Below are 65,144 nucleotides of genomic sequence, written 5' to 3'. Positions count from 1 at the left end.
CTTGTAAAAACTGGACACAAGTTCACTACTCCTTCCTAATGTGAGTTTCCAGTCTGCCTTCAGTCTGCATACCAAGTCCCCATTTCTGTCCTGCTTCCCCTACACTATTACCAGCACAGGAGACCTCCATTCACAGTCCATTAAGTGAGTCCTGACCCACAGCCCCGAGTAATAACCCCTCCAATCCACCTGCTGCCACCACCAGACCCGGCCCTTGCTTTCACTTTTCTTTCATGACTTAAAGGAACTTTCCTGAATTATGACACAAAGAAAGTACAAATACACTACCTCTAAACCCCATTCCTTGGATGTTAATGGTGACACAGATCAGACCAGAGTTGACCATGTTGCTTCAGATGTGACGGCTTGGTGGATGTCACCAGAAGAAACCTTCTGCCTCTGTTCTTTTTCCCCTGGCCTATACCCCTCCCTTTCTGCTTTCTTGCGACAGGGTCATGCCAGCAGTTGGCTGTGATATCCTGGGTAGGTTAATTTAAATTGCAACATTGATGGATGCAACTACAGAGGATCATACTAAGTGAAGTAAGTCAGAAGGAGAAAGACAAATCCCATATGATATCACTTACATGTGGAATCTAAAATATGACACAAATGAACCAATGAAACAGAAACAGAATCACAAACATAGAGAACAGACTGGTGGTTGCCAAGGGGGGAAGGGGTTGGGGGAGGGAAGGAGTGGGAGTTTGGGGTGAGCAGATGCAAACTATTATATACAGAATGGATAAACAACAAAGTCCTACTGTATAGCACGGGGCAGTATATTCAACAGTCTATGATAAACCATAAAGGAGAAGAATTTTTTTAAATGTGTATGTATATGTATGTATAACTTTGCTGTACCACAGAAATTAACACAACATTGCAAATCAACTACAATTTTTAAAAATTGAAAAAAAATAAATTGCAACATTGGGGGCAGTTCAAGGCAACTAATATTCACATCTACTTTGTACAAGGCTCTATATTATTAGGCTCTGTCAAGGGTCTTTTTTAATAGGTACTCATAGCACCTCTAAGTTTATTATAAAATCAGGAGTTAATCCTGCATATTCTGATAAAAGCCTTCTTTCTAAGGGTAGACCCTAAGTATGGTGAAAAGCCCACAACCAGTGCTGGTTCCATGAACTGGCCAAGTGCCTCAGAACAAGATCATCTGAACTGGGGTCAGCTATTATCAGACCATCCTAATGTAGGCAAAACCCAAGTAAGGACCTGCGAGAGGAAATCAAAGTGGTTAGGGGTTATTTTTGACAAATAAGTGTGGCTTCCTTTCCTCTTCCACATTTCTTCCCCTGATGTCAACCCTCTGGGGGGCTGCTCTGTATAAGGACCTCCCCCCACCCCGGCTCTTCCACAAGATGGCTCTTGGTTGAGTTTTTTTTTTTTTTTTATCTTGAGAGGCCTTCACTCTCCATTAACATCCAAAAATAACCATTTGAATGGTTGTATCTCCAACTCTACCTGGTTTTCCCGCTACAACCCTAGCAGGTATCACTGCCTAGTGGATGAGAGGTATGCTGATACCCTCTTCTGGCCTGGCCCTGAGAGAATATTTATGAAGCTCATGTCAAATCACTGACAACTACTCAAGAGCCACCTCTAAAGAGCTGAAATCAGGAGTACAAGCTGTGGCCCTAAGAGAGAGAACCATGACGTTGCTACCACACCAGGGACATCAGAAAAGCCACGCCTGCTCCTCAGTTGCACCCTGCCTGCAACCAATTCCCATGATGCACTACTGCCCATGATTCTCCTCTACATCGCCTCTGCCCTGGTGCATTCTGGGAGCTGGACACAGCCCTTGCACTCTTCCTGGAAGCATCGTAACATAACCAACAACCCCAGGCCTGAGGGATGAGGCATTCTTTGTGCAGTTGCCTTTCTTTCCCTAAGTAAGGGTAAGGGAGCAATCCAGGCCCAGTAAAGAAACCAATATGTTCTCGGAAGCAGGCAGACCCTGAAGCTTTCCACGGAATAGATGCTGCTAGTTAACCCCAATAGTAGTCACAAAAGGCCACTGGGGTTAATCTGTGTCCATCCATGAGCTCCACGAAAAGTCTAGAGAGAGCTGACAGTCCCCTTACACAGTTACGCTGTACAGTGCCAAGGACAATACTGACACATTTTTTAAACTATTAATGTCAGTGTTCTTCCTTTTCATTTTATAGCTCTATCTTATCATTCAACTTTTAAGGGTAATGTAGCTCAACTATTAGGAAATTTGTCAATGTTACCTAATTGTCAACATGATAAACTATGTGTTAGGTACATTGATTCATGCTATAGATACTGGCGAAAACAATGTACTGTGCGCTAGACCCCAAGAATCCAACAGACAGCAAGATGGGGCGCCAACCAGCATGAACCTGCCCTCAAGTAGGCAGCTGAGCATGATTATCTACTTGTATTTCAGGCTCACTGATGGGCTTCCTAAATCATCCCTTACCCACTTCTAGAGGTATGAAGAGCCTCTAAGATGGGCAGACAGCCATTAAACATGTAACAGTTGATCTAAAAACAGAACCAAAATATAATCTCCTAATGTGGTGATTCATGGTGCTCTGAAACACCATGTTGCAGAAGCTCAGTAAATATTTATTTTATTTGTCAGTTAGTGGGCTTTAACACATTTTAGTAGCAGTTCTTAAAGTTTAGTGTACCTGAGAATATATGAGCATGAGTCCCAAGAACCTGCATATTTAATAAATTCTCTGGGTGATTTTAACGCAGATAGACTGCAGACTGTATATTGAAAACCAGTAAAATACAGCCCAATCCTGATAAGTTTGGGCATAGTTTTCCCTTTGGAAGTCTGCTGTTTAGATCCCTTAGCACTAAAGACAAAGTCCTGGGAATTTTCTTCTGCCACTTTATAGGTTGATTAATTGATTGGCTGGTGGGAAGAGTGGTTCTTAAGTATGTGGTTGTAGAGTACAGTGCTTTCTGGAACTTGAATGTCCCTACAGTTCATCTGGGAATGTTGTTAAAATGCAGTTTCTGATTCAGTAGGTCTGGGGTGGAGCCTGAGATTCTGCATTTCTAAGAACCTTGCAGGGGCCACCAATACTGCCATTTGCAACCACATTTTGAGTAACAAGGGCCTAGTACAATATTGGAATTCATTAAAAAGCTGCCTCACTTCACTTTGGCTTGTTTAATACAGGCCTTATTTATTTTCTAAATAAAATTCTGAGCCTTAAATACACAAGGAATTCATTACAAGGGCTTTAAACTATTCTTATTTCAAATATAATATGAAAATTTTGTTTCTTTCTTGTGCTACAAATTGTTTTCTTTAGTGTTAATGTAATATTTTAAGCCATTAAAATTAGAAGCTTTGAGAGAAGGAGATGGTGAACTTAACTGCATGATTTGGGGGGTGGGGGGGATTTTGTTGTTTGTTTTTTAAGAAGAAAGTTTGTATATTTACCATACTCCTCAGGACGGAGACAAGCCCCAAATGTGTGGTCTGGGGGAACATTCATTGTTTCTGCAATGCTATCAAAGAAAACAAATACTTTAGTGAAAATTCCCACCACATGGCATCCCTGGAATTTAAAATATGTTTGCCATATGTTTTTAATCGCCTATATTTTCTCCTATAACCAAACTATGAGAATCAAACAGAAGTTCTCCAACATATCTTTTTCCTAATCTCCCATTCGCATTAGCAATGGCTGAATGCTTTCACTGGCTTCCAGTGAAAAAGTCCAGACTGAAAAAGAAAAAAACAGAACATACTCAAAGCAGAATTATGGAAGTACATACATATATATGGGGGGGGGGGGACAGGGAAGAGAGAGGAAAATATAATGCAATAAGTTAAATTTCTGAGATCTCAGAAATAAAGCTTTACACAAAATTCTTCCACCCTGTTCTCCAAATGCCCTGTCCATTTTGGAGACTCAGTACTTTCCTGGAACCCCAAGCGCTATAGAGGCTAACAAGAGTTCCCTGATTAACACAAAAGGATGATTCTTATTTAATTGATAGAACCTAATAGAACACAAACCAAAATTTACCACAAGAGTAGTTTGTAAATTTGATCCAAAAACATTTTCAATTCTAAGTTAATCATGAACTTACGGATCTAAAATTCTTCCAAGTTTATGTTGAAATTTTTCTTTGAAATCATCAACTCTCTTGGATACAACCTTAGCTCCTCTTTTCCTATAAAATCAGAAAATTGTCAGGTATCTGTATTACCTAAAGTATTCTTGGCTACCAAATATACATATGGTGAGGAATACCATAGTATCATTTGGGACATCACAAAATAAATCCAGTTTCAAGAGAAATTATATGCTAAAAAGAAAGCTTTATGTGTTCATTCTTCTATCATGTATATTCTATTATAAAGATAAGTTTATAATAGAATATAAAATTTTGATTAAAGAATAAGACAAGCAAACAAAATTTTTTTCAGTAAACAAAAAGAGTTAATATCATTCTTATAAGTGTAACTCCTAAAACTGCTAACGGAAAAGTAAGCATCAAAGAAATAAATAACCAAAGGATATAAACAAATAACTCAAATCTAGTAAGCAAATATATGGAGAAATTATAATACTCTCCAGTAATAAAAGAAATATAAGATAAAAGAACAACAAAGTACCACTTTTAAACAGTACATAAGTAAATATATATATATATATATACACACACACATATATATAGAGAGAGAGACAAGAGACAGAGAAAGAGAATATCTAACATTGGCAAAAAGTATGGTAAAACACTTATAGATTGCGAGTGCAAATTGCTATAATCCTTTTGGAAATAATTTGGTAACATGATTCAAAAAACATAAAAATGTTCATCCTCTTTTATCCACATCTGAAAACCAATCATGAGGAGATAATCTACATAATTAAGTGTGAAAAGAAGTTACATTTATAAAAATGCGTATAGCCTCACTGTCTACTATGGGGAAAAAAAAAAAAAGAATCTAAATGTTCAGTCCTAGAGGGTGATTAGTTATGTTGTATTAACAAGAACACACTCTGTGTGCATTCAAAATGTTGGTTATTTAGAATACACAGCAATATAAAATTATTTTATGTTAAGTGAAAAACCAGAATATAAAATGTTATTGCACTCTGATTAAAGCTATGCAAAAATCAACACAGGAAGCCACACTAGAAAGAAATAGATTAAAAAGATAATAAAGGTTGAATTAAGGTGACAGGATTATGGGTGATTTTATTTTGCCAATTTTCTGTAATATAATTTCATTACTTCTATCACTGTGATTAAATGACTAAGAATTTCTTTTGAGAACTGCAAAATTACAACACCACTATTTAATAACATTAAAATTAATAAATTCTCTATTGTTTTGCTAAGACTAAAAACAATGAATGTTAAACTCTTAGATTCCATTTGCTTTTAAAACTATTTCCTGTACTGGAGAAATATGGAGTTGAATAAATTTCTGGAGAAGAGTGACACTCTGTGGAGAAACAAAAGATGAAATATAAAGTAATTCATCTTTTATTTCTTCATTTACTTCCCATTAGTTCAAAAAGGGAGAAAAAGAACAATATGGGTAAAGTCAGAATAAATCAGAGGCAGTATAAGGGCTGTAATTTGAACAAAGTTGACAATCTAAAACCAGCTCCAAGGACTTCCCTAGTGGCACAGTGGTTAAGAATCCACCTGCCAATACAGGGGACACAGGTTCGAGCCCTGGTCCAGGAAGATCCCACATGCCGCAGAGCAACTAAGCCCACGTGCCCCAACTACTGAGCCTGTGCTCTAGAGCTCGAGAGCCACAACTACGGAGCCCGGAAGCCCACGCGCCTAGAGCCCGAGCTCCGCAACAAAGAGAAGCCACTTCAATGAGAAGCCCGCCCACCGCAACAAAGAGTAGCCCATGCTGGCCTCAGCTAGAGAAAGCCCACATACAGCAACGAAGACCCAACGCGGCCAAAAATAAAAAAATAAAATGTATTTTTTAAAATAAATAGATAAATAAAACCAGCTCCAAGGGGCATGATTAGGAACATGCCTGGATGGTAAGGGTAAGGATTCTAAGTCATGGAGCCTACACTTCTCATCCTAAAAGTGCCTGGGTTATGTTTCTGGGAGAATTGGGAAGTATTTCTGAGCAGCCAAGTATGTCAGAGTATCAATAACTGTAACATCATTACACACCTCACAGTATTCACTAACCAACTCAGAGTAAAGTCTCTGTGCGCCAATCAATTTTTTCTTTCAGACACATACACACACACACACATGCACACACACCCCATTTCAACATTCTAACTGATTCTTCAGACCAAAGGTCATAAACAGAATATAGATAGAGGTAGTTTTATGGAGGAAATATATTCCTTAAAAGTATATATCCCTGGGCTTCCCTGGTGGCGCAGTGGTTGAGAGTCCGCCTGCCGATGCAGGGGACGCGGGTTCGTGCCCCGGTCCGGGAAGATCCCACGTGCCGTGGAGCGGCTGGGCCCGTGAGCCATGGCCGCTGGGCCTGCGCGTCCGGAGCCTGTGCTCCGCAACGGGAGAGGCCACAACAGTGAGAGGCCCGTGTACCGCAAAAAAAAAAAAAAAAAAAAAAAAAAAGTATATATCCCTAATAACTCTCAAAAGTTAAAAGTGAACCAAATTTATGTTAAAATAGTGCATATCAAAGTGAGATGTAAACAAAACAGAAAGAGACTCACAGACATAGAAGACAAACTTAATGGTTACCAAAGGGGAAGGTGGGGGAGGGATAAATTAGGAGTTTGGGATTAACAGATACACACTACTATATATAAAATAGATAGCCAATATATATAACAGGGAATATAGTTCCCTGTGCTATACAGCAGGCCCTGTGCTATACAGTAGTCCCTGTATAGCACAGGGAACTATACTGCATATCTTATAATAACTTAGAATGGAAAAGAATCCGAAAAAGATTAAATTTATATATATATGAATAAATAAATCACTTTGTTGTACACCTGAAACTAACACAACATTGTAAATCAACTATTCTTCCATTAAAAAATAAAGACAGGGCTTCCCTGGTGCTGCAGTGGTTGGGAGTCCGCCTGCCGATGCAGGGGACACGGGTTCATGCCCTGGTCCGGCAAGATCCCACATGCTGTGGAGCGGCTGGGCCCGTGAGCCATGGCCGCTGAGCCTGTGCGTCCGGAGCCTGTGCTCCGCAACGGGAGAGGCCACAACAGTGAGAAGCCCGCGTACCTCAAAAAAAATTTTTTAAATTAAAAAAAAATAAAGACAAAAAAAGAAGAAAATAGGAACAAAAAAAAGAGATGTAAACAAATACACTTCACTCCAAGTTTATAATAGAAATCACACTGAAGAATGAAGTAGTGAGTCCTATTTGAAATACAACAAATCAAGGGAATAAAGAATCTATCATTTCAGCAATAATTTTCCAACTAAGTTTTGAAATACAGAAAGAATGATCAAATAAAACAGTGTTCCATAAATGATGTTTCCTTGTGGGTAGAGACAAGTTGGAGGGAAATGCATCCTGCATATGGCCTGCTTTTATAAATTCAGTGTGTTTTTCTATGACTATCCCAAATCATTTATAAATATGTGCTTGTTAATGACCCAAAAGCTCTGCTCTTAGGACCTTCTTAAGGACCACCTTGTGAATATGTTTATTTCATATCTTTAAGAAATGGATAGTAGGTTTAATATTTCTAAGCTTTCAGAAGTGGATAAACCATATTTGTCTCCTTTTAAGTATCAATTTCTATGTTATATTTAATTATAAATATCTAGTGAAATACTTAAATCATTTCTTCACGTTTTCCTTTATGTATGTTTTAACAACTTTAATAGCGAAAAATTAATGAATATTTGTCTTATAAGCTCTTCTTCTATACCCTAAAGAAAAACTATCTCATACGGGTTTAGTATAATATTGAAAGAATTTCTTCTGTGTTTGTGTTTTAACATTATTGTTTTCAATAATTCAAGTATCAGAAACTCATATAATAAGGGAGTGGGAGAAGAATGGAAATCAAAATTTCAGGCCTGTGATCACAGAATCCAGTGTCTATACCCCTGGTGTAGTGGTTAAAGGCAGCCCCTGGAGACACACTGCCAGGGTTTCATCCCTACCCCTAGTATTTCTCAGCTGCATGATCTTGGGCAAATGATTTCACTTCTCTGTACTTCAGTTTCTTCATTGGTAAAATGGAAAGGCTAAAAATTATAGTACACCTGAAGTATAGTTGAATTACAGTGTTGTTAGTTTGCTGTATAGCAAAGTGACTCAGTTATGCATATATATACATTCTTTCTCATATTCTTTTCCACGATGGTTTATCACAGGATGTTGAATATAGTTCCCTGTGCTGTACAGTAGGACCTTGTTGTTTATCCATTCTGTATACACCAGTTTGCATCTGCTAATCCTAAACTCCCAATCCTACCCTCTCCCACCCTCTTGCTCCCTTGGCAACCACCAGTCTATTCTCTGTGTCCCTGATTTTGTTTCTGTTTCATAGATAGGTTCAGTGAATAAACTTTTCCATGCCCCCCTGAAAAAAAATTATAGTACACCTACCTCACAGAGGTGTTGGTAGGATTAAATTAATCATACATAAAGTACTAAGCATTTGGTCTCTATAACTGAGAGCTGTTATTTCAGCAACCAGACAGGCAAATGAGCGAGGCAGTTGGGTGCCTGTGGGAATGTGCAAACTCTGTGTGCACCCCGGGGGCCTATGGAAACTTGGAGGGCCAGTGTATCCTTTAAAGAGGGCAGAGGGTGTAAAAAATGGTACAAATGAACTTATTTACAAAACAGAAATGACGTCACAGATGTAGAAAACAAGCTTATGGTTACCAAGGGGGAATGGGGGGGAGGAATAAATTGGAAGATTGGGATTGACATGTACTCACTACTGTATATAAAATAGATAAACAACAAGGACCTACTGTAGAGCACAGGGAACTCTACTCAATACACTGTAATGACCTATATGGGAAAAGAATCTAAAAAAGAGTGGATAGATGTACATGTATGACTGGTTCACTTTGCTGTAAAGCAGAAAGTAATGCAACATTGTATTTGTTTTGTTTTGTTTTGTTTGTGTTTTTTTTGTTTTTGTTTTTGGCCGCACTGTGCATCATGTGGGATCTCAGTTCCCTGACCAGGGATCCAACCCGCAGCCCCTGCAGTGGAAGCTCGGAGTGGACAGCCAGGGAAGTCCCAACACATTGTAAATCAACTATACTCCAATAAAAATTAATTTTTAAAAAGTTATAAACTAAAAAAATAAAGAGGGCAGAGAGCAAAGCAAATCCACTCCCACCATTGATGTATAGAAATGTAAGCCCAGTATATTCGTTTCCTGTGGGTGCTAGACAAATTACCATGAACTTGTGGCTTAAAACAATAGAAATGTATTCTCTCACAGTTCTAGAGACCAGAAGTCTGAGATCAAGGTGACAACAAGGCTGCATTCCCTCCAAAGGCTCTAGGGGATAATCTGTTCATTGCTTCTTCCAACATCTGGAGGCTGTTGGCATTTTTTTTTTCTTTTTTTTTTTTTGGCCTTCCTTAGCTTGCTGTCACATCATTTCAGCCCCCTCCATCTTCACATCACCTTCTTCTCCTCTGAATGTCTTCTGCTTTTCTGTCTCAAACCTCCCTCTGCCTTTCCCTTATGAGGACACTTGTCATTGGATTTAGGGTCCACCCAGATCATCCAGAATGATCTCTTCATCTCAAGATCTTTAACTTAATTGCATTTACAAAGACCCTTTTCCCATATAATATAAACTTCATAGGTTTTGGGAATTAGAACATGGACATCTTTGGGGGCCACCATTCAACCCAGTACCTCAGTATTTTCAATCTTCTGATTTTTTAAACATAGTAGGAAATATAGGTTTTTATTTTGTTTGTTGGCTTAGATATAAAATATAAGACAGGGAATGAAAAACTAAGGAACCTTATTTTAATTTCTTAGGAAAGTAGTCAAAATGTAGAATGCATGTGTAAAAAGGTCACAGTTTGTGAGAGTTAAGTCAGATGCTCAGGTGCTCAAATAACTATTAAACAAAGCTGAATGATAAATGACAGGTCAATTATATGTGACATGATTGTCTTTGTAGAGACTTGAAAGCCCACTATCTTTAAGAAACATAGTAGGGTTGATCCCATAGATTAAAAACATTCATGTATGTCTTCCAATCTGCTGAAAAGACATGAAGTTACTTTAGAATCACAAACACACACACAGGGAATTCCATGGCAGTCCAGTGGTTAGGAGTCTGCACGTCCATTGCAGGGGGCCTAGGTTCTATACCTGCTGGGAGAACTAAGATCCTGCAAGCCACGCGGTCAAAAACAAACAAACAAAAAATCAAACAGAAGAAAACCCAACAAAAACAACAAAAAGACAGTATCATGGTTATCTCTGGGGGAACTGGACAGTTTAGAAGACATATCACTGTGTATCTTTTTCTATTATTTTTATGTTTGAACCATGTCATTGCACTACCTCTTCAAAAAATGAACGTAATAAGCTTTCAAGTCCATATGCCATATATCTAACACTTGTTCCAAGACACAACATACTTAAACTTACATTTGTAGTTCGTGAAGCCAATGTAAAGTTTTTGCCATATTTCGTCCATCATTAAAATGTGGTGTTGGGATCCCGTACAAGTTAAATCTATGAAAACTTGATGGGTTATACTTTCGGTGCTTTGCTTCTCCTAAGAAAAGAAAAGGGAAGGCTTCTGACTTAAGCAACACAACTTTGTGCAAGAAGCACATGATGTTCTCACTGACAGTGAAAATGAGAGTGGGAAAAAGAATGGAACTGTCACAGCACAGGAAACTGCACACATTTGGCTACAGATGACAGAGGCATTCTCCCATGTGAGCTGGGAGACTGGTGGAACAAGAGTTCCTTGTGTTAATATTTGGAAAGTAAGTAGAAAAATGATGTAGGAGAAAGACATATAACTAATGAAAAATTCAGGCCCCATCAATGTTAAAGAAATCCTTAAGATCAGGGGAGGTATTGCAAGGCTTTGTGACCCCAGTGGTGCTTTAAGCTATGCTAAGATTTGAGAGATTGGTGTTTTATACTTGCTTTCACTGAGATTTGCGTTACAACTTTCACATTTCGTTATAATCACTTATCTCATATTAGAGACATTCAAAGGGTGATAGAGGGCTGAGAACCCAGCAGAGAGGTCTTTATTTTTAAGATCTAGTACTGTACTTTTTTCAAGTCATGATGTGGTATTAGTTTTCTATTTGTAGATAAGAAGGTAAGACTGAAACTAGAGATCAGCTACAAGGTTATAAAATGATGGAGAAAAGATATTCAGCCTCACCAGTAACCCAAATAATGTAAGCAAAAACAATAGTGCACAGTCATAATTCGACTCTCAGTTAAGCAAAAATAAAGAAGATTGGCAAAGTTCGCCATTGGGGAGGATGCAGGGAAATGGAAATTCTCATACACTGTGCCTGTGAGGGCAAACTGGGGCAGCTATTCAGGTGGAGAGTTTGGCTCTAAGGGTGAAATTTTCAGATGCTTAGAAATCTAGGACTGTATCCTAAGGAAACAAATCACATTCACAAAGATATATAAACAATACATTCTTGTAATCCTGAAAAATACAATATTGATAACTGACCTGAAAAGACAACCAAGAAATTTCATATGTGGGGAGGGGTGGGGAAGCAAAAGGGAAAAAAAAGTGTGTACAGTAGGATGCAAAACACTCACATACACTCATATATGAATGAGCAAAGAAAACATATACGAAAGTATCACCTATGGCAGACTGGGAATTGTGGGAGATTTTCTTTGCATTTCATATACTTCTATACAACCTGCATTTTATAAAAGAAAATATCTATTACTTTAGTAATAATTTAAATTAAGTGTATTTAAAAGAGGTTGTTATTGTTATTGAATGATGTCCTTGACATACTATTTCAAGTAAATGCATATAGCAGTTTCTCCAAAAGCATGGAGATTATTGTCACATTTAACTGAAGATAGCTCCGTGGATGGGGGTTAGAAAGATGTTCGATATATCAAATGTAGTTATCTCTGGCTAATGGGATTTCAAGGTTACATTTACTTTTTCTTCATTTTTCCATGATATTTACATTCTCTACAATTATATTTTTATAATAAAAAATAGTGCTTTCATTAAAGGGAAAAAGTGAAAAATAAATATTTAAAGGATTGGATTCTATTCTTTTTCAAGAGGCTAGTGAAACTTTTGTAAAAGTCAGCAAATGAAAGTAACTTCAGTCATGTGATAGTCCATTAGAGTCTTCTAAATATTAAAAAAAAATTGGACTGGGAGTTTGGGACTAGCAGATGCAAACTACTATATATAGAATGGATAAACAACAAGGTCCTACTGTAGAGCACAGGGAACTATATTCAATATCCTGTAATAAACCATAATGGAAAAGAATGCACATATGTATAACTGAATCACTTTGCTGTACACCAGAAACTAACACAACATTGTAAATCAACTACACTCCAATATAAATAAATAATTTTTAAAACTACACTCATTTTCCTCCAAATTTTCCTCCAAATGCTAAATGCATGTAAAGGGTGTCTATATACATATTCATTGAAATAGTCCTTTCTTAAAACAATTAAATGGGATTGGATTAGATTGTGCTATCGATGCTAAACTTTTCCAAAAATGAATAAAATATTTTCACAAGAGAGGAATGGAGGGAAGGAGGAATAAAGAAAAGAAAGACTAGAAGGAGGAAAAGAAGAAAAGGAGGGGACTTCCCTGGTGGCACAGTGGTTAAGAATATGCCTGCCAGTGGAGGAGACACGGGTTCCAGCCCTGGTCTGGGAAGATGCCACAGAACAGCTAAGCCCGTGCACCACAACTACCGACCCTGCGCTCTAGAGCCCGCGAGCCACAACCACTGAGCCTGCGTGCCACAATTACTGAAGCCCATGTGCCTAGAGCCCGTGCTCCACAACAAGAGAAGTCCCTGCAATGAGAAGCCCACGCACTGCAACGAAGAGTAGCCCCCTCTCACCACCACTAAAGGAAGCCCAGGCGCAGCAACAAAGGCCCAACTCAGCCAAAAGTAAATAAAATAAAATAAATAAATTTATATTAAAGAAGAAGAAAGGGAGGGACAGAGCCAGGGAAGTGGCGACGGAGGAGACACGGAGAGAAGCCTTGTCAAGGCTGTGAAAAAGCGCGGGGTGGAAGCAGCCGTGGGAGGATGGAGATGATCTCAGGACCAGGGTGTACCCGGCAGCGTAAGGCACCAGCAGAGACTGGTCATGGGAGAAGGGAATGGCTGACTCCAGCCGCGGAGCAATGGGCATAGCAGACAAGCCCCAGAAGGAGTATGACGTGAGGGGGCGGTGGAGGAGAAAAGTAAAGAAAGAAAGACAGAGAGAGGGGTCTTGTGCTGCAGTGAAGGGCTAGTCTTGCTTCTAACTAATGCAGATTAGTTCGTGAATCATGTACAGGCCATCGGCTTTCTCAGGACAGGTATCAGAGTCTAATTGTCAATCCTCTGTTAGGTCAAGATTCTACTTAGCACCCACACGTCAACAATTAAGTTGTAGTTTACAGCACTTAAACATCCAATGCCTTTTAGTTATGCTATAGAATAATTCTAGTAATAAGGCTTTTAGTCAAGATCACTTAATAAAAATAACAATAATAATAATAATAATAATGATAATAGTTACTGAGCCCTCACTATGTTCCAGGCACCATTCTTGGCATTTTGCAGGCACTCACTTCATCCTCGCAACATTATTATCCCTATTTAAGAAATTTAAAATAGATGGTGATAGGGCTTCCCTGGTGGAGCACTGGTTGAGAGTCCGCCTGCCGATGCAGGGGACACGGGTTCGTGTTCCGGTCCAGGAGGATCCCACATGCCGCAGAGCGGCTGGGCCCTTGAGCCATGGCCGCTGGGCCTGTGCATCCTGTGCTCCGCAACGGGAGAGGCCACAACAGTGAGAGGCCCGCATACCGCAAAAAAAAAAAAAAAAAAATGATGGTGATAAGTAAAATATTCAAGGTCTAAAAGATAATAAATGGACAAGCTAGGCCTTGAACTTGATCTGACTCCAAAATTTCTGCACTTGACCATTATCTAATAATCCTCATGTAAAGTGAAGCACTTAGAATAATCCTACTATTTGAATAAAAAACAAGATTAGACTACCCAACATTTAATCTTACTTAGCTATTTTTTTCATTTTAATGAAACATATCTTTCTACATTTTACACCCAAAATGCATAAGTGTATGTGTTCCCAGCTATCGGGGTTTATAACCTTATAAGTAATAAGTTATTATTTATTGATCACCTATTATATGCCAGGCATTTTAACTTTAAGCACATCATCTCCCTTATTCCCCTTCACAAATCTGAGTCTCATATTCTCAGGCCCATTTTACACTGGAGGAGACTTACCTGCATAATAATCATTGTGAGATACAATATACAGATCGTGTCCTGCCTGTCCTTCTTCAAATACTTCTTGATAGGATTTTGGTGGATTCACCACCTCTCTAGCAGATAATTCTGAAGGAAGAATTAATGAAATCAGCTTTAAGGCATTTTTCAGCTCTTTACAACATATTTAAGTTGACTAGAGCAACTGACAAATTGGTATGCTAACTACATAAGCTACGTGGGCAAAAAGCCAACATACAGGGCTTCCCTGGTGGCACAGTGGTTGAGAGTCCGCCTGCCGATGCAGGGGATGTGGGTTCGTGCCCCGGTCTGAGAAGACCCCACATGCCGTGGAGCGGCTGGGCCCGTGAGCCATGGCCGCTGAGCCTGCGCGTCCGGAGCCTGTGCTCCGTAACGGGAGAGGCCACAGCAGTGAGAGGCCCGCGTACCGCAAAAAAAAAAAAAAAAAAGAATTAAGAGTTATGAACACATTAGAGGCTTTGGTGGAAATAAAACACACAAATAGATGTCCAGGGGAAAGAGATAGCAGCCCTCACAGCTGGTTCCAACATCAACTTCCCAGAGTCTCTTTCCTGTCTTTACACCATCTCTACTCTGCTCCCTGAACCTCCTCTCCAAACCCTGAACTCTTACTGCCTTGACATACATCAACTCTAAGGCTTCTGGGTCTGAGAGTAACTTTCTTGCTATGATTCCCATCTTTCATTCTTGAATCAACATTTACACCAGCACTAAATAAATCCCAACAGGATATTTAATCCCATTTTCTAAGGAGACATTTTATCACTCCTTCCCCACCCTTTATTTTCACTACCTCTGATGACTGCCGTCCCAAATGTCGTATTGAGTATATCCAGGCCTTTAGGTAATCCTGGCGTCTGATCATGAGATTTTCCTAATGGTGCCCGTTGATTGCTAAAATATACTGATTCCTTCTTATCTTCCATTTTCTGTTGAAAGGTTGTAATAGGCTGTGGGTTGATCAGTACCTTTGCCTAAAGAAATCATACAAAGCAAAGATGTAATAACCAAAATAAGGAAAAAAGTCTGAACACTGAAACTCAATAGCTGGGGAGAAGACAATATGATTGTGGGGAAACATTTCATGATCGTTGTCTTGGCTCACCTTCAAATGAACCATCAGAATTGGGGTTATGCAGCTTAGACAAGTCTAAATATGACTTTTCACTGGGGCTAAAGCATTTATGAGGGCAACTCCCTGGTTACTCGACTCAAAGGTTCCAGAAAAGTAGGAATGACAAGCACAACAGCCACGTGATTCCCACCAGCTCCCTCCAGGTATAAGATCAGGTCTTCTGAACCTTGACTGTCCATTCAATCTGTAGCAGGTAACACCGAGACCCTGCGTGCACACAATGCATGTACAAGCGCTCTTGGCATCTCCAGCAATATCACCCAGCCTTTGTCCTCACCATGCTTTAACAAACCTTGACAGCACTTCTCTTTACAGTGAGAAAATTAAGTGCAGCTTGGCTTTTATTATCTGAGGGGAGAATATTAGTCTGTGGCTTAAACCATCGACTTCTCTACACTCACCCTCTTGGCTGCTGCTGCTTGGATTATTTTCACTGCCCAAGATTAAGAGTGGGAAGGAGATATTTCACTAATACCTCGTTTGTTCAATTTCACCTTGGTAAGTGAATAATGTACAGGGAAAAATAGAAAAGAAGTTACCGGTGTTGAAATTTTAGATCTTATTCCATGTGTCAAAGAAGGTGCAATTTGGGGATCATTTGCTCTGCCGTAAAATACTCTTTCGGCTCCAGCAGGTGGATATCTGAAGTTGAAAAATTTTTTTGCCTCAGGTGGGGTCATTAGCTACCAACAGGGAGAGAAGAAAATAGAATTATTAAGTACAGTCAATTAGATATTAGCAAGACTGATCTATACCAATCAATGAACACCCTTCATTACATGAGTTTAATCAGTACCTGGTGATCTACAGCTCCAAAAAATGAAACATCCTGAAATTTTTTAATAGAAATAAACAACATATTTTAAAAGTTATATTTAGAAAACAACCAAGAAGTATCCAGGTTAGGAAGCATACCATAAATGACTATTTCCCATCAAAATAAATGGAATCTCCAGTAGTTTTTGTAGAGCTGGAAATTGTAAGCCTGGAATTTTCACTTCCTCCGACAAACTCAATAGAAGGCCCCAAAATACAGTAAAAATAATCCAAATTGACCACATTAAATTTATGCAACTCTCAGAAGGAATGTTGAGCGTTGTTTATCTTATGTTCACACAAATGCATTTTGAAAACACTCACCCTGGGAAGTTTTTCAGTCAAGCAGTTTGCAGCTCTGTATCCAATCGGAAGAACTTTCCCTGCCTAAAGAGATAAAAAGCAATAATTGGTCATTGTCAGGTCCAGGGGTTGTGTTTTGAAGAATGGAATGTATTTCAAATTTGGCCTATGTATCTAATGCTAAAAAGTTACTTTCAACTACTTAACACAATTAAGAAAAGTAGTAAGAACAATTAGCAAATCTAAGACAATCCTGATGTATAATATAAACATTAGATGTTACATATATTCAAGCATACCTTTTTTTTTACAGTACAGCATTGTTAGTGATCCATCAATTATAGGACCTCTGCAACACGCTGAGGGATTCAACTTTCAGAAATAATCCCGTCATAGTTCACAGGTCAATTATCGGCTGTCCCATTGTCATCAGTACAATGAGAGTGTGGCTGGATTCAAGCTAAACTCAAAGTATTAAGTATTTCTGAGTGGGTGTGGGTGTGTTTGCATTGTGGGTGTATTTCCACCAACACCCTAACTTTTGATATATGCGAACATGTCACCCCTGGCCAAGCTCCTTCAGTGAATGGCCCAAACTTCACTTGGCTTTGTTCACTTAATTCTAATTTGGGTCTTATCTACCCTTCCCTTGCCCAAGCAAAGATTATAACAATTCATTCCCAGCAATGCACCTCTTATCTATTTCCAGTTTATCATTTCAAGGCAGCTGATAGTTATTTCTGCAAAGCATAAGTTTCTCTTTAAAAAACCTAGAGAAAGAAACTTCCCATACAGAATGTTCTAGGTCTCTGGAGGAGGATGGGAGGAAATCAGTGAAAAGCAGAGAGGCTGAGAGCTGGGTGAATGGATGAATGTGTAGGTGTTGGCAGGGGGATGGATTAATTAGACAAATGACGGATGACTGGATGACAATAAAGACAGATGGATATAGATGGGTAGGTGAAAGTTTTTTATTATGTTAAATGTTAACTGGGGAATTCCTCTTAGAGGGAGAACCATCAAGGATTAAGAGAGTAGGGACTTCCCTGGTGGCTCAGTGGTTAAGAATCCACCTGCCAATGCAGGGGACACGGGTTAGAGCCCTGGTCCAGCAGGATCCCACATGCCGCAGAGCAACAGAGCCTGTGCACCACAACTATTGAGCCCACATGCCACAGCTACTGAGCCCAGGTGCCACAACTATTGAAGCCTGTGCACCTAGAGCCCATGCTCTGCAATAAGAGAAACCACTGCAATGAGAAGCCTGTGCACTGCTACGAAGAGTAGCCCCCGCTCTCCGCAACCAGAGAAAGCCCGTGCGCAGCAACAAAGACCCAATGCAGCCAAAAATTAATTAATTGATTGATTGATTGAAAAAAAGAGATTAAGAGAGTATCTTGATGATACCTCTGTGTATAAAAGAGGAAGCCCATAGAAATGGTCAGACAGAGAAGTTAATTGCTTTGCTAAAAAATGGGAGAAAATATGAACTCTTGATGGGATAGACTAAAGAAGGATTAAGAGAGATGAGAGAAAGACTGAGAAAGATGGGAGGAGGGAATGATCTAGCAACAAGGTCAGAGGCCAGGGGGCCCAAGATGCGAAACTGGCCAGTCACAAGCAGCCCAACCTTAATGCCAAATCTTGAGTAAATTCTACTTACACAACTACACAATGGGAGAAGAACCTTGGGTTAAAAAGGAAAGGGGCTGTGCTCTAACTTGAGCTGAAACAGGGTGGGGAAAAGAGAGGAGAGATGCAAGTGATTTTTTTAAATTTCTTTTTGTTTGTTTTTTATTTTATTTATTTGTTTTATTTTCTTTTTTGAGATACAAGTGATTTTTAATTCAGCTGGAAATTGTAAGAAATCTCAGAGATATCAGGGAACATAAAGTCTCTCTTGCTATACATGTTATAGAAGCTCCAGCCATTCTTTTAAATATTTAATGTAAAGATTAACTCATAAGGAATGGAGATGTGGTACATATATACAATGGAATATTACTCAGCCATTAAAAGGAATGAAATAATACCATTTGCAGCGACATGGGTGGACCTAGAAATTGTCATACTGAGTGAAGTAAGTCAGACAGAGAAAGAGAAAGAGAAAGGAATCTAAAAAGAAATGATACAAATGAACTTATTTACAAAATGGAAAGAGACTCGCAGACTTAAAGAACAAACTTATGGTTACCAGGGGGAAGGGTTGGGGGAAGGGATAGTTAGGGAGTTTGGGATTAACATGTACACACTGCTCTATTTAAAATGTATAACCAACAAGGACCTACTGTATAGCACAGGGAACTCTTGTTCAATATTATGTAACAACCTAAATGGGAAAAGAATTTGAAAAAGAATAGATACATGCATATACATAACTGAATCAGTTTGCTCTACACCTGAAACGATATATCACAACATTGTAAATCAGCTATACTCCAATATAAAATAAAAAGTTAAAAAGAAAAAAGACTAACTCCTAAGGCTGGGGATACTCAGGGCAGCTACTCGCCAGGTGCTACATGATGAGAGAGATGGAAGGAAGGATGGATTGATTGACAGATCAATCAGTCCATGGCCTGAGAGATGACTTTACTTGTCCGTCATCTGCTGACCTTCCAAGTGTTTGACATTGGATATTCCAGGTTTCTATCACTGTAAACATTCTGTTGGACAGAAATGCCTTCAGTATTCCTCATCTAGTTGCCTACTTGAAAAGCAATTTGATTCCAAATCAGTAGCTGTAATCAGGTTTGGATGTTCTCAGGCCATTTGATTGGGGACACAAAGATGGAAGCCATTAAGTCTGATTTCTATCTACAGTGTCATATTATGTGTGACAAGTCTCGCTCCAGCCATGGATCTCTTTTTATCTCTTTTTATTTCAGTTGTTTTCAAGGATGCCTGTTCATCAATTTGAGATGTGAAGGATAGCAGAACTTGCCACCACCAATTATGCCTCTTTGGCATAAGGATTGTTTTGAACCAATTATTTTAAGAAACAGCAGAAGCTCTGAAAACAGAGTAGAAGTACCTGCAAAAAATAATAATAATTATTATTATTATTATTCTATGTAATGGATAAACAACAAGGTCCTACTGTAAGTCACAGGGAACTATATTCAATATCCTGTGATAAACGTAATGGTAAAGAATATAAAAAAGATTTATATGTGTAACTGAATCACATTGCTGTACGGCAGAAATTAACACAACATTGTAAATCAACTATGCATCAATTTAAAAAATTTTTCTGTGTAAATATCCAGTTCCTCACTAAACTTTTACCTAGTGTTTTTGTTTGTTTGTTTTTTGTGGTATGGGGCCTCTCACTGTTGTGGCCTCTCCCGTTGCGGAGCACAGGCTCCGGACGCGCAGGCTCAGCGGCCATGGCTCATGGGCCCAGCCGCTCCGCTGCATGTGGGATCTTCCCGGACTGGGGCACGAACCCGTGTTCCGTGCATCGGCAGGCAGACTCTCAACCACTGCGCCACCAGGGAAGCCCCTCTATTCCTGACTTTTAAACATACTTAGCAAACTGGGAATGGATATGGCAAAAATAATACTTAATGGTGAACCATTAGAATCATTCCCATTAAAGTCTGAAAAGCGACCTTTCAATATTGTATTATTGATCGTAGGCAATGCAGTGAGATAGGAAATAGAAATGAGAGTTACATATATTAAAGAAGGAAAGACAAAAGTGTCAATATGATTGTCTACCTAGCAAATCCAAAAGAAATAATAAGCAATTAAGACCAATCAGAGTTCAGCAAGATGACCAGATATAAGAATAAAAAAAACCAAAACAATGAAAACAAACATATGAAACAATTTTCAATCTCATTATAAATCAAAGAAATGTGAATTAAAACAATGCCTTACAAATCATTATTAATTTTTAAAACTTAGTGGTACAATCTTTTAGGAAGGGATTTGGCAACAAGAACTAGAGAAAAGGGCTTCCCTGGTGGCGCAGTGGTTGAGAGTCCGCCTGCCGATGCAGGGGACGCGGGTTCGTGCTCCGGTCCGGGAAGATCCCACATGCCGCGGAGCGGCTGGGCCCGTGAGCCATGGCCGCTGAGCCTGCGCGTCCGGAGCCTGTGCTCTGCAACAGGAGAAGCCACGACAGTGAGAGGCCCGGGTACCGCAAAAAAAAAAAAAAAAAAAAAAAAGAACTAGAGAAAGATTCATCGTTTGGCTTCTGTTGAAACTCTATCCTAAGGAAATATTCTAAGACATATACATAAAGAAGTTCATAGGCTATTCTTATAGAAAAATCTGGAAAAAAAATCTATTGTCCAAAAAGAGAGGGAATGAGTTATCTAAATAATCATATATGGGCTTAAAGAAATATTGCTTTTATCACTAAAACATCTTTTAAGTTGTCTGTAATAACACTGAAAAATTTATTAAATAATAGTAACTGAAAACTCAAGAAAATTTTTATGCTTGTTGTAACAACTACATAAAAATGAATTAGGAGAAAAGTGCCATGGGAAGTATAGTACAGTCTAGAACTCAGACTCTTAAATTGGAAGTGGTGACTTCAAATCCTGAGGCTACCACTTCTTAGCTGTAAGACTTTGGCCAAATTATCTAATTTTCCTCAGTTTCCTCACTGATAAAGAGTTAATACCTACAAAGCTCCATGGGTAGTGATGTTGATATAGTAAAGCCACTGATAACAATTAATGTGAGGGCAGCAAAGTGCCAGTAGGCATAGTGTTAGGGTGATAAGATTATTGTGTTTTCATTCGTGTTTTCTAAATTTTCCATGTTATTATCTTTGTTTTATAGTGAAAGTAGATATTTCAATATTTAAAAAATTATTTTAAAAGGATCCTTGTTTCTAATCTAGGCTAATCTCTCCTCTGGCCTGTGATCCCGTTTCCACTCCCTCCTGCTTATCTGGGGTCTGGTTCCACCCATTATCTCGTTTGTGTTATCTCAAACTCCCCTACTGATTCACTAAATAAATAAAATTATTCCTAAATGGAATCTTTACTCTGTTCTCTTCACTGTCACACTTCTTAAGGGAAAAAAAAAGTTACAATAGTTTTCTCCAATTCTAATTTCACTCTTCAGTATATTGGAATCTGCATTCTCACTATGTTGCTAATTCCCTTAATGCCCAAAGCTAATTCATCTTTATTCTATTTACCCTACCGGAGACATTTTAACACTGCTGGTCACTTTCTCCTTGAAGCTCTCTTCCCTGTCCTCTCACATTTAGAAAGGAGAACGTGAGAGGTAGCAGGAAGCAGAGGTTTTAGAACAGCCCGTATTGGAAACCGGAAGCTGGTTTCTGCTCGTGCGTGAGATCAGGTCTGAAGCCATAGACCCATAGACTGCAGAACCGATCCAGAAAGGAGAAGCAGGCATGGTCAACTGAGAAGAGAGTGGCTGGGGAAATCCAATAAGGGAACCAGAAAGCAAAGTGGGTCAAAGACAAAAGAACACCCTGACTCCCAAGGGGAACAAAAGTCTGCAGATGCCAAAAAAAAAAAAAAAAAAAGAAATTCTGCAGAATCCCTGTGACCACTTCAGCAGAATTGTGTTCTCTAATCTCTCCTTTATTCTCAGAATACTTCAAGGATGCTCCCTTTATGTTGCTCAATACCACCCTCTCAGACTCACCTCTTTCTTCTCTGTTTTTTCTCCCACTTAATCATCCAGCCTTCCTTCCAATTATCAAACACATATTTACTGAATGACCAGTATAAGCTGGACCTCGTGATATGTCATGAAGCTACATGATAAATAAGAGAAAATCCTTGTCCTCAAGAACTCACCTAGTTGACATTTCTTTCTCTGATCATCTCATGTGTTTCCCAAGGTAAGATCTTGCCTAGACCTTCTTTGTCCCATTTCCACCCATGGCTCCAACTGTCTCCCTGGCTTTTTCATCTGATATCTTGTAAATAACTGAAACTCAGGATGGCCAACACCAGATATTCATGTGTCACCAAACCAGAAGATGTCTCATTATCAAACTAGAAACTCCTAAGTCATCCATGAACTTCCCTCTCTTTCACCACATAGATCCACAACTGGATGGCAATTCTCAACAATACCATCTCCTAAAAGGTTCTCAGAATTGCTCTCTCCTCTCCAATTCTTTCCAACTCTATGTTAATTTCAGGCCATTATTACCTTGAAATAGCTTTCTAACTTTTCCTGTCATCCAATATCTTCCCCTTCCAGTCCACCATTATTATTGATATCAGAATTATCTTTCCAAAAGGCAAATTTTATTTATTTCTTCCCTCATGAAGATCCACCATTGCTTCTGTACCCATACGTTTTACCTCTGCATTCTGGACCTTTAGATTTCTTCTTCATCTCTTACCACCATGCTGGCTAAACAGAATTGCTTATACCTCCCAACACAAGAAGCTTTGGTCATACTCTATGCCATTCTTTGCCCAAGATGCTCCAACTGTTTCCATCTGACAAATACTGACACCTTCTTAAATTAGCTGAAATATTACTTGCTCTGTAAAGCCTTTCCTAACTCCTCCAAAAAAATTGTCCAAACTTTCCATTGCACTTCATATTTAGAGTGTACTTCTATTAAGGAAGAATTTGTTTTCTATGCATTTAGACATCTATATAATATTTGTTTAGTTATTGTCTCCAACATTGGAGTGAGAGCCTAAACCCATGGGATTAGAATCATGTGCTTTTCATTTGATAGTACCCTGGACCCAGCATAAGGACCACCACAAGTCTTTGCTGAAAGAATAAATAACTCACAGAATAATGAATAGAAAAAGCAAACTGTTTTTGAAAAAAGTACATGAATATTAGGATATAACATGTATTGCAGTTGGAGGGTTGAGAAAATGCAGATTGAGGAATGAAATGCAGGTCAAAGGAGAAAGGAGGGAGAAATCAAGAGGAACCATTCATGTGCACAGAAAACAAAGCTGACGTTAGAAAAGGAGGCAGAGAGTCAGAGGAGATCGGACAAAGTAACAGCTGGAAAGAGTCTCTTGGGACAAGGAATATCAGAATCTCAACAAAATCTCTGCAATTTGACTCTGCAAATCCAAACAAGTCTCAAAAGTTTATCATCTTGATAGAGACATGGCTATCTATACATAGTTCCTAGGGAAAGTACTAGGAAAAAACTTACACTTGGCCAGCAAGGCAACCGATCAAAAAATTTCCCAGAGTATATGGGTCTGATGCGATCTGGAGGTTCTACTCCTGGTTCAATGTTCTCAACCTCCCTTTGCTCTTCAGGTTGTTGAGCCAACTGGCACTCAGAAGGTTCTATCACCAAGCCCATTTGGGGCTCTGTAGGCTTAGTTTCATCTGGATCCTCTGGTTGGGGGAACCCCATGGCCACCTCCACAGGAGGCTGCATCTCCATGCTGGGCTTCATCACCACACGGGTGGACTCTTTTTCCAGTTCCTGTCTAGGTTCCATACCCAAAGTAGGTTGCTTCCCCACTGAAGCCCCTAACTCTTCAGGGTCACCAGCCACAGGACATTTCCTGCTGCCTGGAGCCTGTGGACTTTCACACACCAGGCCCAGTGGAGACTGTGTTACCCTTCCAGGACAACACCCTGCCAGAAAACGCTCATTTCCTAAACCCGCTCTTCCTGGCAACATTCTTAGAGGAAATTTTGTTTCCTGTGAGGCTGAGACCCTATTGACTCCTAAATTACTCCCGTCCATGAAAGTCCTAGAAATATTCTGTCTTTTTAATCTTATATCAAGCCCATTGCTTGATGGACATTTTGTTTCCGGTGAAGTCATCCTCTCCTCATATTTATGACTGCATGGAGAATCTTCTTTTCCTAATCCCACTCTGAGCCCCAACTCCGTGGGAGATGTTGTTCCCATGAAGACCCTTCTCTCTCTTAAATCATCTTTTCCTTCCTGGGTGAGTGCCACAGCCATGCTCAGAGGAGATTTCCTCTCAGATATCCTCATTCCTCCAAGGGCACTCATCTCTAAGGGGTAAGCTGCACCTGGCTCGAGGGAAGATCCCAATCCCTTGGAGCGCCCCAACCCTTTGGGGGACCCCACTCTCACGAAAGAGCACATCTCCACTCGGACTCCCTGCCCACTGCTTCCTGCCCGCCCCTTCACACCTAGCAGACTTCACTGGGGAAAAGGAAATGGAGGTCTGTTTACCCGGTTACCTGGGAAACGGGGGCGGGGCTTGGAGCTCAGCTCTTTCCAGGTCAGGACCCCGCCCATCTCTCTCCCTCTTTCTCCTCTCCCCCACTCTCTCCTCTTTCTCTCTCCCTCATTCTCCCCATTCTCCCTTATTCCTTCTCTCTTTTTTCCCCCTTCTTTAGTAGATTTGGAGGGCAGGAAAACTTGAAGGATGTGGTCTTGGGCTCCAGAGCAAATGACCCCAAACTTCTCTTTGGTTTCCCAAGCAACGCAGTCCCGTTAGGATGGGTTCAGCCAGGGGCCTACTCCTGGCCACGGGCCTATTAATTTTTCTGGCGATCAGAGAATAAATAACCCTCTTTCTGGTGGTGACCACCAATTTTAGATCCTTCCTTGTGAAAGTACATGCACACTGCATGTAGTTCTTTCAGCACTTAAGACATCCCTTAAAAATTCTGTAAAGTTACTATATTTGGCAGCTGTGGTAAGGAACATCTTAAAGTCTTTGAAAACACACTTCAATAAATAGGCTTTAAATAGCATTTCAAGTAAATATATTAAAATTTGAAATGAGTTACACAATAATGCATATTGAATTTTTAAAATAATGTGGTGAACTCAAAATTAAGTATGGGATTTTTTTAAAACTCAAGTTTTAATGAATGTGTATTTGGTGAATATTTGTCATGTTCTACACATACAGGGGATACAGAACACCTCGCTTAGAATTTGAATGAAATTTATGAGAGTCCACTTTTTTAAGAAGCCTCATGAAAAACTTGCAAAATCCAATTTTTTTTAAAAAGCGGTTAAGGGATACTATTTTACATTTGTAAAAACAGTGTACTGTAATTTTCTAGATAGCTAATATAAATATTCTTCTCCCCCTAAGCAATTTAAATGACTTGATTGTGTGTAAATCAAGGTATGTCTGTATAAGTGTTCATTCAATTCTTTTGTTTACAAATATCTACAGTACTGAGTCCTCATTTTGTGTCAGTTCTGGGAATGCAATGGACTAAGCCAATCCCTACCTCATAGAATTTATATTCTAGTAGGGATAGATAGCCATCAAGTAAACCAATAAATAAGATCATTTCACATGACGAGTGATGAGTATCATGAAGAAAATAGAACATTTTGATGTGGAGGGAAGCTACTTTAGAATTGATGGGCTTAGAAATCCCTTAGGTATGTGACATTGAGCTGAGGCTTTCATGATGCCCTGCAAAGACACTAGCTTTTAAACCTGAATAGCTCAAGTTTCCATAGCCTTTTTCTCACTGCCTTGCCTCCATGCCTACAATTCCTTATGCCAGAATTACCTTTGGGTTTGTCTCCAGACAGTCCCATTTAAAAGTAAATGTTACCATTCATTACCATCTATGCAAAGAGTCATTCTTCAACTACACAATGGAAAGATTTCCTGGAGAAGAAGGTAGAAGACATGGAGTGTTGTGTATGATTGAGAGATGCAAGGTGCTGGGAATTCTTGAGTCGGTGTTTAGAGATTTGAGGGCAAAGGCAGCACTAAGGGCAGTGTTCAGTTCTGCATGACTTTATTTAGGCTCCATCCATTTTGTAGCTTCCTTAAGAAATTTTACCACCTAGTAGTTAAACAGGAGAGAAGGGGGCAGGGCACAACATTTAAAAGAATGACATAGCCCGAGGACACGACATAGAACAGATTAGAACCAAATAGGTCCAAGATTGTGGACAAGTAGACTTCCACTAGACCTACAGCCTCAGTATATGATCACTGTAACACATCAGCAAGCTGATGACACACTCACAGGCGCCATGACAGTTCCAAGACCAACCATAAAGGTCAAAAAGAGGGCAGTGGCCCCATTCCTGGAAATCCCCATCCCTTCCCCAAAATAGCTGGAATACTCCTCCCACTCATTAGCCTATGAAATTACCCACCCCTATAAAAACTGACAACCCCCGTACCCTGGTGCTGCTCTCACCTTCTGAGATGGCCCACACTCTGTCTATGGAGTGTGTTTCTCTCTAAATAAATCCACTTCTTACCTATCACTTTGTCTCTCACTGAATTCTTTCTGCGATGAGACATCAAGAACCTGAGCTTCATTAAGTCCTGAGACTAGGTGTGATCTCCGTTAAAAGACCATGGGTTCAAGTGCCAATCTGGGTTTTGGCTGGGTTTGGATCCCGGCCTGTGGGTTCAATCCCACTCCAAGTTACACGGTTTCAGTAGGATCTCCCATTTGCTACTAGAATGTATCCAATTATCAGTCCTCCTCAGTTATCCAGGGTTAGGGAAAAAAAACACAGGTTTATTGTGAGTGGCAGTACAAGAGCAAAGCTTTACTGTGGCATTTCCATCTCTCCAAAATTACTACTGGATCTTAGAGGTACCAGCCACTGGAGCAGCACTCCCCAGGCAAACATTATGACTAAACTATAAAATACTGTGAAATGTATTCATGAATACAGAGAATTGGGGGTTTTTTTGGCCTTGCCCCGCAGCTTGCAGGATCTTAGTTCCCCGACCATTGAACCCAGGCCCCAGCAATGAAAGCGCTGCTAACCTCTGGAAAGCCAGGAATTCCCTCATGAAGGAGGTGAATTAAAAGACAAAATTGGTAGAAAGTGGGACTCCCCTGGTGGTCCAGTGGGTAAGACTCTGCTCCACGCTCCCAATGCAGGGAGCCCAGGTTCGACCTCTGGTCGGGGAACTAGATCCCGCATGCATGCCACAACTAAGAAGTCTGCATGCCTCAACAAAGATCCTGTGTGCCTCACCTAAGACCCGGCACAGCCAAAATAAATAAATAAATAAATATTTTTAAAATTGGTAGAAAGAAATGAATGAGGAAGCAATACCCTAGAACAATGATGGGGAGTTCCTAACAATGTATAAATTTCAGCATCCAGGTGTTATTTGTGAGGACTTAAGTCAAATGTTCACCATTCTAAATGTGATTAAGCTTGGGAATTCCCTGGCGGTTCAGTAGTTAGTGACTCAGTGCTTTCACTGCCGAAGGCGGGGTTTGATTCCTGGTCAGGCAATTAAGATTGCACAAGCTACATGGTGTGGCAAAAAAAAAAAAAAAATGCAATTCAGCTCACAAATTTTGGGGAGTCCCTATTATATCAATCAAGGTTCCTCTGAGAGGAATTTAAATCATGAATAAATTATGGTCCTGGTCCTTAAGAACTTTAAAATCCTAATGGGAATGAAAGCCTGAGGAGGAAAGTCTAGGCAGGTACTCTCTAACTGTAAAATAAGGCAGATACATATTAGAACTATTACAGAGAGTAAAGTATCATGAAACTACAGGAAAAAGATCACTAAATCCAGTAGAAGTACCCTCAGATGCCATCCAGAGGAGTTGGCATCCTGGACAAGGTGAGACCTGCAGGGATGAGAGGTAGTGGTATTCCAAGTTGCAGAGAACAAAGTGATCAAAGATGCCAAGATGGAAACACACAGGCGACACTCTGGGAACACAGAGTAGACTGGTATGATTAGGTCACAAGGCAAGAGTTTGGGGAGAGGGAGGCTTTAGAAACAGAATGAAAGAAACATGGGTTGGGACCAGAGTTGAAGAACTTTGTACTCTATTTAGCAATTGAATATTTTTGAGTAGGAGAGTGACTGGCCACAGTGTAAAGAATGGGTTGAAAAGGCATTTTTCAATGTGTGCATTAATTTTTCAATGTGTGCATTAATTTCAGCTTATACAAATACTACCATGGCCCAAGCTTTGGGATTAGAGAATTTTGGGTGACAGAATGGGACAATGAAGAGCTGAAGATGATTCTGCTCTTTCAAGTTTAGGTGACTGGGAGGCTGTTAATACCAGTCACCAAGCAGAAGCATGTTTGGGATGGAATAGGTTTGGTTTGGGGCATACTGTTGACATGCCAAAGCTGATGTGACGTATCCTATTTCCAGATTCTTCCTGGGATTGTCCAAGAGGTATCACCATGACTAACATACCATATTGGAACCACCCCTTGGGATAAAGTGCCACAGACACCGTTTGCACATAACACATAATGTTCTTGGGGTTAGTAACTGGGAGGTTGATCTGAAAGGCTGGCTGTTCAAGGGTTCAAATCACCTTCACTGCAAAATGTTGACTGAGCACCGACAGGATACCTTAGGCCAAGTACACATCTAGACGATCAATACTGGTGGCCTCACGGCAGGGCTATAAACAGTAAACAGCAAACTGAAAAAGCAACCCTCATCCTGAGGAAAAATCGATTTAACATTCTACCAAATTCCGAAAGGAATTTTGTTTTGTTTTGTTTCAGATGCCCAGCCAGGAACTGTTGTGTGAGATGGAGCCAAAACAGCTTGCCTTAAGTAGGTCTGCAATGGAGGCTAATGAATGTCTTGGGTTCTTTTACTGGAATTGTGCTTAAGAACTCAGATTCTGGAGCCAGCCTGCAGGTTAGAACACAATTTCATCACCTACTCCGCGGTGATTTTGGACAAGTTACACAATCTCTGTGCCTCAAATTCTTTACCTGTAAAACAGGCACGGCACATTCGTGAATTCCACAGCCACGACTGAAGACTCCTGGCTGCCAGCCGCTGTGCTAGACAGCGGCGAGGACCACCTCGGGGAGGTATATTCCAATGTAGGGAGGAGGACGATAGAGCTAGTTTCAGAGTGAGAGCCTCATAGCGTAGGAAGAAAATGGGATAATTCCTGTAAAGCGTTTAGTGCAGTAACCCGTGACGGGAAATTCTTTGTACAAGCTACCTATTATAACTTGCCCCTTCGCACCCAAAACAGGTAGGCTCTCAAGAAAAGCAAGTTATTATTGAAAATGTCCCCGCCTAAAGACAACTTTCGGGGGTGGGGGGAGGATCGCATCCTCCTCCCTGGAGTCAATGCCCCTTACCTATCCAGCCATCCCCAGGGACGTGTTGGAAGGCTCTCTTGTGCTAGAAAAGCCCCCACAAAAAAGCCCCTTAGCCGAGCTGGCAGAGTTGGGGTGTTGCAGAGGTAGGGTAAGGGGAACTGGGGGCTAATATTCACAGAGGAAACTTCGCCGCCCCACACCTGCTGGGAGAAACAAACCCAAGTTCTCCTGGCCTCCCCCTAGAGCAGGCCGGCCAAGGAGTGACCCCGCCCCGTCGCCGCCCTCGGCCACGGGGAGCCACAGACAGCCGCCCAGATAACAATGGCGGCGGCGGGGGCGGGGCCGAGAGCGCCCCGGGGAAGCGGGGGAGGGGAGGTGGCCCGCGGCCGTAGCCAACCCCGCGGCTCGCTGGGGTCACGTGACGCGGCCGCCCCGCCCCGCGGCCCAGCCCGGAGTCTTAAGGCTCTGAGAGGGGGCGGGGAAGCGGATGGAACGAGTGGACGGGGAACGACCGGAAGTGACGGAGGGGCGTAGTCCGCGACGTGCGGCGACGTGGCGGCGAGGCCGGCGCCGGGCGGCGGAAGTGGCTACCGCGCTGGGACTGGAGTGTTTGTGTTTTGGTTAGCGAAGGAGCCGGCGGCCGGCCTGAGGGGAGGAGGGAGGAGGAGGAAGATTTAGTGGGAACTCGAGCGCCGGCGGCGGCGGAGGAGGAGAAAGCAAAGAGGAAGGCGGAGCGGCGAGAGGCGGAGACGGAGACCGACGGGGGCGGCACCGCGGCACGAGCCCCGCACCGTCCAGTCTGAGGGGAGCGGCGAGACGAGGAGACGCGCCGCTACCGCCGCCTTAGCCTCCTCTCGGGCTCCGCCTGGGACCTGCAGCCGGAAGCTTCGACGCCGCCGCCCCGCGCGCTGCGGACTCAGGTAACCGAGCCGGCCCTCCGCCCGCGCGGAGCGGGTCGGGACCCCGGGTGGTCCGCGGGCCCTGCCGGCGCGGAGTCCTCCGCCCTTCCCTCTCGCGCGTCGGGGCCCAGGACCGGAGATGGGCCGAACCCGGCGTCTCGACCCGCCGGCCCTGGTGACTCATCCTTCGAGGGGCTTCGGAGGCCAGGATTTGGGGACCGGCCGAGGGAGCGACGGGTGTCACCCTGTTCCCTTCTCAAGATGGCGCCGCGAGAGAGGGCCGGAGGCCGCGGTTCCGCCTGCTCCGTCCTGGCAGCCCGGGGTTGGGGGGGTGGTCTCCGGCCAGAAGCAGGCCGTATTCCGGGGAGGAGGATGGGAGAGACGGCCCAGGGGCCTGGCGGGGCCTGCTTGCTCGGGCGATCGGAGCTGGGTGTCAGTTGCTCAGGTGCTCTCGGAGGAGGACTTGGGGCTTCCAGCAGGTGTGAATTTGGGGAGCTCCGCCTACCCCCCGACTCCCTGAGCCGGGTAATGGAGGGAGGAGGCGGCTCGGGAAGCCGGGCTGTCTAGGGACTCTTGTCTTATCGTTGGAAGGTGGTGAACCGCAGCCTTAAACAACTCGGCACAACTAGGTCGCTGAACACACTCAGTGGGTAGAGCCCTTTAAACGTGCTCTGTTGTTCGCCTCCCTGGAAGCTGGTCACCCTCCTGAGACTCAGACTTTTTCAATCTCTGAACGTCATAATTCACATATTTGTTTTTTGTCTTTTGCTGAAGTGGTGCCTAAGTGTTCAGTCAATTGCCTTTCACATAACTAGTAGGGAAAAAACCCACATGGAACCACTGCGGTAATTCACCACTGCGGTAATTCAGGACAGCTCAGAAACTTTATTCTTAGTGTAAAATGGGGATAATAAAAAGAGCTCGTAGGGTTGCTGTGAGCCTAATTCATAGGATGGTGCTTGGCACAAAATAAATACCCAGAAATGTAAGCTGCTGTTAGTTTTCATCAAAGAGCACCCAGGAGGACTTTAACTCTAGAATGCCAGGTGTTTTCAAAAGATTTAAAATGCACTTTATGCAAAATCCTGTGCTTTTGTGAAACAAAAGTTTAAGTAGTGAATGCAACTATTACAAAATGTAACTTTTAACCTTAATGTTATGCTAACTGTATATTTATAATTAGATTTAGTTATGTTTTGTTTGAGATCCTTGGAGGGAACTATAATGCAAGGCTTTAAACCTTAAAAGACAAAGCTAAATCATAATCTTTTTTAATGGGCATCTAATGTTTTCCGTGAAATTTTGGGAGGACTGTGGAAATTCGTAGCATATTGTCCTTGATGAGTAATTCAGTTTGCTGTTTTGTAGGTAATCAGACAGCTGGGAAGTGTTTTAGTTGCTATCGTGTGTCCTATTTGAAGGTGTGTTGGTGCATTTTCAGTCTACCTGACTTTCTGTTGATACTTGGTCATTATTTCATCAAAGGGGCAATTTAATTGCCAGTATTCAATCCCTGCTGTGTGTTGACCACTGTATTAGAAACTTTTTACATATATAGTCTCTTGTTTACTTTCCACAGTAGCTATGAAAGTTAGGTATACTGGAAATAGAGGCTTTGAAATGAAAGCACTTGCTCCAGCAGAAATTGGTATAGCTAGGCAGGATTAGATCCCCAAATCTGATATGTTTTGGGGGTGGTAGGAGGGTAGATGTGGGGTTGGAGCATTTTTTTATTACAGAAAATTTTTTAAATGTACAGAAGTAGGAAGAATAGTATAATGAACCCATCACCTAGCTTCAGTTATCTTATGGCCAATCTTGTTTTATTTACGCCCCCATTGTTTGGAAGCAACTCAGACCTATTATTTCATTTGTCAGTATTTCAGTACGTATTACTAAAAGGTAAGGACTCTTCAAAGCTGCTGTTTAGGTAAGGCAGAGGTGATTTTATTGCCATGAATGTAAGTTCTCATGGATATGTTTATTAATGAGTTCATGGTCAAGAGGGATTCTTGTATAAACTCATTTCATGGGTAAGGCAAATTTCTTATTAGGTACCTAAATGAAATAGAACAGTGATTTGAGAAGAGGAATCATCAGATTTAATGTTATTAGCACATGATCAAGTTTTGATTAAAGATGGAAGAAAACTATTATGATTGGTTTGTGAGTAGATTGGAAAAGAGTTCTTTGAAAGTTCCCTAATTCCTTTGAGATTGAAAATTAGCGTTCTTAGATAATAGTAGAAGACACAGAAGTTGCCCTTCAGGCTGGTTTTTTCTAAATGTGTTAAATAGAAAGTAACGACACATTTGTTAGCTCCAGAACTACAGAAAAGTATAACTAAATAAGACACTAATTCACTCACCACATAGAGGACCACAGTTAACAGTTCCACGTCTGATGTACTTGAGCACATCAGAAAACAGTTTTAAGTCTTTTAGGCACCAGACACACCACCTACTTAATATATTTGTTGCTCCAAAACTACCGTTAAATAAACAAAAAACATGTACCGTTTAACAAGCCTTCAAGTAATAATGGCCAACATTTATTGAGCTGTTACTATGTTCTAAGATCTATTCTAAGAGCTTTCCACTTATTAACTTAATTTTACTCAAAACTGTTTTAACGTAAGTACTTGAGTCACCTTTCAGGTTGCCAGGGTTTGAAACTCAGCTCTGTTGAAGCTTTGTCACAGTAACTGTGTGACCTCAAGTTACTTAACCTCTCTGTGCCTGTTTTCCTCATTTTCAAGGATTGCAATAGTCAACTTTATACGATTGTTGAGTGGCTGTGGTTAAGTACTTAAAACCACCTGGCACAAAATTGAGTCTTTGATAAAGGTTAACTTTAAAATGTTTTAAAAGCCTTGAAAATTACAGCATGATTCTAGGCTCAAATCTCATGCCTTTACAATACTGACAAAGGTAGTGAATTAAACTAAATGACATTCAGTGTCTATTAGAGGTTATAATTGTCATGCAATAATGTGTTACAGGAAGAATCTACCAAAGTGATTAATAGTAGATTTGCTTTGTTTTGCTGTTTTGTATACTTAATTACTTCATATTTGTTTTTTTACAGGTTTCTCTACCTCCAGAAAGAAAAAAATTGACACCTTGCATCCTGGAAGTTCATTTAAGAGACTGAAATTAGGGACTTTCAAATTTGGACATGGCTAATCGAGGAGCAACAAGACCCAATGGGCCAAATACTGGAAATAAAATATGCCAGTTCAAATTAGTACTTCTGGGAGAGTCTGCTGTTGGCAAATCGAGCCTGGTGCTTCGTTTTGTGAAGGGCCAATTTCATGAATTTCAAGAGAGTACCATTGGGGGTAAGATTTTCTTTTATCCTTTCTTCATTTAATTGAATCATACGTTGACAAATAAGATTTTGCTGTTCTGATTGTATGATGATGGGTACTAAGTAGGTCACAGAGTGAAGAGCTGAGCAGCAGGCTCAAGCTTTATAACTTGGTTTTTGTTAAGGTAATGTTGTTTAATATTTTGATTTGTTGGATATCCCCAAGATGCTTGTATGGAAGCTAAAATACAGATGCAAACATGAGTGGAATCAGTGTCCCCAAGTATAAGATTTGATTGATATCTTTCTTGATAATGATTAGAAGCTTCTTCAAGTTATTACATGTTTGTGCTGAATTATATTGGCTTTAGAATGAATAGTGAAAATAGTAAAAGTAAATAGTAAAAGAGTTAACATTAAAATTCTAATTCTAAATAACTGAGGGAAGAGAAAGAATAAGTGATTAATGAAGAGGGACATGAAAGGGAAATGGGACCTGGAGAGAAAGATGGAAGGAGAGGGGAAAGAGGTAGAGTAAGCAGCACTGCTTACAGTGTTTTTGGTAAGACTGAGGCAAGGGAACAGTAAGATGCAGGACAAAGAGGAGACAACCAACAGAGCATGGCTGTGAATAGAAGACAAGATTGAATTGAACCTCATCAGAGAAATCCACAACTGTATATAGCAGCGGGGCAAAACAGCCTTTTTGGGGCATCAGTTTCATCTGCCAAATGAAGCTTTTGAATTAGGTACTGTGTGGACAGCTTTAAGATTTGCAATATTTTACAAGGGGTGTGTAATAAGCAGTACCATATTTTTTCCAGGTATTTTATACATTTTAAAGTCATACTTTTGAAATATGTAAGGCAGATACCCATTGGCATGTAGCAACTTCTTGGAGTCCATCTTTCAGGAGCATAACTTTATGCTATGCATTGAGTATATGTTCTCAAGTAAGTACACTTGAGAATTTTATTTGTAGTTTCAGATCCTCCCAATAAGATAAATTACAGAACTCTAGTATCTCCTGGCTTTTCCCTACATATAGGAAATATAGTAGATAAGTGGTATTTCCACTTTAATAGACTCAGCAGTATAACAGTGATTGTCAACCTCCTCCATTTGTATATCATGTTACAGTGTGATCCCACTTTAGTATTTTATGGTTTTTATAATGGATGAGCATCAAAAATATAGTCCATATCATGCAGCTTTTATTTTGATTCAGAAATCTTGGTATTTTAAAAAATTTTAATAAAGTGTATCACACGTTCTTTGTGGTTTCTTTATTAATACATTTGTGTGTGTGTATACCGTTTAATAATGAAATATAAAAATACAGATACGTATGATTTAATAATGAAGTATTACCTCTCAAGCTTTAGCCTCCTCCAGAAAGCAAATTGGGCCAAAGTTAACTAGCCCACATGGTAGGAAGAGTTTTAAAGAGATTGAGGTTATGTCCACCCACCTTAAACTGGTGCAAAAAGTTAGTTATTATAACTGCTTTTTGGCAAGTGATTGTCAGTTGCAGCATTTTCCAAAGTACATATGCATCGTAGGCAAAATACCTGGGCTGATATGCTTGGGACTTGCTTTGTGCTAACCCTGCCCCCCTTCGCAGTACATATTAAAATAACAAAAACACTGAAGTACTGTAGTAAAGAACTTAACTCCTGGGAAATGTAGCCTAAGACTAGAACTTTGTTTTTGTTTTGGATACTCCCAATTATCTTCGAAGTGTATTTTTTCCTAATGACATCTTAAGAAGGACATTTAAAAGAGAAATTTAACCCCTTATCAGTGCATCATCATACATATACATATCCTCTGATATGTGTGTATGGGTGTGTATATATATATAATCTCCATTTCCATTTAATACCAATTAGATTGTCTACATTTCATTAATGAAATTGTCAAAAGGTTTGCATTCTAACACATAAAACTTCCTTAATATTTTCTATGAGTACAGATTGAGCTGGCTTTTTAAACCAACTTTAGAAGGACTTTACATCCCAATTTCTATTTTAATGGATACTGGCTGGATACCTTTCCACTATGTTGACCACATATTAATATCCTTAGGAGGTATGACAGTGTCATTATGATTACAGCTGTGAATCCTGGTTTTTTTGTTTGTTTGTTTGTGAGAGAACTGACATATTTTGTAAGTTTAAGGTGTAAGACGTATTGGTTTAACTTGCCTACGGATGAGCACTGTTTTTTTTATGCTCTTTGCTGCAGCTCTTCACCCTTAAGGACTAGAGTAGAATCTAAGCATTTAAGGATCTCAAGGTTTGAGCTATTTAAGGTCTGTAACTTGTAGGTAATATGTCTTTTTGTTTTGGCTGATGTGTGGTAGGAGCTGTCCAAAAATGAACCTGGCCACATGTTTTACATTTCATCTGTTCTTTATTTTTTACTTAACTGTTTATGTTTAATAACATTAGTTGCGGTCTGAAGCGCTCACTTAAAATTTTCATCTCTGGTTATGTTGTAAGGTGGAAATCGTATTCAAGAATACACTCTTGAATTTGTGTATTCTAGAACCTTATATTCATCAAAAACATCAAGGTTTCTTTAGTTTTTGTGGTTCTTCCTAAACACGATAGCTTGATTTAAGAATCCATGTTGTCTCACAATACCCCACACCCCTGCCCCTTGGCTCTATAGCACTCATAATGAGATAGGTAGTTAGGTGGTGGGTTTAGCGCTTTGGGGAGTTCTAGCTTATTTGTAGGGGTTTGAAGTCTGCATGACATTTACATTCCCGTTGTCTGTCTAAGACTAGCCCATAAGATTAGCAGGGAGCATTAGGCTCAGAGGGTTGTCACCCTTCTTGCTATCTCATCTGGAGGCGCATAGCTCTTCAGTAAATACTTGTTGGATGTTTGGACTGGCCATCTTTCATTTAACACCTTGAACACCTAAAGATTTATCTTAAGTTTTAACAAGTCTTCCACATGATTCTAATACATGCCAAAGTTTGAGAACCCCTGCTTTCTGTGTTCTGAGGAGCCAATATTACATTTACACTACATATTAAAGTTCTCCCACAAATGGAATAATTGCTTTTCTTTTTTTTAAACTGTAGGATTTTTAAAAAACTTATTGTTCATCTAACTCCTCCAGTTTGAGAATTACAAGTATTATGTACTGGTTACATTACGTATTAACCTGTTATTTCTTTATATGGGAACCCCTTCCTGTTAACCTGCTAGGCCTCTTTAAGAGAGCATGGCTCCTTCTCTGTTCCATCAAGGATACCCTGCCTTGTCTTTACTTACAGGAGTTAGAATATCCATAGTTGTCAGTTATCTGTACCGATGCTGCTCCCTTTTATTGCCACAGATAATCAAGGACTGGTTATACACGAAATTAAAGAAATAAGTGCCTTCTTTTTTAAGCTATTTTCAGCAGTTATTAACCCTAAGTAGAGTGTCTAAAATAATTATTTCAGGGTTGTTTTTACTGGAAGAACAAAGTTTATTCTATATTTAACATCCATCCAGTTTCCTCTAAGGGGCTACCAGGACTTGTTTTTCTATTCAGATTCAGAAACATCTGGGGGGAAAATTATTAAAATTAAGAAAAACAAGGTTGGTTTCAAAGTTATTATTAACAGTCTTTTACCTTACCTTATCAATTTACGACCAGGACCTTCTTAAGAGTCGAGCATTGTGGTTAAGAAAGGGGTGGCGGGCAGCTCTATATCCACATTGTTTGATTTAAAATTCTAGCTCCAGCACATACCACGTATCATCTGCGGCAAGTCATACCCAGCTTTATTTGCGTCTTATATGAAATGGAAATAATAGTACCTTACTTGAGAGGTTTTTGGTAAAGATTAAATGAAAGTGCATATACATTTCTTGGCACAATGCCTAGCATGGAGTAAAATGCTTATTAAATATTAGCTATTACCATTACCATCACCATCACCACCATTACTGTTTGCTGAGTCTTTTTTTGTGTGTGTGTGGTACGCAGGCCTCTCACCGTTGTGGCCTCTCCCGTTGCGGAGCACAGGCTCCGGACGCTCACGGGCCCAGCCGCTCCGCAGCATGTGGGATCTTCCCAGACTGGGGCACAAACCCGTGTTCCGTGCATTGGCAGGCGGACTCTAAAACACTGCGCCACCAGGGAAGCCCTGCTGAGTCATTTTTATCACTGTTGATATTTTTGTTGTATTGTCATTACATGACATTATTTTAGAACCGTGACTTTTCCACCTAGTGCAGAGCATTCAATTTAGGATTTGACAGTGTTAAAGAATTTTATGTCCAGATTTTCTCCTCTTGGAAGATAAAGTTTCTTATTAAAAGTTATAGGAACAGGGGCTTCCCTGGTGACACAGTGGTTGAGAGTCCGCCTGCCGATGCAGGGGACACGGGTTCCTGCCCCCGTCCGGGAGGATCCCACATGCCGCAGAGCGGCTGGGCCTGTGAGCCATGGCCGCTGAGCCTGCACGTCCGGAGCCTGTGCTCCGCAACGGGAGAGGCCACAACAGTGAGAAGCCCGCGTACCGAAAAAAAAAAGAAAGAAAGAAAAGAAAAAGTTATAGGAACAAATAAGATGTAAAAAACTTTATGAGCAGGTACTTCCTAAATTTGAGCCTTTCCAAAAATGGAATTTTTGCAAATTCCTTCAAGTAAATAGCATGAGCATATACAGCTAAGTTTCTTTAAATTCTATATGGTAGATTGTTGCTTAACCCTCCCACCATTTGTTGATTTTCAAAAAAGCGGTTATTTATGTATGTTACATTAAATGCCTGCTCCCCACATCAACTAAGATATTTTGGAAGTTTTCTCAGAGAGAGTAATTACATAGTTAGATAGAATACGACATGTATGTAGATATTAAGGTTGCTTCCTAAACTGAGAAATAAAAGCAGCTAGAAAATTTAAATCTGAATAACTCATGTTTTTCCTGTAGTAGTAAGCTTTCTACTATTGCCCTTCACTCGTTAGCTGTAAAAAGACTTGTTTGTGTAATTGTAATCTGTGCATTTGTTTACTTCCTTTATCTTTTTGCATCTGCATATTGTTTTCAATTAAAAGTACTTTTGAGAAAGGATAGAAGACCTAGGGACAAACCACCAGCATATAGTTTTCAATTCATGAGAAAAATGGTTTTTTAAATATCCATTATTCTTTCTGTTACAGTGAGAGTTAAAATTTGTGGGAGTTTATCTTTTGGTTCTAAGTGAAAGAATATTACCTTTATGCATAATAATATTTCCTTCTAGAAAGTACATATTCAGTATTTGAGATAGGTTGTATTACTAGGAGAAATTGGTAAAGATTTGGTATTTTATATGTTTGTACCAGTTCTGACCTAAAAAATTTTAATAGTCTTAACATCAGTTATTCCCTAGTGTTCCAGTTTAAAATGTTATCATATGTGGCTACTGAAGCATTGCTGTGAATTAGGAGCCAATAAGCTTAGCTTCAATCCTGGCTTCCTTTTACAAACAGCACTGTTTGCGTACACATTTAGAAAATGAGAAGAGTGAGCTAAATCAGGATTCTTTGAGGGGAGACTTTTTTTAAAGTGTGTACTCTGCTCCACATTAAACAATGCAATCAATATAGTTAAACCTTTTCTTCCTCTTAAAATTTATTTCACAATTTGGGATCATGAACGTCTGTTTTTGCCCTGTCTTAATTCATCGATGCCCTCTGTTGTTGCTGAAGTGTTCAAAGCTGTTTGGTAGAATGATTTTGCCAATTAGCTCTAACTATGGTGAACTACCTCTGTTGATTCACTAATTTGCTGCTTTTATTCTGTTATTACTGGGAAATAAGATTATCAAGCTTTTCTAAAATTCATTTACTCAACACATTTACCAAGCTCCTAGCACTGTGCTAAATATTAGAAATCAAAGTTAACCTTTCCCCCTTTTGGGTCTTATACCATAGTAATCTGAGGTTACTTATATGCAGTCTTCCTTGCCATGCATGCTGAATTAATTCATCATTTGGAGTTATCATTGAGAGCCTTTTGTTACCAGGCCTCTTGGTGGCAAATAGGGATGTATTAGAGTGAGAAAGGCAACAGGAGTAATTCCAGAGGCTTTTGATTTTTGATCATTGGCTATTTTGATGTAAACATGAACTGCAACTACCAAATTACTAAATTCCTCAAGATGAGAGTGAAGTCACATATTGGATTTTGAAAATAAGAAATAATCCTTAGTATTTTACAAGTGTTAAAAAACAGTATTTGAGGGAAGTGCTGGTGAACAACATTCACCCTCTTTTCCAGGTAATATAGATGAGGAAGGGTAACAGCAGGATGAGGAACCAGTCATTCATGGTTTTTTAGCCTGTTTGCAAAGCTGAAGATAGCAGTCACTCTTTGGATTCAAAAAGAAGAGATACTGTGATGATATGGGACTGTAGTCACTCTAATTATCAGACACCTTCAGCGTTTCTCAGTTAAAAAAATAGTTATTTAAGGACTTCAGTGGTTCAGTGGTTAGGACTCCTGCTTCCACTGCCAGGGGGTGTGGGTTCAATCCCTAGTTGGGGAATTAAGATCCCACATGCCATGTAGCACGGCCAAGAAATTTTTTTTTAAAGTTATTTATCCTCACATAGAACGAGAGCCAAGAGGGGTTCCACTTAGTTGATATCAATTCTGTTTGAGGTGTAACGTGAATGTATCTTGGACACATAGGGTACTTTAATATTAGAGTGCTTGAACTTGAACTTCGACAACCCTAACTTTCTCATCTATAGTATTCATAAGTAATTTGTAAATTTTAGAAAAATGTGACTTCAAGGAAATACAGAGTAATTTTAGGGTAGCTTGTAAGGTAATTTTTAAGTTAGTTACATGTCATATGATGCAGTCATAGAACTTATACAGCATTCTCCCAGTGTCATCTGGACCTTACCATAGCTATATGAGGAAATACTAATCTTATAGATGAGGAAATACTAATCTTATAGATGAGGAAACTGAGGCAACAAAAGTGATTTGCCTGAGGTTTTACAACTAAGTGACAGCTGGGATTAAAGACAGGTCTTTCTTCATTGCCACCTGTATTCTGGAATTGATAAAGTTTAGGGTCAGGATATGCATGACATAAGCACTCTGTTATAAAATATGTGGTACTTGGCAGGTACTGAGCCCCTTATATATTGATTTATTGATATAAGGAAAATAATGTGAAAGTATTTTTAAATAAAAATTCAAATCACTCATGTTCCAAAGTGAGCACCACTGTGTTCATTTTTATGCCATCCACATGTATCACATTTTTATTATTTCATTGATTTGTTCTTATAAGTCAAATCTCAAATGGTTGACACCGAAAAGTCTCCCTCCTGTCTTCTACCCACTTAGTTCTTTTTCCCAGAGGTAGTGTTACTTTGTCCTTGCAAAGTTACTATTATATTTAAATCTGTGTATTTTCTCCTTTTTATGCAATTTGAAACATACCAGACCTACTGTAGTATACTTTTTATTTTTCACTTTAATACTGTCCCAGTTATCTACTGCTCAGAAACAAATGAACCCAAAGCTTAGTCATTTAAAACAATTATTATCTCTTTTGGGCCTCCCTGGTGGCGCAGTGGTTGAGAGTCCGCCTGCCGATGCAGGGGATACGGGTTCGTGCCCCGGTCTGGGAGGATCCCATATGCCGCGGAGCGGCTGGGCCCGTGAGCCATGGCTGCTGAGCCTGTGCATCCGGAGCCTGTGCTCCGCAACGGGAGAGGCCACAACAGTGAGAGGCCCACGTACCACAAAAAAAAAAAAAAAAAAAACAAACAAACAATTATTATCTCTTTTGTTTCTGGGGGTTGAGTGGGCTTAGGTGATTTTCTGATGTCATGGGTGGCAGTCAGTGCTGGGGCTGGAATCATCTCAACACATCTGGCAGCTCATTCTGGCTATTGGTTGGGACCTCAGCTGGGGCTGTCAGCCAGAACACCTGCATGTGGCCTTGCCACCTGGTTTGGGTTTCCTCACAGCATGATGGCTGGGTTCAAACATGAATATCCCCAAAATACCAGGCAGAGGCTGGGTAGCTTTTTATGAGCTACCCCCCAGAAGTTCATGTAGATAGTGTCAATTATGTTCATATCACAGGCTTGTACAGATTTGAGGAAAGAATGTCAGTGTCATGTTGTAACAAGAATGTGTGTGAAATCTTCTGGCCATCTTGAAAAATACAGTCTGATTTTTCATATCATTTTATGAAGAGCATCCTCATTTTTCTTGGCTGTATCAGCATTCCTTTGAATGGATCATAATCAATATGCTTTATCAGTTCTAGTTTCAGATTTGCACATTGTTTTATATTTTGGGGCGTTAACAGTGCTGCATTGAATAATTTAATTCATGGTTATTTCTCACATATTCCAAGTATTTCTGATTGCTGTGTCTTAGGTCATATACTTTTGTAATTCTGATACATTTTTCCACACTGCCCTCCAACCAGCAGCGCACAGAATGCCTGTTACCCTATTTTACTAACTCAGGGTAGTGTCATACTTACAGATCTTTGCCATGCTTATGTACATTGATCTCTGCATTTTTTAATGTATATTTTTCCCATAATAGGGGCGAGGTCAAGCATCTTTTCATATTTTTAGAGCCCATTATGTTTCCATTCTCTGTGAACTATTTATAACTTCATGATATTTTTATATAGAATCATTTATAATAGTCATACTATTGTATTGTTTCATTTATTAATGATAATACTCAATATCTGTATTATATTGTATTCATACTAATTTTAGTAACTGGCAGTCTCCTATTTTTTAACCATACCCTTATTGTTAGACATTTAATGTTTGAATTTTTGTTTGCTGTTTTAGATAATTATCTAATAGTGGATGTATTCTTGGAATTTTTTCTCCTCTGGACTTATTTCTGTAGAATCAATTTCTAGATGTGGTTACTGAACCAAAGTAATTTTATTTAATGATTATGGAATCAAAGGGATTCCGGTCTCTTCATCACTTTTTTCTTCCCTTAAAGATAGATATTTGCAATTTCTTTGGGCCTTGCTTGGCATAAATAATTATATTCTGGGATTGCAGGTTTCCTTTAATTGTTACTCTGGGGCTTAGTCTTCTCTGTCTCTTCTGCCTTCTTTAGCTTGCCCTTTTCCAGTCTTATATTGTAAAATACTCAGATATCAGAACTTTTATTTTAAGCTCACTTAGTGGATAGGTTTATTGCTAAGCATTAAAAGAGTCACTTTGAAGGCCACTAATTTTTTTAAAGTCTGGTAGATTTCCTTGAGACTTGGGAAGTATTAAGTGCTAGGTTCTGAAACCAAATGGAGAAGGGATATCACTAAGGAGAAGGGGGAAAGAGGCCTCCTTTGCAAAATAGCCAGGGCACAATCCTTGCACATTATCTTTGATTTTCTTTAGTTTGAAAATTATATGCCTGGGTGTAGAATTTTCAGCATTTCTCTTTCTTGGTGTTCTCTGAGCTTCCTGGATCTGTAATTTGGTGTCTGACATTATTTTGGGGAAATTCTCAGTCTTTATTGCTTCACATATTCCATTCCTTTCTTCTCCTTCTGGTATTCCCGTTATGAATATAGTACACCTTTTGTAGTTGTCCCACAGTCCTTGGATATTCTGTTCAGTGTTTTTCAGTCTTTATTCTCTTTATATTTCAGTTTTGGAGGTTACTATTGATAGGCCTCAAGGTCTGAGGTTCTTTGCTCAGCCATGTCCAGTCATCTAATAAGCCCATCAAAGGTATTCTTTATTTCTCTTACGGTGTTTTTGACCTCTGGCAATTTTGGGGTGTTCCTAAGATTTCCATTTCTCTGCTGACATTGTCCATCTATTCTTGTATTCTGTCTTTACCATTAGGGTCCTTAGCACATTAATCCTAGTTGTTTTAAATTCCCAGTCTGGTAATTCCAGCATCTCTGCTGTTGCTGGTTCTGATGCTTGCTCTGTCTCTTCAAACTGTGTTTTGCCTTTTAGTATGCCTTGTGATTTTTCTTGCTAGCTGGATATGATATAGTGGGTGAAAGCAAGTGCCATAAATAGGCCTTTAGTAGTGCAGTAAAGAGGTGTGTGTGTGTGGGGGGGGACCATTCTATAGTCCTGTGTTTAGGTCTGTCTTTTAGTGAGCCTGTTTGTCTAAACAGTGAACTTCACAAGTGGTCATCAGTTTTTTTCTCCCCCCCTTGGATGAGACAGGATGGCTAGAATGGACTGGAATTAGAGATTTCCCTTCTCCCACATGGAAGGATAGAACTGGCTTGAGTTGGATATTTCTTCCCCCAAGTCAGTTAAGAGTCTGATAATACTCCAACAGGTTAACTAGTTAACTAGTTTCTCATGGGGACAGGCTTTGTTAAGAACATGCTAGTCTGGTTTATTTCAAAATGGTTCCTTTTCCTCTTAGCTTGCCAGAAGCAGGCAGGGATTTTTCTCTGATATGTACTGTGAGAACCTGATCAAGTTCCTGGATGTAAAACTCACAAAAGTGTGGTGCACCCCCCCCCCCCCATGTCTGGTGGGTTCCCCTGGAGTTTTTAACTCAGATTTGTCCATACCTAACCTCCAGCAATTTGTCAATTACAGTTTCCTACACCAGCACTGGTTTCCTCAGGTTTCTACTCTTACATGTTGTGGTTTTCTGTATCCACCTGGCTTGTCTCTCCAATTTTGGGGACAACAGATTGCCCTGTGACCTCACTTCTTTTTCAGATCCAAGAACAACTGTTGATTTTTCAGTTTATTTAGCTTTTCATTTGTCAGAATGGAGTGGCGACTTCTACGTTCCTTACATGCAGAACCAGAAGTCATCTTTGCTTGCACATTCTAGGAATTTTTTAATGTACTGTTTAAACTATTTAACAAAGTATCTGTTAAATGTCTTTCATGGACATATATCCCTTAAAGCTGAGTTAATTTCATTAACTTTTTCTCTTGGTGTTTGTTGGGGAGCATTTGTCTGATACTAGCTAATAGCTTGTAACAACCTCTCCTCTTTCTCCCATTTCTTCACCTTTCCTCTTTGTGACGTGTGCCTTCATTCTGCTTCCCTATTTAGTATTTGGAACATGATTGTTATATAAAACCAATCAGGTGAGTAAAGGCTTTAAGGATTGTGCCCTTGGTGTGGTAACCACAGACTCTCAGCCTTGAAGGTTCAAGTATTGGTTTTATCAGGTCATTCTAGGGTGATTGGGTTTGGGGTACTAACTTAATACTGACCAAGTTCAAACTCCTACGACTAATTTTAAAACAGTGTACATTAATGTACTATCAGAAATATTAGTATGATAATGTTCAGCTAGTGACATGTGACTAGCTTATGTCCTGGCTAGTAGATTCCCTTAGAAGAGTTGGGTGTCCTTTAAGAGTAACTGTCAAGCTATGATAGTAAAAGAAAAACACATTGATCTCTGTTACTCCCATATTATTTCTGAAAAAAATTGCATGAATTAGTCTTTTAAAAATATATCTTCCTCCTAGATAATGTTGGAGAAAAACTGATCCTCATTTTGCATGACTTCATGCAGACTTCCCTATGTATCATTCATATTTTCCAAGATTGCGTTCATTTGGCAACAATTATCTTTAGATGTTGCTTGAATGATTTTTGTTGTGGTAAAATACGCATAATAAAAATTTTACAGTTTTAACCATTTTAAGTGTGCAGTTTTATGGCATTAGGTGTATTCACATTGTTATGCAAACATCATGTCCACCTTCAGTACTTTTTTATCTTGCCCAACTGAAACCCTATCCATTAAACAAAAACTCCCTATTTCCCCACTCCGCCCCCCACCTGTGGGAACTACCATCCTACTTTCTGTCTGAATTTGACTACTCTAGGAACCTCACTCATATAAGAGAAATTATATGATAGTGTCCTTTTATGACTGGCTTTTTTCACTTAGCGTGTCATCAAGGTTCATCCATCTTGTAAACATGTCAAAATTTTCTTTTTAAGGCAGAATAATATTCCATTTTATGTATATACAACATTTTGCTTATTCTTGTATCCTTTGATGGGCTCCTGGGTCTCTTCCACCTTTTGGCTATTGTGAATAACGCTGTGTTATTTGTACAAATATTTGTACACATTGGTGTACAAATATCTTTCACATCTTTTGGACATATATCTGGAAGTGGAATTGTTGGATCATACGGAAATTCTGTGTTTAGTATTTAAAGAATTTCTATACCGTTTTCCACAGTGGCTGCACCATTTTACATTCCCACCATCAGTGCACAAGGGTTTCAATTTCTCCATATCCTGGGAACTCTTGTTTTCCATTTTGATAATAGCTATTCTAATGGGTGTGAAGTGGTATCTCATTGCGGTATTGATTTGCATTTTCCTATTAATTAGTGATGTTGAGCATCGTTTCATGTGCTTCTTGGCCGTGTGTGTGTGTGTGTGTGTGTGTGTGTGTGTGTGTGTGTGTGTGTGTTGTTGTTTTTTTGGCCATGCTGCACGGCTTGTGGGATCTTAGTTCCCTGACCAGGGATCGAACCTGGGCCCCAGCAGTTAAAGTGCCAAGTGTTAACCACTGGACCACCAGGGAATTCCCAGCCATTTATCTTTGGAGAAATGTTTATTAAAGTCGTTTGTCCTTTTTTTTAATTGGATAGTTTGGGTTTTTGTGTTGCTAAGTTGTAGGAGTTTTGTGTATATTCTGGATATCAATCCTTATCAGATGCTTACTGGTCTTTAAGAATGAGTTCAATATGATGAGTATTTATATAGATCATCTCATAAGTGGGATTTACTTTGGGAATATGGCCATCTTTTTATTTTTTGGTTGATTAATTTATGCCATCTTTATTTATTTTTGAATTTTTGAATTATATTTTATTTTTTTATAGAGCAGGTTCTTATTAGTTACCCATTTTATACATATTAGTGTATATATGTCAGTCCCAATCTCCCAATTCATTACACCACCATGACCTCCTGCACCACTTTCCCCCCTTGTTGTCCATATGTTTGTTCTCTACAACTGTGTCTCTATTTCTGCCCTGCAAACCGGTTCATCTGTACCATTTTTCTAGGTTCCACATATATGCGTTAATATATGATATTTGTTTTTCTCTTTCTGACTTACTTCACTCTGTATGACAGTCTCTAGATCTATCCACTTCTCTACAGATGACCCAATTTCGTCCCTTTTTATGCTGAGTAATATTCCATTTTATATATGCACCACATCTTTATCCATTTGTTTGTCAATGGGCATTTAGGTTGCTTCCATGACCTGGCTGTTGTAAATAGTGCTGCGATGAACATTGGGGCGCATGTGTCTTTTTTTAAAAAAAACATCTTTATTGGAGTATAATTGCTTTACAGTGGTGTGTTAGTTTCTGCTTCATAACAAAGTAAATCAGCTATACATATACATATATCCCCATATCTCTTCCCACTTGAGTCTCCCTCCCTCCCACCCTCCCTATCCCACCCCTCTAAGGTGGTCACAAAGCACCGAGCTGATCTCCCTGTGCTATGCGGCTGCTTCCCACTAGCTGTCGTTGCCACATTTGGTAGTGTATATATGTCCATGCCACTCTCTCACTTTGTCCCAGCTTACCCTTTCCCCTCCCCGTGTCCTCAAGTCCATTCTCTAATAGGTCTGCATCTTTATTCCCGTCCTGCCCCTAGGTTCTTCATGACCTTTCTTGGTTTTTTTTGGATTCCATAAATATGTGTTAGCATACAGTATTTGTTTTTCTCTTTCTGACTTCATTCTGTATGACAGACTCTAGGTCCATCCACCTCGCTACAGATAACTCAATGTCGTTTCTTTTTATGGCTGAGTAATAGTCCATTGTATATATGTGCCACATCTTCTTTATCTATTCATCTGTCGATGGACATTTAGGTTGCTTCCATGTCCTGGCTATTGTAAATAGAGATGCAGTGATTATTGTGGTACATGACTCTTTTTGAATTATGGTTTTCTCAGGGTATATGCCCCGTAGTGGGATTGCTGGGTCATATGGTAATTCTATTTTTAGTTTTTTTTTTTTTTTTTTTTTTTTTAGCAAATATGAATCTAGTTTTCTTTTTTTTTTTTTTATAGTGTTTATTTTTACTTGTTGACAGTTTGCTTTATCTATTTATTTATTTTTGGCTGTGTTGGGTCTTCGTTTCTGTGCGAGGGCTTTCTCTAGTTGTGGAGAGCGGGGGCCACTCTTCATCGCGGTGCGCGGGCCCCTCACTATCGCGGCCTGTCCTGTTGCGGAGCACAGGCTCCAGACGCGCAGGCTCAGTAATTTTGGCTCACGGGCCCAGTTGCTCCGCGGCATGCGGGACCTTCCCAGACCGGGGCACGAACCCGTGTCCCCTGCATCGGCAGGCAGACTCTCAACCGCTGCGCCACCAGGGAAGCCCTATTTTTAGTTTTTTAAGGAACCTTCATACTGTTCTCCATAGTGGCTGTATCAATTTACATTCCCACCAACAGTGCAAGAAGGTTCCCTTTTCTCCACAGCCTCTCCAGCATTTGTTGTTTGTAGATTTTCTGATGGTGCCCATTCTAACTGGTGTGAGGTGATACCTCATTGTGGTTTTGATTTGCATTTCTCTAATAATTAGTGATGTTGAGCAGCTTTTCATGTGCTTCTTGGCCATCTGTATGGCCATCTTTTTTTTTTTTTTTTTTTTTTTTTTTGTGGTACGCGGGCCTCTCACTGTCGCGGCCTCTCCCGTTGTGGAGCACAGGCTCCGGATGCACAGGCCCAGCGGCCATGGCTCACGGGCCCAGCCGCTCTGCGGCATGTGGGATCTTCCCAGACCGGGGCCCGAACCCGCGTCCCCTGCATCGGCAGACAGACTCTCAACCACTGCGCCACCAGGGAAGCCCATGTATGGCCATCTTTTATATATGATCTCTATTAAATTTTTACTTTGTTGCCAGGCTTTTGGAGTGTTTTCTGTTGGGGCTTAATCACTGTGTATGCTTTCCTTTCTACCCCAATCTATTTTTATCCCCTTTCTTACCTTCCTCCTTGCGTTAGTTGAACTGTAACTATTCCAAGAATACGTGGTCTTCATCTTTGCTGCCATGGTCTACTGGGTACTCTCTTCTATACACATATACAGTTGAAAATAAAAAATGGCCTCAGCTTTTATTTTGGCTGTTGTTGGCTTTTAGACCATCCATATACTTTTTTTAAAGATTTATCATTTATCATTTATTTATTTTATTTATTCTTGGCTGCTTTGGGTCTTAGTCGCGGCATGCAGGATCTTTTGTTGCGGCTCGCAGGCTCTTCATTGTGGCGCGTGGGCTTCTCTCTAGCTGCGGCGCACAGGTTCCAGAGCGCGTGAGCCCTGTAGTTTGCAGCACACGTGCTCTCTTGTTGAGGCGCATGAGCTCAGTAGTTGTGGCGCGTGGGCTTAGTTGCCCTGCGGCATGTGGGATCTTAGTTCCCTTACCAAGGATCGAACCCACCTACCCTGCATTGTAAGGTGGATTCTTGCCACTGCACCACCAGGGAAGTCCCATAGACCAGGGGTCCCCAACCCCCGGGCCACGAACCGGTAACAGTCCGTGACCTGTTAGGAACCGAGCCGCACAGCAGGAGGTGAGCGGCGGGCAAGCAAGCGAAGCTTCGTCTGCTGCTCCCCATCTTTCCCCATGGCTTGCATTACCTCCTGAACCTGTCTCCCCCAATCCGTGGGAAAATTGTCTTCCATGAAACTGGTCCCCGGAGCCAAAATGGTTGGGGACCACTGCCATAGACCATCCATATATCCTTGTCTGTGTACAATTTTATCATCTGAAGTCAGTGCTCATCTGTCTGATAAAATTCATTATATTGTATTATAATACTACTGCCACTGATACTCATTTTCCCAGCAAACCAACTTCTACCTTCACAGATAACTTTGATACCTTGTTCTTGATGCCAGTTGGTCAGTTTCTGCCATCTTTCTCCCTGAAGTTTGATTCAGATCCATCGAACTCAACCATTGAATTACTTGACTCTAAAAACCTTTGCTTCCCCTACACATCACTTCCAAACAACCTCTAACTTGGATTTTATGATCACAAGCCCCTGATCAGCATCTGAGATGTTGAACAAGGCTCTTCCCCTCTCTAACAACTATATCCTTTCAATTTTAATAGGGCATCAAATCCACCACTTCCGTGCAAGTTTTATGTAAGGGAGAACGTAGTCATGGAAAAAAATATTATATATATATATGTATGTATATATATGTATGTATGTATATATATGTGTGTGTGTGTGTGTGGATGTATGTGGGTTTTTTCGCGGGTTTTTTTTACTTTTTGGCAATTAAGAGGTCATTTTATTAGTATTTTAAATTTAGTTGCTTCTTAATACTTAACCAAGCCATCAGTGCCTTTTCACTTATACATTAGGTTATTTCTTATTATTAAATACAAAAATACTTTGAACTTAAAGTGTGTTCTCCCTACGCTCCTGCTCCCATATCATCTTTTAGAGATTCCATGAGATACTAGGTTAACAAATAGAGTTTTCATGGCTTTGCCACATGTTGGCAAAATTATTTCAAAACAGTTACACAGTATCTCCAGCAGAGCATGAGTTTTTGCTATACTCTTTTATTTTCATTTTTTAATTTTGCTAAGTTAAGGGATAATACTTAACTATTTTTGCTGTGAGGATTATTTCATTGATTACTAGTGGTGTTGATCTTTTTCTGTGTTACATGCCTTTTGTGGATTTTCTTACACATTTATCTTTGATGCTTTTGGAGTTAAGATTTATATGAGCTTTCTACATATTAAAAATTAATCTCATAACATCCACTATAGAAATTTTTCTAAATGGGTTTGTCCCTGTGTTTTGAGTGTATGATACATGTTTTACAAACCTGAAGTCTTTAATTTTTATATAATCAAACCTGATAGTCTTATAGGATTTTTGGTCAGTTCTAATAAAGTAATTCTTTCCAATCAAATTCGATAAAATAATAAGTTGAGGGTTGGGGTGATATTGGTTCCTTGGTTTTTCCTTTTTTGCCCTTCTGTTTAGTTCATGTAGAATCATTTTTGGTGTTAGTTTAAACTTTTTTTTATGAGTTGTTAACCTTTGGTTAATGCTATTGATTTTGGATGTTCTTTCCCTTGCCCAGTGTATTGCAGTGTCTCCACCTTGCTTACTATATATCAAGGTCTTACACATTATAGGCCTTTGGTATTTGCAGGTTTAACATTTACAGTTTCACCAACTCTCAGCTGACCCCAAGGTCTGTCATTCAGTAATTTGTGGTTTTGCTGAGACTGAAGTGTTACTTGCCTGCTGCCAAGCTTGCAAATAGGAACTGATCGTGGAAGCCCAAAGAGAGAGCCTATTAGACAGGCCAGCACCTGCATCTCAATGCAGCTTTGTTTTTCTTTACTTGTCGTCGCGTACACAGTAACTCTCGAAGTGATAAAAGCTGTTTCTTTGTGAAATATGGGCCCGAAAAGAAAACCAACTGCTAGTGCTGGTGATGGAAGTGAAGAGAAAATGAAGAGGTCTAAGAAAGTGATGGTTCTTAGCCAGAAAATAGACGTTTTGGATAAATTAAAGTGGTTTTGCAGATTCAGGTAAGTTGGTGGTTGGTTAATGTTGCTACAGTATTTATGTAGTAGTTTATATTTTGAGTGCTAGAATTTATTTTTACAATTTTGTAAATGACTAGTAATGTACTTTTAGAAGCACTGAGGATTTGAAGATGTCAGCTGTACTTCACTGACTTTTATGGGGGAAGTTAAATACTTTGGTAGTATTTGAAAACTTGAGAACTTTGGGAAATCATGATGGTCTTTGTGATATATAATGTTTATGATACTGGGTTATCCTATTCCCATAATATTTCTGCCCTTGTGGCACTACAGCACTTTTAAGTAGTTCTAATGTGTTTTTGATTGTACCCTAAAACTCATTCCACTGGCCTCTAATATTGGTCTTTTTTCTCCTCCCCCCCCAATTATGCTCTTTTTATCATATCACGTTAACAGTATGGTGTTACCCAGGTAAAGAGATCTTGTTGGTACTTTGAGATTGTGTTTGTTACATAATAACTTGAGTAGAGACAGGCCTTTTGAAATACCTATTTTTTCCCACTTGGGAACTGTATCTAGTCAAAATAGCCCCCAAATAGTTGTACATATCTTTCATGGACTTCAGCAAACTTTTTGGACATTTATATGAACTGATATTTGTTTTAGATATTAAATATGGACAAGAATAGCTAGTTTCTCAAGGAACTTCCCAGTCTAGGAGAAGATAATGTAAACCAGTGATTATAAAGTGTGAAACATGTTCTTGCATAAGGAACTCTGGGAGCACAAAGGTAGGACCTGCTTAAAAGGGTGTGATGAAGGATGGCTTCTGAGAGGAGTTGCGTGAATTGATTGTTCTTATTCTTTGTTAATTTGATAGGGATCCAGTCTCCTCCCAGCATAACACTGAAATCTGGTCACTGCCTGTGTATCGTAAGGCTGTTTCTTTGATCTGTTCCAGCCAATTTAAAGAATTTACTATCTGCTTTATTTTAGCTGACACCTTTGGATTTTCATTTCAGTCTTCTTGCCTCTTCCAAATAATGTCTCTTTCCAATAATTTATTACTTTAATTATTATAAGAATATCTGAAGTGATACTACATAATCATGATGGTGGACATTCTGGTTTCTAGGTTTAGAGAGATTGCCTAAGAGCTTTGTGCAAAATGCAGGTTTCAGGCTTAAGGAGGGAATGGACACTTGATACATTTTTTAAAAATTTTATTTATTTTATTTATTTATTATTTTTGGCTGTGTTGGGTCTTCGTTGCTGCACGTGGGCTTTCTCTAGTTGCGGTGAGTGGGGACTACTCTTCGTTGCAGTGTGCAGGCTTCTCGTTGCAGTGGCTACTCTTGCTGTGGAGCACAGGCTCTAGGCGGGCAGGCTTCAGTAGTTGTGGCTCGTGGGCTCCAGTTGTTGTGGCTCGTGGGCTCCAGAGCGCAGGCTCAGTAGTTGTGGCACATGGGCTTAGTTGCTCTGCGGCATGTGGGATCTTCCCGGACCAGGGCTAGAACCCGTGTCCCCAACATTGGCAGGCAGATTCTTAACCGCCTGGCGCAGTGGTTGAGAGTGCGCCTGCCAATGAAGAGGACACGGGTTTGTGCCCCGGTCCAGGAGGATCCCACATACCACGGAGTGGCTGGGCCCGTGAGCCATGGCCATTGAGCCTGCACGTCCAGAGCCTGTGCTCTGCAACGGGAGAGGCCTCAGCAGTGAGAGGCCCGCGTACCGCAAAAAATAGATAAATAAATAAATAAAAATAAAAATACTGATTCTGCATGAGAACTTTTCGTGACTGGGAAAAAGTGACATAGTACTTTCTTGGTATCCTTTATCATAAATACAGGATTTTAAAAAATGGATATTTTTGCTAATTTTGGATGGTAAAAGAAGTTTGAATTGGAGTATATTTTAAATATGACTAGCCAATTGTGAGAATTCACAGAACCCTTAATAGAATTAGTTCAAAATAAAGAAATTTCCAATCATGATGGTTGCAAAATTGAGAAGATTATAGTTTGTTGATACCAAAGCCAGTACAGCAGTCAGTTGACCTAATAAAAATAGCACAGAAAATAAATGTTATGTCTAATATAGAAGAGATGTAAGTCAAATTAGACTTGGTTTATTCAGCACATTGGTATTAACTAGCAAATCTCTTATGATTGACATCGCTCGTAAACTGCTACAATTTACAGGATTGGATCATAATTCTCTTGCATGGGAGGACAGAGTTTTTGAAAACTTTATAACTTAATTCTATGCCAATTTCAGGGAGTTGAATACACCTTGACCTGAAAGAAAAAGGAAGGAGCTTACCAACTAATATTGAGTGATAGAGCAGCAGGGTTTAACTACCAAAGTTAATGAAGGAAAGGAACTGTAAGGTGTGCTTATACTGTTGGCCAGCATGCTGGGGAAAATGGCTGTGTGTAGGTCTTTGGTGCAGCTAACAACATCTAAAAACTTACTCTAAGAGTTATATTTTAAAGTTCAATTCACTTGATTATAAAGTACCTCTTATAAATCAATTTCTTATTTTCAGAAGTATCTATGTGGTGTCTTTCCTGATGTTTATTCTTAGAGCCAAGAGAATCATACTTATAATAGACATTTTACTTCATATTGTTCTCAGGAAGCAATTGAGAAAATAAATGATACAGTAATTCTTTGCAGGATGTGACAGCAATCTCTTAATTTTAAAAGGAGGAATATCATTATAAAATGCTACTTTCTTACTAAGATTAAAATCTCAGAAAAGAACAGATGGAAAAAATACAAATCACAAAATCCATAAGGCAAGGAATGAAAGGAGTTAATATTGAATCTCTGTTAAACAAATTAAGTCTAGGTTGAGGTAATAATGATTACAAAAATTAGTGTCGATGTTTTGATGGAATAATATAAAAAATATATTGATTTAGTGGTAATGGACTGGGACTAAATTCCCAGATTATGCCAGTTAAACACAGGAGAATGGAGCAAGAGGTATGCTGTTGTCAGTATAGATGGTAGTTATAGGTATGCTGATCCACCTTCCCCCCCATTTTTTCAAGAATACCAATGGGCTTCCCTGGTGGCGCAGTGGTTGAGAGTCCGCCTGCAGATGCAGAGGACACGGGTTTGTGCCCTGGTCCGGGAAGATCCCGCATGCCGCGGAGCGGCTGGGCCCATGAGCCGTGGCCGCTGAGCCTGCACGTCCGGATCCTGTGCTCCGCAACGGGAGAGGCCACAACAGTGAGAGGCCCGCGTACCGCAAAAAAAAAAAAAAAAAAAAAAAGAATATCAATATATATATTTCTTAAATCATGTTACAATTTAAAGTTTTTAAATACACAATTTGTAAAACAATTTAAGAACTTTAAAAAACTTATTTAATATTACAACACACTTTTTAAGAATGTAGGAAACACTTTCAAGCTGTGATTTTACTATGAAGGTTTTTATATGTAAGCATATATTTATCTAGCTTTGAAGCATAGATCTTACAGGTATTTAAAGCCACTATTAACTGTGAGTATGCAGTATATCAGGTTCCTAGGTGTTTTCTGTAGTATTAAAATATTAGTAGGAAAATGATAAACTTATTGCAGACATTTTCTTCTTTCAGCTGCTTTTCTAACCCAAACGGTGTGTCTTGATGACACAACAGTAAAGTTTGAAATATGGGATACAGCTGGTCAAGAACGATACCATAGCCTAGCACCAATGTACTACAGAGGAGCACAAGCAGCCATAGTTGTATATGATATCACAAACGAGGTAAGTAGAAATGCATTCTACAAAAAAACTTGTTTGAATATCCGTTTTTGGTATTCAGAATTTCCATTATAGAAAAGATTTTTTCTTAATCTTTTTCTGTTAGCCAAGCATGACATTTCTGCCAAAGCTTTTATGAAATAGAGAAGCTGATTTAAAAAAATAAGATGCAATTGTCTCAGCTACTACAGTAGTGCTAAGAATTGCTTTCCAGGAGTCACATTGGACAGTCTTTAAAGCCTCGCCTCACAGACACGCTCTCTAGCCATTCTTTGAGCCTGTGCCGAATAGCTGTTTCTTTGTTTCCCAGGAGTCCTTTGCCAGAGCCAAAAACTGGGTTAAAGAGCTTCAGAGGCAGGCCAGCCCTAACATTGTTATAGCTTTGTCAGGAAACAAGGCTGACCTCGCAAATAAAAGAGCTGTCGATTTCCAGGTATGTTGAATTTAACTTTCACTTGGAGGCGCATATTTTTCTTCTGTACCCACACTTAAATTACAGTTACAATTTTAAAACGATGCAAATGATAGAAAATTTTTAGACAGATGTGTACTCTGTAATAAAATCTCATGATAAACCTGAATTTTTAAATATCTTTATTTAATTGTAATATATAAGTTGATTCAAAGATTTTTGTTGACCTAAACAATTACAAAAGAAGTAATTGTTCACAAACAGTGTGGAAATATATAAAGCAAAAGGTGATTGCCTCCTACCCTAATCCCTCCAACCCCACGTATACTTTAGTATCCTTCCTAACTTTTTTTTATCTACCTATCTATATCACCACACATATACATACCCACATACACACATACATATATGTGGTGGTTCTTAAAAGGGCCTTCAAAAATAAAAGCTTAAAAAAATCCAGTGTGTATGTTATCTAATATAGCTAATTAAGAGTGTTCCCAGCTGCAAAATAAAGTACAGTCATTTAAAATAAAGCAATGTCTCTAGTTAGACATTTTAAAACTTCCCCTCCTCTTGCTCTTCAGCTTCTCTACCAGAGAAGATTGGTTGTGGCCATTATATGTATAATATCAGTGATGGGTTAATGTTCTTTTTTGATGATGGAGTACACGTCCTGGGAGAAAGGGCACTAATATTTCTTGCACTATTAGGTAGTAAACTGAGCATCATCTGCACATGTGGTTTCATTTAATTCTGGTGACAACCATGTGAGGTATAATATCTATTACTCTTTCTAAGATAGTTACCTCCTCAGCATAGAGAGGCAGATAGCACACTTACGTAGTCACAAGTGGCCCTGTCACATACATTTCAAAGGAACCTCATTTTTTTCTTTATCAAATTGGAATGATAATTGGTTGTTCTTCACAACAGCTGTGAGGATCAAAGGCAATAATACACGTAAACTGTAAAGCATGACAACGTAAAGTAGTAATAGAATTTTCAAAGGAATGGTTCATGACATACTCAGAATTAAAATGTTGCTTGTAGAAGTCATTCAGAATTAAATACAAGGGTACCATTTAGTGGTTGAAGCCAGTGTTAAACACTTGGTTTCCCTTTACCTTCCTTGTAAATAACGAGCATAGGTAAAATTGCCATAAAGATCAAAGAGTTTTATATTTAGGGTTGTCGTCCCTCTCTCCGAAACTCGTCATCTGAAAGTAGATTTAGTGTGAGGCCAGATAAAGTAGGATGGGATAGTGCAAGAAGTTAAGGCAAAAGGGAAATTATAAACTATGCAGTACTCTTACCTTTGTTTTACTTTTAACTATAAATAATTGCTTATACAGTTGTTGGTTGTAGATGATCAAGTTGGAGTAGTAATAAGCCTCTTTTTTTCTATAACAGAAATAAGGCAGGTATAGTAATAGTATGTGCAAAGGATATATCTCAATTTTTGTTCTATAAACAGGAAGCACAGTCCTATGCAGATGACAACAGTTTATTATTTATGGAGACATCAGCTAAAACATCAATGAATGTAAATGAAATATTCATGGCAATAGGTAAGATTAACTTTTTTGCAAACAGTAAAAATGTAGGTAGAACAAGTTACACTGGGGGCATATTTGTTTTGACTGTCTTTTTTTTTAATTCTTGGAATTTTGTTTTGCTTTGTTTTTTAATGATTATACTACTATCCTAGATTTCTTCCAGAAGCATTAATTTGTTAGGCATATTGTTAAATTTGAAAAATTATTACCTATTAGGTTGCAATGCTTTCAGTTTAGTTAAGTTTCTTCTAGGTGAGTTGAAAGCCTGAACTTGGAGCTGATAGTTCAAGCAGATAGATCTTCTAAAGATTTCACTGAAAATTTTGGATAGGGCTTCCCTGGTGGCGCAGTGGTTGAGAGTCCGCCTGCCGATGCAGGGGACACGGGTTCGTGCCCCAGTCCGGGAAGATCCCACATGCCGCGGAGCGGCTGGGCCCGTGAGCCATGGCCGCTGAGCCTGCGTGTCCGGATACTGTGCTCCGCAACGGGAGAGGCCACAACAGTGAGAGGCCCACGTACCACCCAAAAAAAAAAAAAAAAAAAAAAAAATTGGATAAATACATGTTTTTCTATTAGATTATAGTTTTTATATAAAAGGAAGATAAACTCAGTAATGTTTTTCAGTGCAACATACAGACATGATGAGATTTTTTTTCTTACTGATCAGTAACTATTTTCATCTCTCCTTTGCTCTGAACACTATTTTTGTTTATTTTTCAAGTTCTTTTTAAATCATTGATTACTGACAACTATAACACAGACAAGTACATTGTACATACAGATTTAGCAAATTGTTTTAACGCAAATATTGTAATGGAGAAAGTTTCAAAGCACTGAGGCACAGAGAGAACAAGGGAAAGCAAAACAATATCCAGGCTTTCTAGTGCCTTGATGGTCATTTGATCCTACACTGTGCTCTTACCTTTCCTCTAAGTACTTTTAACTAATAATGATTGCTGTTGCACAGTCGTTGATTATAGGTAATGAAGTTGAAGCCTCCTTTTTTCTATAACAACAATTAAAATTTTTATTGACCCTAGCCGCCTCCTAGTAGTTTTCAGGTGCAGATCCCATGGGAGGGGTCTACTGTGGTGGCTCTCACAGTCTGCTGCATCCACAATGTCTGTGTGCCAAGCGCTGGTCTCATCCCACAACATCTTTTATTATACAGCAGTGATTATTAACTGGGGTGTCCACATCCTTGGTCCCAAATAAGTATTCTTTTATACTGAAGTCATACAAATTAACCAGTGAACAGCTGATTCAGAGGCTAAAGAAAACTCAATAAGAGCTGCAGGTACTGTCATATTATCTTTCACTAGGTGAGAGAGTTTAGTGGCGGCTTCATTTAGGTAAAAACTTGCCTGTGTACTGTGTAAAATATTTTCCTGAGAAACTCAGGCTTGCATTTTATTAGGGAAATACTAGCATAGTTGTGAAGGATTATGAGACAATATACAGTTTGTTTTTTTTTAAATAAATGGGACAGATCACACCCACAACCACATCTGAAAACAAGGAGATAATAGGGCCTTCAAATCAGGCTGAACTTTTAAGCCTTTCTGATGCTATTAAGACTCCACCAGATGGGCTTTATTTAATTTGTACCTTTTATTTAGACTTGCTAATAAGGTTATTTCTTTCAGTCAGAAAGTAGGCTATGTATTAGAGCTTTCATTTACTTTTCTAAAATTAGAATGTATCTTTCCTTGAAAGAAACTTCAAGTGTAAATTGAGTTGTAACCTCTCCATTAGTAACTTAAATAAATCACACAGTGAACTCATATTTGTACTTTTTTTTTTTTTTTTTGCGGTACGCGGGCCTCTCACTGCTGTGGCCTCTTACGTTGCGGAGCACAGGCTCCGGATGTGCAGGCTCAACGGCCATGGCTCACGGGCCCAGCCACTCCGCGGCATGTGGGATCCTCCCGGACCGGGGCACGAACCCATGTCCCCTGCATCGGCAGGTGGACTCTCAACCACTGCGCCACCAGGGAAGCCCCATATTTGTACTTTTGATGGGTTCCCAAGTAGAGTACACTTGTTTAGTAGGAGTCTACATAAATTTATCATCTGCTTTTAATTTGATACGGTCTTCAGTGGCTTTTTTCATTGCACACCTTCCTTAACTTGATTCAGGATTTTTAGCTTCTCACAGTCCTAATCAATTCAGGGTCAGGTTGGTAAGCTGCAGTTATCTATATACAAAGCAGATAGTACCAGCTTCGCTTTGCGTAGCACTCACTAAGATAGGAGACAGGAGACTACTTCTTTTGAGACCCCCTGAAGATATGTTGTAGTTCATCTTCACACAATAAAAATTAATCAATACAAGTTAAAGGTTCCTCATTCCAGTTTAATTCAGCCTCCTGATTTCACTCAGATCTAATTACAATAAGCCCTTGCAGAATTATGCCAAAGGGAGAAATGATCACTTAGTCCAAAACCTAATTTGGTATTAATTATAATAAAAGTTTGTAATGTTAGCCTAGTCTTGTCCTGGCTGGGCTTTGTTTGTAAATACATTTGACTGGAAATTTACCATTTTATTACCATATACACTACCATCCCTAGAGCCATTCCTAGAGAAGTGGCCCAAGGGAACGCTTTTCTTCCCAAACCTCAGTGCTCCTGGCTCCCAGATCCATTGCCCAGCCCAGCATCTAGGATTCTAAAGATGATTAATGCTATCGTAGAATATTACAACAAAGAAACTGTAAAAGATCCAGAACACAACTAGGCATTTAGATTTTGAAGTAGATCTTGTTCAGCTTTTGTGTAACCTCACGGCTAAGGTAAAGCTAGAGTCTTACCTCAGTGATGTATCCCCAAGGCTGATAGAAAACAGTGTGTCTAGCCACCCTTACAGTCGGTGCTCTTAGAGATATTTAATGTTTAATGAATCCCAACACATCAAGGATCTTTGGGATCCAAGCAAACTACATCTAGCTGGTACATTTTCTCATCAGTGGGAGCCATACTCCAGAGAAGAGCTGTTAAGCTCCATAGAACTTAGCAAAGATAAAGCCATAACTGCCAGTTGTGGGGCTTTGTCCAAATGTGTGGCAAGCCATGATTATCTGGCTCAAGATTGGGAAATGTTTTTTTGAGATAGTGCCTTTAGGATCAAGTCCATGTATATCAGGCAGAGCTACTGATGAATCAGATTAGGATTCTTAATCAGCCACAAGAGAGGAAAATGATAGATGTTTGAAGGGTAAAGTCTATAAGTGAAGAAAATAGGAGGTACAGTCTGTCGTGATGTGGGGTAATAATTTGCACAGTAGAGGACAAGTTCTCCTGGGGTGATAGTATTTGTTTATAACCTGACTTGTTCCAGAAAGTTTGTGGCAGTCCAGAGAACATTGATGGGTTGCAGCTGAGCTTCTTTATTATAAACATAATGGCTGGTCATTATCTTTAGGAACTTACTTAGATTTTCTTTAAAGTACAACTTTTCTGGTATTGTTAAGTGAATCTATATAAAGAATTAAATACAGCTATTCTAATTGTGTTTATTCTGATAATTTATCTCTCAGCTAAAAAGTTGCCGAAGAATGAACCACAGAATCCAGGAGCAAATTCTGCCAGAGGAAGAGGAGTAGACCTTACTGAACCCACGCAGCCAGCCAGGAGTCAGTGCTGTAGTAACTAAACCTCCAGTTTAAACTAACTGGAATGTTCTTCTGCTTCCTAATTGTTAATAACAGTGGAATTGGAGCATTTAACCAGCCCAGTATGACTTCCAAAAAGAAGAGACTTACGATAGTCAAGTTTCTAATACAGAATTATTTTAAGTGTTTTGAACTTAATTTTTAATAACATGCATGTGACCCTCTGACTAATGTTTCAGCAGTGAAAGGGGAAAATGAGAGCTGTGTGTACACTTATTTCCTTGGAATGTTAGTGGGACTCATTTCTCTTCACCAGGGATATAAACAGATGACTCTGAACCCACAGTTAACCAGCCAGTTCTGTGAAAAAGATTTGGAACTTACTCATTTGGGCTTTTCAGAAAAAATTCTTTCTTTGGAAGGAGGTTCTAAAGATATTTATGCTTAGCTCTGATATTCAGGCCACCTGTAATTTCTCTTAGTATCCTTATTTAAAGTACACATTCCACATTTTAACAAATTAGCCACAAGGAAACATTCCCACATCTTCAGGGGGAAAAAATGAATATCAGTGGCATCTAAATTATAGCTAGTCCTGTTATTTTTTAAATGGGGTAAAAAAAAAAATCATACGTAACCCTGTCTTATTTTAGGAATATGAAAACTGATAAAATGCATCTTAAAGAATAGTGTTCCCTTCAAACATGTAAGTTCTTCAACAAAAATGAAACAAACCAGGTGTCTGTGATTTCTGTTTAATCACTGCTGGCCATTACATAGCTTTTGTTGTTTGGGAGTAGGGAGGGGCTTTTGTGCCCTTTGGACATAGAAGTAGTCAGTGCACTAACAATTATGTACATTCAAACTTGATTATTTCAAATTCAATCTTCAGCTGTACTGTAAATAGGGTACTGCATTGTAGTCTCCATATATGTTTATTACTTTTCTGTAATATTTAAGAGTTGCTTAAAAGTATACAAAATGTACAGTTACTAAACAGCTAATATTTTCCTTCTCTCCCCCTTTGAAAGAAAGGGGCTTGAATTGTTCCTACCTGGCTAGAACCATAATAAACAATGTACCAGTAATTTGTAACATAAGTATTGGATATGTTAGTAACAATCTTGCAGCCTTGTTTTCCAAAGTTCATTTTATTTTGATCAGTTCAGTATATTGCACTAATTGTTTTAGGTATTTTCATTATATGAAATCTACCATGTGTCAGAGATGATTTAATCTATTTAAATGTTGAACTGCTAGCAGAACTTGTACATTTACAGCAATTCAAAATTAGTAAGGAAAACAGTTCACCAGTGTTTAGTTTTATATTGAGGTGCTCAGGTTGGAATAAAGTGGTATAAAAAGCAGGTACTGGTTTTTCTCTTTTTTGGCATGAAACAGTGAACATATATAAATGGTACTGTATAACCCACAATCTGCTTTTATATTTCCTTTACTACATTCTTAAAAATGATTTGTGTGGTGTTGATGTTATCCTAGCATCTGGTTCACTGAAGAATTGTCTTCATGTTTTTGCTCTCTGGAGATACTCGCTTCCATTGAAAAGTGTGACCATGACTGTAATGTTGTCTCTGGAGCCAGCCGCCAAAGCAGCACTTACAAGTTCATGGCTGATATACTCGGCAGCACCTCCATAGAAACTCTTAGTGCATGATCCTTTCTCTTTTTCACTTGAGTCTTTTGGCACACCATCTACACTGGTTGGTCCATCAGTTTCTTTCTCACTGCAAGGATCACGCTTAGTCATTTTTGGTGGAAATGTTCCTGTATTTTTAAGGTTACGAATAGAATATTTTGAATCTGACAAATTTTCTTTTGAATTTATAGTTGACACACGTTCTTCAGATTTGCACTGAAACACTATGTGGATGTTAGTTTCTGGTTTAGATGTGTTTTGTTCATCGATTGGGAAAAGCAGAGACCCTTTGGATGGTGACAATTTGTTTCCTGTGATAGAACACTTTGCATCTTTATATACTTGAAAAGCTGTCATTGTCAGTGCAGTGACTTCCTTTGTATCCAGAACTTCCCAGAGTCCATTAGTAGCTAAGATAAGGAATTGACATAAGTCATCTATAGGCACAGAAATAGTATGAGGTGCTGGAATAATGAATTTTTTCAGTTTGAGATTTCCATGAAATCCAAGTCCTCGTGTGGTTTTTATTTGCCCTTGTAGGAGCCCGTATGGTTCATGTGAACTAATTATTGCTCCATTCTGAAGTACTCTTCTTCTTTCATCTGTGTTTCGTGTAGTGTGTTCTTTGGTTAGGCAGAAGCCTTTCCCATTTCTGCATAAGACTGCTTGCACATTACCTAAAAGATTATTATTAAAAATTGATCCTTGATATTTATAACCATTTATATCAAAGCATGCTGTTAACTTCATAATTAGAAATCAGGCTGCTTAAAAATATTTTTTAAATATATGTAGTATTGATATTATTAGAAGATTTACAGTAATTCAGATTTCAAACTGGGGGGCTAATTTATTCCTCATTTTTAAGCAATTTAGTGTTTAAAATACTGAATTTAGTATTAAAATAACAAACTACAGATAATGAAAAATAAGTAATTTTTTTATGAAGCGGATTCTGAGCGTTACATATTTGTAGAATCAAGAATTGAACTTTTTTTATAACCAACATATATTCCATAGAGCAGACATTTTAAAAATGTTTTAATAAATGCCTTTTCAATTAAAAATACAAACTTTGATTTTTTTCTAAGAGTGCAGTTTGGTAAATTTTTAACTGGTCAAAGTTAAAACCTGAATATATTTTAGGTATGGGTGATTAAAAAATTAGAAAGCCACTGTTAATGCCCATCTTATTAGGTTTGTTATGTGTGTTAAAAAGAAATTAAGTCAGCCCCATGAAGAAAAATAGGTGTTATTAATGTATTACATGGATAATAGCTAACCAACATTAAACCCTTTGATTGAAAACTGAGGTATTAAAAATCTGATTGTAGTTCATGATTCAGATGAACCTGTGATGTGTGCTTTATTAAAATCTTAAGAAAATCTGAACATAATGCTCTGAACAGATTGAAGGATGGTTGTATTACCAAAATTTTCTTTGTTATACAAAAAAAGACTGAGAATCTTTTAGTTTGTTAGGAAAAATTGACTTTCCCAAGTTTTTAGGAACATAATTGTATATTTATAATACCTATGAGAGTTAATATTGCTGGAATCATAGGCAAAATTTACGTTAGAATATTCTGATTTCAAACATGGCACCATACCTGGAATCAGAATTTTGTTGTTGCAGGCCTTCATTTCTAATCCCCTAACGTTTTAGGTGAAGGGATTTAGGTTTCAGAAGGTAAGGTTCACACACCTAATATGTTGGACAGAGCCTGAGCTGGTGAAGCATTAGTGTCAGGCATAGAGTGAGCCTATTGGCTCATTTACATAATGGCAATTGTTAATATCTGAGCTATTGGATGGGACCAAAAGATGATTGTGTGGAAAATATTTTGGAAAACTGATAGCTGTATAAATGATAGTCCTCAAAACTGAATGACCTCTTTTATTTGTGGTTTGGTTATTAATATTTTCTATTAACTTTTTTGCCAGTCATTCTGTTTACACTCTGCAGAAATCAGTAAAATAATTCTTGACTTCTGCTGAGTTTTAAATTATTATTGTACCAGCAAAGTAGCATGGGTTGGTATTGAACATGCCAACTGGGTAGACTGAATTGTTCTCTTAGGAGAACATATGGTTCAGTTCCTCTTTTAAACTAGAAAATTTCTTTCTTTGTGTACCTACACATATAAATAGTGCGACCATAGCTCTGGAAATACAGGGGTTCAAAATAGTCAATCCACTGACTTCTAAATGTTTTATTTGCATGTGGCAAGCCAAAGCTCACTCAGCAAAAAGAAAAAGCATTGTGTTTCTTCTGTGTGATTTGAAAAGCATTTAATATGATTATGTAGTTACAGTGGAAGGGTAATACATTGGTATTTTGATTTTAGTTGCCTCTGCAGAGAGCTTGATAAACATATCTTATGTACTACTCTTTGCCTTTTTTTTTTTAATTGCTGTGCAACAGAGTAGGAAGTGCCATTTTCGTTGATTTTATTATTGTGAACATCCCTTAAGCTCAGCACAATAAAATTTTCTAGAAAATGAGGACAGTAAGTAATGGCTGCAGGTTTTGCCCTGCCATTGACTTGCTATCTGATTTGAGTTATTTAATTACTTGGACAGTTTATTCATCCTGATAAATGGTGCCTTCTGACTAACTCACATCCTTAACCTGTGTGAATTTGCATGAAGGAAGAAGAAAATGAAGG

The 65,144-nt window shown here is 39.3% G+C and overlaps 3 protein-coding genes across 4 annotated transcripts in view; 1 reads left to right on the top strand and 2 right to left on the bottom strand.

Moving 5' to 3' along the window:
- Positions 1-24,813, bottom strand: part of EFHB (EF-hand domain family member B) — a gene marked incomplete at both ends in the record, with an annotated part of 39,615 nt that extends 14,802 nt beyond the window's left edge. Inside the window, 8 exons of the mRNA XM_079705201.1 lie at positions 3,455-3,522; positions 4,111-4,194; positions 10,605-10,734; positions 14,474-14,584; positions 15,291-15,471; positions 16,172-16,315; positions 16,773-16,835; positions 23,893-24,813. Coding sequence (XP_079561327.1) covers positions 3,455-3,522; positions 4,111-4,194; positions 10,605-10,734; positions 14,474-14,584; positions 15,291-15,471; positions 16,172-16,315; positions 16,773-16,835; positions 23,893-24,813 — 1,702 coding nt within the window. The remainder of the gene's footprint in view (positions 1-3,454; positions 3,523-4,110; positions 4,195-10,604; positions 10,735-14,473; positions 14,585-15,290; positions 15,472-16,171; positions 16,316-16,772; positions 16,836-23,892) is intronic.
- An 8,999-nt stretch (positions 24,814-33,812) lies between these two features.
- RAB5A (RAB5A, member RAS oncogene family) lies at positions 33,813-60,875 on the top strand (the record flags this gene model as incomplete). Of its 2 annotated transcripts, none has more annotated exons than XM_079704923.1 (5): positions 33,813-33,975; positions 55,130-55,239; positions 55,547-55,669; positions 57,123-57,216; positions 60,744-60,875. In XM_079704923.1, the coding sequence occupies 5 exons, from the start codon at positions 33,813-33,815 to the stop codon at positions 60,857-60,859; spliced, it is 606 nt and encodes a 201-aa protein (XP_079561049.1). In that variant the 3' UTR covers positions 60,860-60,875. The 2 variants fall into 2 exon arrangements, with proteins under 2 accessions (XP_079561049.1, XP_079561048.1); XM_079704922.1 differs by having other exon boundaries at positions 55,088-55,239.
- A 1,468-nt stretch (positions 60,876-62,343) lies between these two features.
- The window catches only part of PP2D1 (protein phosphatase 2C like domain containing 1), a gene marked incomplete at both ends in the record, with an annotated part of 17,375 nt that continues 14,574 nt past the window's right edge, over positions 62,344-65,144 (bottom strand). Inside the window, one exon of the mRNA XM_079705200.1 lies at positions 62,344-63,152. Within this exon, the coding sequence (XP_079561326.1) occupies positions 62,344-63,152 (809 nt within the window). The remainder of the gene's footprint in view (positions 63,153-65,144) is intronic.

Source organism: Hyperoodon ampullatus, assembly GCF_949752795.1.
Source record: "Hyperoodon ampullatus genome assembly, chromosome: 5".
In the NCBI taxonomy this organism is placed as follows: Eukaryota; Metazoa; Chordata; class Mammalia; order Artiodactyla; family Ziphiidae; genus Hyperoodon; species Hyperoodon ampullatus.
Note: the sequence above shows the minus strand (reverse complement) of the source record. Positions and strands in the feature narration are given on the sequence as shown.